Genomic DNA, 70,820 nt, shown 5'->3' on the forward strand with positions numbered 1-70,820 from the left:
AGTGGGCTTGCTGTAAACTTAAGCTGAGCTGACCCTACAGGCACCCTTGTGGCTAATACCAGGATGTTTATAGTATGCCGTTTCCAAGGTTAAACCACCTACTGAAAATAATTTCATTGGTGAATCATGTATATGGAGGTTTCTCCCACTCTTCCAGCCCCAAGTCCAAAACTAGCAACAAATAAATCGGCATTTATTGGGGAAAAAGCCAATAGTTTGCTGACACCATTTCTCCAACTCAGAAAGTCCCCTGTAGGGAAAAATGGGGCCGCAGAGTTTTGATTCAATCCATTAGTCTCACTTTTTCCATAGAGAATTTTCCTCAGCTCACAATTTTTTCATTATTCACCTTAACTACACAGCATTGGAGAAAAGGAGTTTTAACAGAATACTGTAGGATCTTGGGGTGCCTTTCCTGACCAAAGATTTTTCATTCCTATTTATCTGAGGTGACGATACCTATTTCCCAAGCTCCACCTCGATTTGCCTGAGTTCCTGATTTGTCCATTTAGGGCCACAAAAGCTACTCTTGACTTCACACTGAAGGGTCAAATAATTGGGCTATTTTCCAAAACACAGGTGAAGTGCAAGGTGGATTTTGACTGCAAGGGTAAAAACAGCCAAGTCTAGAGTATTTGGGGTGATGGTAAACCTGGAGCTGCCCATGCTGCCCTATACTTCCAGCAACACAAGAAAGCAGGTCACCTGTCAGCGAAACCAGTCTTCGTGGACTGAGCATGACATCTCTCTCTTCATGGTACTTTTCGTTCACCTTCTTAAGGCTCCCGTACTGTTCACTTCTAGTGTGACTCCTCAGCTTTAAAAATAGACCCTATGGTTAAAATTCTTGCAAATGCTTTCTTCTTACCACAGGTGGAAGCTGGAATGCAGACCCAAGTGATGGCAGCAGAACACAGGTGCCTGAATCTAATTCCACTTTTATTGTGGGTCCTCTTTCACTTAGCTCCCCTTCATGTTAGAGCAACATTAATAGGTGTAGGGACGGGGGGTTGGATGGGAGCTATCAGTAAAGGCTTCCTTTTCAGGACAGAAGTTTGGTGGGGCAGAAATGAACAAATGTAGGCACCAAGCAAATGGCAAATCCATTAGCCAGTAAGGCGGAGCCTGAAGGAATTAAGGGAGAATTGGCAGGAATATCAGCACAGAAACTAGACGTAACAGGTTTTAGTAAAACTTCTGTTGCACACAGTGGATGGAGGTGAGGGTGGGAACAAATGAGGAAGCTAATATTAGCTGACACGGTGAGTGCAGGAAGCAAGTGTTAGCCAACAGGAAGAAATGTCTTTGAAGCAATTCTGAGAAGTCTAACAGGCATGACAGGGGTTTAGAAAAAATCAGGGCTAGAAAGAGGTGCAAAATAAAGGTTAAGACAAGCTAAAAATATGGAAAATATCCTCCAATAAGAGTAGAGGGCCACAGAGAACCTCATGAAAATTACCTTTAAGGAGTGGGCTCAGGTAGGTGGAAGGTAAGAATATTGCCTTCCAAAGGAAAGCGTTGAGCAGCTAGTGCTTGGGAGGTCAGTGGGAATCAATGGGAATAAAATGGAGAGTGTGGTCCGGCCTCTTTCAGGAGACAGCTACAGTGTGTCTCATGAGCCAGGCTCTGTATTAAGAGGGAAGAGAAGTCAGGTTCACTGCCCCTCTCCTTGTGAATGACAGAGATAAGCACAAACACAACACAGGAATGGAAATAACTCATAGGGGTGAACACTGATTCTTAATCATTTTATTCCCATTACCAATGGCTGGTTCAGGAATGGACATGTGACCCAATTTAGGCCATGAGACACAGGACAGATCGGCTGGGTGGCTTCTGGGAAATGGCTTTTCAAAAAGACAGGATTCAGCCCTTTTATTATCCACTGGATTCTGGATGTAAGGCCTGGGATTGTGGCAAACATTCTATGACTGTGAGGTAAGCCAGCTACCCAACAAACTGAAATGGACATATTAGCCTGATGGAAAGAACCTGGATCCTCAATAACATAACAGCTATCTTGGGTCCACCCGAACTCCAAACAACTTGTATGAGGGACCAAATTTCCTTAAATTTCAGCTGGTTAAATTAATGCTTTCTGTTAAGTACAACTAAAAGTATTCTAGCTTAATTAATGCCACAGGGTTGGCTTATTTGTGTGAGGTCAGGAAAGAAACACCATGGAACATATAACGGCACAGGAAATTCGAGCCACGCTGTGACAGCCAAACCACTACAGTCTCAGAGAAGTTCAGGAGGACAAAGCCATTGGCTGTAGGAAAGCACTGCCTCAGCAGCCCCGTCCCTGGTAGCATTTCCAGCACAAAAACTTCCCCCTCTCCCAAAACTGCCAAGTCTAACGCAAAAGGGGAGAAAAAGAAAAAGTTGGGTGATCCTCAAGCATTAGCCAACAACAGACTGAGGGGGTCAGGGTGTTGAAAGACAGAAGCAAAGATTTCAGCAACCTTCTCTCCCCCACACCTGAACAGTGCTAAGTAAAAATGAATTTTGTATGAGGATCCCCCCAAAACCCAGTATGCTCTGGCTGGATAGCACACCTTGCTGAAAACCCCACAGCTCAGCCAGCCAGCCCTGATGAGTTGGGTCAGGCTCTAGATTATGATCTGGCCTCTGTCGTAAATGCACCAGTGATGCCAAAGTCTATATCCTCAAAGGAGACTGGGATACCAGGCCTGACAGTCCCAAGGGGCTTATCAGCTGAGTCTGGGGACAGTGCTAAGTCACAGCGCCAAGATTACCACAGAAAAACCTGTTATTAGGGCAGCAGGAGGAACAAACAGTAGAGAAAGGAAAGGCTGATATGTGGATAACTGCACATCTCCATCCCTCAGAATCTGCTAGAAGCTCCATCTTGCCTCAACTAAACGCAAATCCTTACTCTCTTGTGCCCTGATTCCCTAAGGAAGTACACATGGGATTGCCATGAGTCAGGATTGACTTGATGGCAATATGGGTTTTTTTTTTTCACCCTACTCTATTTCAGTATGGATCTCAGGGATGATAATCTTTGATTTCATTTCCTCCAAAGAACAAGTCAGTCTTTTACCAAGTTTAGATTTCTCCTTTGTCCCCATGCGCTCACAGCCTATCTCTGCCCATATTCTCACTAGCTCAGCCTACCACACCAAGAATTTTGCAAACTAGTTTCCCACTGTCAGAGCAATCCCCTTATTCCTGGTCCCCAAAACCTCTGATAATGTCCTTAGTACCCTCTCTCTCAAATAATCCTGATCCCACTCCTCCTAACCTAACCTCCTATCTCCACACATATACATATGTGTACACATAAATCTTCTGCTCTGATCATACTGGATGCCTTACCTGCAGTGTTCTGCCTCCCTGCCTTCACCCAGGTTATGTGGTTCAGCGTAAGACTGCCATGGGAGTTCAAGCAGCAAAGAGACCCTTAGTGGTTTGGTTGGCAGCATGGCTCAGCTCAACATTCCTGATGTACAGCTCTGCTCTCACTAAAGCAGGCAGGGAGCCCAAGAAGGGAAAGGACCAATGACAAGAGCCAACATTTACAAAGTGTGAGGTGCTATGCTAAGTAATTTACCAATACCGTCTCCCTTAACACTAATCATCATCACCCTAGGCGGTGAGTACTGTTACTATAACCATGTTACATTAGGAAACATGAGGCTCAAAAAAAGTTGAATAACTTGTTCAGATAATTAGAAGTGGGCCTGCAATTCAAATCCTCTCTGGTCAGGGTACTTTATTCAACTGCCACACTACACTCTCTCCCAAAATGGGCTACCCTTGTAAGGAATAATCAGTTAACTTTCATCAAATCTTTCCTCTCTCCAGCCTCACATGGGAGACCTCATTCGAAACAACTGAAGGTCACGTCCCATTGGAAGAGCTTCCCATGACTAATCAATTAGGGTGTTGCATATAGGGGTTGCTATGAGTCGGAATCGACTTGACGGCAATAGGTTTGGTTTTATATATTTTTATGGCACCTTTATATCCATTTCACACTCAAGAATAAGCTCCCAAATGCCCCTTCTGCAGCTGCTTCAACGTACGTACCCTCCCCTTAGAGTCCATCCCAAAAGGAATCCTCATACTGACACATGAGCTGCACGCAACCAGCCAGCAGACCAGGTCCTTTATGCAGTTCAACATACAAGGTGACACCAAGATAAGAAAAGTGAAGTTCCAATTTGGGTGCTTCCATCTCCCTCCCCCTGAATCCTGATCCAGCAGCTGCCAAAGCCAAGAAGGGGTTTGGGGCAGGGTGCTTGGTCATGGGGAATGCTGCTGCGCTGGCCCGGCAGTGGGAAAAGGGGAAGGTTTCACTTCTTCACAATCTGAATGACATCCTCGTCTTCCAATGTATGATCTTTACCCACTTTCTGAGGATTGTGTTTCACAGACAGACCCCAGACCAGAGCGCTGAATGAAAAGGAAAAAAGAACAGTCAGTGAAAATGATAATCCAGCCTCTGTCCTATCTGCCTGGGTGCCACCTTGGGCTCAGATTCTGCATCTCAGTCCTTAAGAGTCACAGGCCTATCAACAGCCAAGTCCCCACTCCCAGGCTCAAGCACCGCACTCAAATCCCACACTTTAGTTCTCTCAGCAGTGTGGTACACTGGAGCCTTCTGCATACAAGGTGTGCGCCTCTGGGAAGTTATGTGGTGCCTCTTGTCCCACAGCCAGTTTAAGAAGATCAAAGAGAAAGAAGCATAAATGAACAGTCTAAGAAGCCTAGTTTAAATTAAAAGGAGAAAGCATGGGTTCATTACAGAGAAATATCCTGAGATTATTCAGAATAGAAATTGAGTCTTAAACACTTATGTGTCAATTACAGACTTACAGAATACTCTCTTTTTACTGGGTCTACTAAAACCACCAGTGGTAACTGATAAGAAATATAGATCTTCCTCCTTCAGCTATGCTAGGAAAATACTCTCCCCAATCAGCAAACTGTATTGATGTGTCCTACTGATTTCTTGGAATATATGAAGGCATTTTGTACCCATAGGCCTCTCAGACTAAGAATATGCCATGCTAGGATAGAAACTGGTATATAAGACACTGAGCCCTGTCGCACAGAGGCTGAGAGCTAACAATGTATCTAAGGATGGAAAATGATGGCCGTATTATTATACTGTCATTGAGCCAAAACTTCATTAAAAATTTATATTCCAAAAAGAAATCATTAAGCTAGGAACAATTTAAAAAAAAAAAAAAGATAGCTATTAGCAACAGATAAAACAGAATTGGTAAGATAAACATAAAATTTTTCAAATGAACAAATAAACACATTTAAATAAATGCAAAGTGACAATTTTACTATCCTAAACTAGAAAACTAGTTTTTAGCAATCATACTAAATGCCTGCAATAAAATCAACACCTCCTCTCTCCAGACAGGGATGGGACTGGACAATGGGATGGAGAGGGATGCTGGTGAGGGGTGAGCTTCTTGGATCAGGTGGACACTTGAGACTATGTTGGCATCTCCTGTCTGGAGGGGAGATGAGAGGGTAGAGGGCGTTAGAAGCTGGCAGAATAGACACAAAAAGAGAGAGTGGCGGGAGGGAGCGGGCTATCTCATTACAGGGAAAGGAATTGGGAGTATGTAGCAAGGTGTATATAAGTTTTTGTGTGAAAGACTGACTTGATTTGTAAACTTTCACTTAAGTCATGATAAAAAAAAAAATCAACACCTTCTATTTTGTTGATGGCAATGCAAACTGATTCATCCCTTTTGGAAAGCAAGTTAGCAATCCATGTCAAACACCACGACAATCATTAATCCTACTTCTAGAGTAAAAAAATCAAATGGGAAAGAGCTGTTTAAAGACTAGAAAACTACCTAAAGTAGAAAAAATAGGAAATAACATGGTTATAAGGACACACACTGTATGATGTCACTTCTATGAAGTATCAAGAACCGGCACAGAGAAAACAAATTTGAGTGGTAACCAGGTGCTGGAGGAGGGTAAAAGGGACAGTTATTTCTAAAGGGGTACTGAGTTTCTGGTTAGAGTGATCATTAACTTTTGGAAATGGACAGTGGTGATGATTACACAGCATGGAGAAGATAATGTCGCTGAATATGCACACTTAAAAATGGTTAAAATGGCAACTTTTTTGTTATACATATGTATTGTACCACACACACACAAGATACGTGTCTGTACAGACAAGGACATAAAGAGAATGGGTGAAAAAGTGAAGAAAGAGAATTGACATAATCTCAAAAGTATCTCCCTCAAGACACAAGTCAAATACTAAGACAGACAGTAACTTTACAGTAGAGAGACCCAGCAGACACCAACTTAACCAAGTGATCAAGGTAAGTATCACCATCAACAGTAGAGAGACCCAGCAAACACCAAATTAACCAAGTGATCAAGGTAAGTATCACCATCAACCAGACATCATGAACGTTGTGATGTCATGTGCTAAGAAGGACACATCATCGTTTTTAGGGTATTCTTACCAAAAATGCATTAATCTCACTTCATCATGAGAAAACTCTGGAACAACTCAAATTAAAGATAATTCTACAAAATAACAAGTGCCAAAGTCATGAAAGACTAAGGAAATGTTACAGACTGGAAGACCAGAAAAAAAGGTGAAACCTAAGGTCTGTAGTTTGGTTAATAATATTACAAAAATTAAAAAAAAACCAAACCTGTTGCCATCAAGTCAATTCTGACTCATAGTGACCCTGTACCAATGTTAATTTCCTGTTCTTCATAATTGTACACTGGTTATGTGAGCTGTTAACATTAGGAGAAGTAGGGTGAGTGATACAAGGGAACTCTCTGTACTAGTTTTACAACTTTTCTGTAAGTCTAAAATTAGTTCAAAATAAACATTAAAAAAATTTTTTTTAGCCTATATTAGCACTGAAAAGTATGAGAAAGAGGAGGTTTTGCCCATACTTAAGCTGGTATTTTAGAGGGAGTATCCAATGGAGGCCAGCATGATGCTGGCAGCAATTAACATTTGTGGTTGTCAAGGGGAAGATGAATTAATGAGAGAAAGCCAGGGCCCTCTATACCATAAGCCCACCTCACCTAAGAGGCTCCCAAAGCTTTTCCTGCTCCAACCTGCATACCCTTAAGAAGCCACTATTAAGTTCAAACCAAGCAAACATTTCAGCAGCCTCCCAGCTGCCAGGCTTCTTTAAGCTATCCTAAGGATTCCTAGTTAATGAAATTAGAAAAGGAGGTACCACATACCCATGATACTTACTATTTAAATTCTTTGATAAGATTTTTGTGAATCTTCATGCAGAAATCCTCCACCGTGGTCCTGGAGTCAGGCAGCACAACCGGGGATGTGTAGTCTGGTAACTGGCCTTTGGGTTTTGTGTAACTAGAACAGAGGGAACAGAGGTTGTCTTCTGCTTGGAACGTTTCATGTGTTGAATGTAAACCCACCTTCCACCACCCCTGAGGAGAGCAGATCAGGATAATAACCTCCAACCTGAGAAAGACAACACCCTCAGTATGGTGTAGCAGATGATAGGAACTAATTTGTTTAGAATTCCAAAAGAAACAGATTTTATTAATGAGCTCCAGAAGGTATTTTAGGATAAAACCAAAAAAAACCAAACCCAGGGCTGTCGAGTCGATTCCGACTCATAGCGACCCTATAGGACAAGGTATAATTGCCCCATAGAGTTTCCAAGGAGCGCCTGGCGGATTCAAACTGCCGACCCTTTGGTTAGCAGCTGTAGCACTTAACCACTATGCTGCCGGGGTTTCCTATTTTAGGATAGTCTGGTTCAATTCCTACAGCAATACTCCCCTAAACACCGAGACTTACATCCTCACTAGTTTCAGATAGTCCCAGATCTTTTCCAACAGGTCATCAAAATTCCAGCGGTGGTGGGCAGAGATGGGTACACAGTGAGGTACCTTATAGATGATATCCAATTCCTCAATGGAGATCTGATCAATCTTATTTAACACATAGATACAGGGGATATAAACTCTATAGAAGAAGAAGAGACAAATAGGACATCAGCCTCAAGTTGCTGACAAGACTGTCAATCGGGTTATCATCACGTCTTCACGCAGGACCCTACCACTTAAGGCAGATGGGTGCGAAATAGGCTTTCTACCAAAATAAGATGAAAAGTCCAAAAAGTGAACTATAGGCAAAGTGACATTCCTAGTGTTCAATCAATATGGCTGCTATGGGTCCTATTAGGCAAGTGACAAATTCTCAAGCTTCAGTTGCCTCACTTATAAAATGCCTAACTCAAAAGTGTTGGCTTTTGTTTGTTTTCAAATGAAGAATAAATTTATCCAATAAACAGGAACAAGTGCATACAAAAACAAATACAAAATATTACATTAAAATGTCAGGAATAATTTTAACAGTAGTTGAAATTATAGAAGTTTTAATAATAGTAATGTTTCATGGAATAAGTGTTCAGCTACATCCCTGTGGACTGGAGAGAACAGACCAGGCCTGCCCAGCTCTCAGTTTTGTAAAGAAGGCAACAAACTTTCTCAGATGGATTACTTCTGAGAGCACAGTGTGAGAACCTACTCTCTTCTACCACCACACAAACACAAAGCTTAGGGGACAGCCTAGTTCACAGCAAGTACCTGAAATGAGAAACTTAATCAAAATAATCAAATTTCACTGAAAGGAAGAATGTAAGAAATTAAGAACACCTCATTTTATAGATAAAAAACCAAATCCCCACTATTTACTTGAGATAACAGCACAGCTACGCTTAAAACTGATGTCCAATCAATGATTCAATGTTACTTCCATTATAAAGCTACAAAGTAAAATTCAGGTACCAGGCTGATCAGTACCTATTTCCTTCCACCACATCAATGAGGTCATCGGCTGTGGCATCGCTTCGCAGAGTCACATCGGCATTATGAATTTTGTATTCAGCCAGAATGCTCTTCACAGTTTCAGCATCCAGCTCACTCTGAGGGCACTGAATGGGCCAAGAACACAATGAATGGTCAGAGAGCAAAAGATGTCCCAAGAGTACATACCCATATATCTGGATAATTCTAGCTAAAGTTCAAATTCACTTCTAAAGATTACTACCCTGGAGAAGAATGTAGGCAATGTATAAAAACGAAAAAGCTTTCTGATCTCAAAGGAAAAAATCTTGTATGCTAAAATTTCAAACATGATAGGACAATGGGAAAGATCTATTGGGCAGGACAGCTTAACTGTATGCCAGCCAAGTCATCTGGACCTCCAGAATGTTAAATTTAGTGTGGAAAATTCTCAGTTCTAAATTATATGACCTAGAAGCAGCATTTGACAAATCTGATCAATCCCTCCTATAAGAAACTTTCTTTACTCAATTTCCAGTTTTGCATCCAGTCCTACTTTATATGAGAAATCTTATTTGCTGTTTTTTCCCATCTTCCAATCTCTAATCCCACAACTTTCTGTCAGTTTGTCATACTGTGCTGGCTTGCTTACGTTCCTGTGATGCTGGAAGCTATGCCACGGATATTTCAAATAACAGCAGAGTCACCCATGGTGGACAGGTTTCAGCAGAGCTCTCAGACTAACAGAAGAGAAAGAAGAACCTGGCAACCTACTTCTAAAATAACTGGCCGGTAAAAACCTTATGAATAGCAGTGGAACACTGATACAGTGCTGGAAGATGAGCTCTCAGGTTGGGAGGCACCCAAAATACGACTGGGGAGTAGCTGCCTCTCCTCAAAGTATAGTCAACCTTAATGACCCTGGTAAAGCTTTTGTGACCTTCATTTGCCGATGTGGTACAACTCAAAATGAGAAGCAGCTGCAAACATCCATTAATAACCAGAACATGGAATGTATGAACTATGAATATGGGAAAATTGGAAGTTGTCAAAAATAAACTGAAAAACTTGAAGATTGATAACCGTGGCATTACTGAGCTGCAATGGACTGGTACTAGCGATTCTCAATCAGACAACCATATGGTCTACTACGCCAAGAATGACAAACTGAAGAACAGCTTCACATTCATTGTCAAAAACAACATTTCAAGATCTATCCTGAAGTACAACGCTCTCGGTGATAAGACAATATCCATACACCAACAAGGAAGACCAGTTAATATGACTATAATTCCAATTCACACACCAACCACTAGAGCAAAGGATTTCTTCCATTAGCTTTAGCTACTCTATGTTCAAGGGCAAGTTTCAGAGTCTCTTCTGACATCCATTTTAGTCTTCTCTTCCTTTCTTGTCTTTTTAATGACCTTTTACTTTCTTCATGTATGATGTCCTTAATGTCCTCCCACAGCTTGTCCGGTCTTCAGTCATTAGTTTTCAATGTGTCAAATCTATTCTTGAGATGGTCTTCAAATTCAGCTGGGATATACTGAAGGTCGTATTTTGGCTTTCACAGATGACTTTTAATTTTCTTCAGCTTAACCTGAACTTGCATATAAGCAACTGATGGTCTGTTCAGCCCATGGCCATCAACTGCTCATAGACAAGCACAAGCTGAACCTGAAGAAAACTCAAACACGTCCACGAGAGCCAGAGTGTGATCCTGAGCACACCCAACCTGAAGTCAGAGAGCCAGAGTGTGATTCTGAGCACACCCAGCCTGAAGTCAGAGAGCCAGAGTGTGATCCTGAGCACACCCAACCTGAAGTCAGAGAGCCAGAGTGTGATCCTGAGTACAGCCAACCTGAAGTCAGAGAGCCAGAGTGTGATCCTGAGCACACCCAACCTGAAGTCAGAGAGCCTGAGTACACCCAACTTGAAGTCAGAGAGCGTCTCAGGAACAGATTTGACGCACTGAACACTGATGCCTGAAGAACAGATGAGTTGTGGGATGACATCAAGGACATCCTACATGAAGAAAGTAAAAGGTTGTTAAAAAGACAGGAAAGAAAGAAAAGCCCAAAACATGTCAGAAGAGACTCTGAAACTTGCTCTTGAACATTAGGTAGCTAAAATGAATAGAAGAAATCATGAAGTAAAAGTGCTGAACAGAAGATTTTGAAGGGCAGCTTTAGAAGACCAAGTATTACAATGAAATGCCCAAGACCAGGAGTTAGGAAACCAAAAGGGAAGAACATGTTCAATATTTAAGCTGAAAGAACAGAAGAAAAAATTCAAGCCTCAAGTTTCAATACAAGATTCTATGGGCAAAATATTGAACAACGCAAAAAGCATCCAAAGATTGCAGGATTACAGAGTCACTGTACCAAAAAGAACTGGCTGGCATTCAACCACTTGAGGAGGCAGCATATGATCAAGAACCGATAGTACTGAAGGAAGAAGTCCAAGCTGCACTGAAGGCACTGGTGAAAAACGAGGCTCCAGGAATAGACAGAATACAATTGAGATGTTTCAACAAATAGATGCAATGCTAGAAGCACTCACTCGCCTATGCCAAGAAATTTGGAAGAAAGCTACCCTGCCAACCAACTGGAAGAGATCCATATCTGTACCCATTCCAAAGAAAAGTGATTCAACAGAATAATGAAATTATCAAACAGTATCATATCACACGCAAATAAAATTTTGCTGAAGATAATTCAAAAGCACCTCCAGCAGTACATCGACAGGGGAACTGCCAGTAATTCAAGTCGGGCCCAGAAGAGCACGTGGAATGAGGGATAGCACTGCTGATGTAAGATGGATCTTGGATGAAAGCAGAGAATATCAGAAAGATGTTTACCTGTGTTTTATTGACTACGTAAAGACATTGGACTGTGAGGATCATAACAAATTATGGATAACATTGCGAAGAATGAGAATTCCAGAATACTTTATCGTGCTCATACGGAACCTGTCCGTAGACCGAGAGGCAGTTTTCAAACAAAGCGAGTGGATACTGTATGGTTTAAAATCAAGAAGAGTGTGTCTCAAGGTTACATCCTTTCATCATACTTATTCAATCTGTCTGACTCACAGAGACCCTATGTACAAGGGAATGAAACACTGACCGGTCCTGTGCCATCCTCACAATCGTTGTTACACTTGAGCTCAAGTGTATCAACCTATCCCAAGGGTTTTCCTCTTTTTTGCTGACCCTCTACTTTACCAAGCATAATGCCCTTCTCCAGGGACTGGTTCCTCTTGATAACATGTCCCAAGCACGTGAGATAAAGTCTCGTCATCCTCACTTCTAACAAGCATCCTGGCTGTACATCTTCCAAGACAGATTTGTTCGTTCTTTTGGCAGCCCATGGTACACTCAATATTCTTCACCAATGCCATAATTAAAAGGGGTCAATTCTTCAGTCTTCCTTATTCACTCCCCAGCTTTCACATGCATATGAAGCGAATGAAAACACCATGGTGCACCTTTGTCCTTAAAGTAACATTTTTGCTCTTTAACACTTTAAAGAGGTCTTTTGCAGATTTGCCCAATGCAATGTATCATTTGATTTCCTGACTGCTGCTTCCATGGGCATTGATTGTGGATCCAAGTAAAATGAAATGTTTGACAACTTCAATCTTTTCTCCACTTATCCCGTTGCTTATTGACTCACTTGTGAGGATTTTTGTTTTCTTTATGTTGAAGCGTAATCCATACTGAAGGCTGTGGTCTTTGATCTTCATTAATAAGTACTTCAAGTCCTCTTCACTTTCAGCAAGCAAGGTTGTGTCATCTGCATAATGCAGGTTGTTTACGAGTCTTCCTTCAATCCTGATGTCCCGTTCTTCACAAAGTCTAGCTTCTCAGATTATTCGCTAAGCACATAAATTGAATAAGTATGGTGAAAGGATACAACCCTGACGCACACCTTTCCTGACTTTAACTCACGCACTATTCCCTTGTTCTGTACAAATGACTGCCAACTGACCTAGGTACAGGTTCCTCATATGCACAATTAAGTGTTCTGAAATTCCCGTTCTTGACAATGTTATCCATAGTTTGTTATGATCCACGCAGTCAAATGCCTTTGCATAGTCAATAAAACACAGGTAAACATCTTTCTGACATTTTCTGCTTTCAGTCAGGATCCACCTGACATCAGCAATGATATCCCTGGTTCCATGTCCTCTTCTGAATCTGGCTTGAGTTTCTGGCAATTCCCTGTCCATGCACTGCTGCAACAGCTCTTGAACGATCTGCAAAATTTTACATGTGTGGCATTAACCATATTCTTCGATAATTTCCTCATTTGGTTGGATCACCCTTCTTTGAAACAGGCATATATATACATCTCTTCCAGTCGATTGGCAGGATAGCTGTCTTCTAAATTTCTTGACATAGACGAGTGGGTACTTCCAGACAAAACATCTTAATTAGTATTCTGTCAATCCTGAAACCTTGTCTTTCGCCAAGGTCTTCAGCGCAGCTTGGACTTCTTCAGTACTATCAGTTCTTGATCATATGCTACCTCTTTAAATGGCTGAACCTCAACCAATTCTTTCTGGTACAGTGATTTATGTATTCCTTCCATGTTCTTTTGATGCTTCCTGCATCGTTTAGTATTTTCTCCATAGAATCCTTCACGATTGCAGCTCAAGGTCTGAATTTTCTCTTCAGTTCTTTCAGCTTCAGAAACGCCATTTTTGTTCTTCCCTTTTGGTTTTCTAACTCCAGGTCTTTGCATGTCATTACAATACTTTGTCTTCTCAAGTTGCCCTGTGAAATCTATTCAGCTCCTTTAGTTCATCATTTCTTCTACTTGCTTTAGCTACTTGATAGTTCAAGAGCAAATTTTAGGGTCTCTTCTGATATCTGTTTTGGTCTTTTCTTTCTTCCCTGTTTTTATAATGACCTCTTGTTTTCTTCATGTATGATGTCCTTGAGGTCATTCCACAACTCCTCTAGTCTTTAGTCATTGGTGCTCAATGTGTCAAATCTATTCTTGAGATGGTCTCTAAATTCAGGTGTGATATATACTTAAGGTTGTATTTTGGCTCTCATGGATTTGTTCTAATTTTCTTCAGCTTCAATTTGCATAGGAGCAAATGACGGCCTGTTACACAGTTGGCCCCTGGCTTTGTTCTGACTGTTGATACTGAGGTTTTCCATCATCTCTTTCCACAGATGTAGTCGATTTGATTCCTGTGTATTCCATCCAGTAAAGTCCACGTGTATAGTCACCGTTTATATTGATGAAAAAGGTATTTGCAATGAAGAAGCCGTTGGTCTTGCAAAATTCAATCATACGATCTCCGGCATCATTTCTAACACTGAGACCGTATTTTCCAACTACCAGTCCTTCTTTGTTTCCAACTTTTGCATTCCAATCTCCAGTAATTATCAATGCATCCTGACTGCATGTTTGATCAATTTCAGACTGCAAAAGTAGGTAAAAAATCTTCAGTTTCTTCCCCTTTGGCCTTAGTGGTTGTGTGTAAATTTGAATAACAGTAGTGTTAACTGGTCTTCATTGTAGGCATATGGATATTATCCTATCACTGACAACTCTGTACTTCAGGATAGATCCTGAAATATTCTTTTTGACAATGAATACAACGCCATTCTGTTCGTCATTCCTGGCATCGTAGAGCATATGATTGTTCAATTCAAAACGTCCATTTCAGCTCACTAATCCCAAGCCTATCAATCTTCAAGTGTTCCATTTCATTTTTGATGATTTCTTATTTTCATACTTCATACGTTCCATGTTCCTATTAGTGGATGTTTACAGCTGTTTCTTCTCATTTTGAGTTGTGCCACATCAGCAAATCAATGTCCTGAATGCTTGACTCTATCCACATCGTTAAGGTCAGCTCTACTTTGAGAAGACAGCTCTTCCCCAGTTGTCTTTTGAGTTCGTTCTAACTTGAGGGTCTCATCTTCTAACACTGTATCAGACAATTTTCGGCTGCTATTCATAAGGTTCTCACTGGCTAATTTTTTGCAGAAGTAGACTGCCAGGTCCTTCTTCCTAGTCTGTCTTAGTCTGGAAGCTCAGCTAAAACTTATTCCCACATGTCTGTCAGTTTGTCATATTGTGGGGGCTTGTGTGTTGCTGTGATGACAGAAGCTATGCCACCAGTATTCATACACCAGCAGGGTCACCCACGGTGGAGCGGTTTCAACATCTAGTATGATCCCATTAAAACCAAAGTCAACGGATGGCTATTAACAGAGAAAATGGAAACTCACAAGTGTTGGCAAGAATGTGAAAAAATTGGAACCCTTGTGCATTACTGGTGGGAATGTAAAATGGTGCAGCTGCTATGGAAAACAGTTTGGCAGTTTCTTAAAAAGTTGAATACAGAATTTCCATATGACCCAGAAATTCCACTCCCAGGTATATACACAAGAGAAAGCAAGAACAAGGATTCAAATAGATACTTGTACACAAATGTTCACTGCACCATTACTCATTATTCACAATAACCAAAAGGTGGAAACAACCCAAGCATCCATAAAAAGATGAATGGATAAGCAAAATGTGGTATATATACAATATTATTCAGTCATAAAAAGAAATGAAACTCTGATACATGCTATAATACAGATGAACACTGAAAACATTATGCTGAATAAGTCAGACAAAATAAGACATTGCATTCTCCCACTTATACGAAATATCTAGAATAGGCAAATTCAGAGACGAAAGTTCATTTGTGGTTACTAGAGGCTGTGGGGAGGAGGGAATGGGAGTTATTGCCGAAGGGGTATCAAGTTTCTGTTTGAAGTTTTGTAAAACTTTCGGAAACAGTGGCAATGGTAGCACCTGATAAATGTAATTGTCACTGAATCGTACACTTGAAAATGGTTAAAATGGCAAACTTTGTTATGTATTTCATCACAATAAAATTAAAAAAAAAAAAAAAAAACTAAGTCAAATCATGTTTACTCTGTGGGTTGGAACTCAAACTAAAAGCATGTATGGCCCTAGACTATCTCTGCTCACTCTTTTCCTCAAGCATGCAAAGACATGCTCTACCTCAGCGCCTTCACTCAGCTATTCTCTCTACATGAAATGTTCTCCTGCAAGAATCCACTTGGTTCACACCCTCATGTTAACTCAGTGAAATCTTCCCTGACCACCCTACTTAAAACTGCAATCCCCACACCAACACTCCTTCCCTATCCTCTTTTCCCTATCCTTAGATTCAGGTTTTTTTTTTTAAGATTCATCATCTTCTAATATATTGTATTTTACTCATTAACTTTGTTTGCTACCTGTTATGGATTGAACCGTGTCCCTGAAAAATGTGTATCAACTTGGGTAGGCCATGTTTCCCAGGATTGTGTGACTGTCCAACTTTCTGTAATCTGATGTAATTTTCCTATGTATTGTAAATCTTACCTCTGTAATGTTAACGGAGCCCTGGTGGCACAATGGTTCAGCATTCAGCTGCTAACCAAAAGGTGTGGAGGTTAAGTCCACAGCCATTCCTTGGAAATGTTCTACTCTGTCCTACAGTCTCTATGAGTCGGAACTGACTCAAAGCCAACAGCTTTATGATGTTCATAAGGTAAGGTCAGAGGCAGTTATGTTTATGAGGCAAGACTCAATCTATAAGATTAGGGTGTGTCTTGAGGCAATCTCTCTTGAGATATACGAGAGAAGCCAGCAGAGAGATGGGGACCTCATACTACCCACAAAGGAGAGCTCAGAGAGAGTGTACCTTTTAGATCCAGGGTCCCTGTGCTGAGAAACTTCTAGGCCAGGAGAAGATTGATAACAAAGACTGTCCCCCAGAGCTGATAGACAGAAAGCCTTCCCCTGGAGCTGGCACCCTGAAATTGGACTTCTAGCCTCCTAGGATGTGAGGGAATAAACTTCTATTTGGTAAAGCCAACCACTGGTGGTATTCTGTTATGGCAGCACTAGATAACTAAGACACTCCCTGTTACATCCCCAGAGTTTAAAACAATGCTTGGCCAATAGTAGGGGCTCTATAAATTTGCACTAAGTGAATGAATGAATGAATGAAAACATCACATCTGACAACCATCTACTTCATGCAAGTATAAGGTAGTCCATAGCCCCCACCACCCCAAACAGATAACCCAAAAGAGGAAACGAAGCTACAAAGGTAACTCTCAGACTGACTCCTGTCCTTTTCTTAATGTCTTGTCAGTCTTTGCAAGGTCACATGGTGCTGGCTCATTTAGGACAGAAAGAAGCCAGTTAATTTTTAATCCCCACCCCGGTCCCTTTAGCAGCCTGCCCCATGTCACCTTCCCCACTTACGGTGGCTGTGAGATTAATGCCTCCCTTGTCCTTCTTCTTAAAGCCAATGTTGGGGGCTTTGCTGTTCAAGCGAATACCAAAGCCTTCCAGCTCGTTTTCAATTATCTTCTTATGTCCCAAGGGTTTCAGGACATCCAGAACAATCAGGATCAAGTTACAGGTTCGAGCCACTGAAGAATTGGGGGAAAAAATTTATAGTCAACCAAAGGTCAACATAAAGCCTTAACTAACCCAAATATTCAAATAGCCTGAAGGTTTTTTTCCTACATTAAAGAGATAGAGGATTTTTTTGATACACACACACACATCAAGCTCTTAAGCTTACAAATTATTCCAAAAGTCAATTTAAAGTGTATGCCTTGAAGTCATTACATATTTGCCAAAGAGTGGGCATACCTTCTAGATACACTAGTAGAAAAGCTAGTTGGAATAAAGATACTAACCAAACAACTGCCTGTATCTCCAAAACAGCTTAGAAAGACTTAAAGCAGAAAAAACTCTAAAAGAATAAGATCATCTGGTTAACGTATTTTTAATTCACTTTATTGAGGTATAATTTTTAAAAGATACATTGTATCCATTTTAAGCATACAGTTGGATAACAAATGTATACACCAGTGTAACCACCATAGCAATCAAAGTGCAGAATCTTTCCATCATCTCCAGAAGTTCCCTTGTTGTGCTCCTCTGCAATCGTTCCCTCCACTCCCAGCCACCCACTGATCTGCTTTCTGTCACCAGATTAGTTTGTACTTTTTAGAATTTCACATTAAGTGGAATCATACAGTATGTAGTCTTTTGTGTCTCTTTTAGCTAAGCATAATGTTTTTGAAATTCATTCATGCTATGTATTTATCAGTTATTCATTCCTCTCATTACTGAGCAGTACTCCATTTTATGCATATACAATTTGTTCATCCATTCACCTGTTGATGGACATTGGGATTACGTACAATTTCAGGTAATTATGACTAATGCTACTAAGAACATTCATGTACAGGTCTTTCTGCAGGTATACATTTTCATTCTCCTGAAGAAATACCAAGAAGTGAAATTTCTGGGTTATATGTGGTAGGTACAGGTTACAAAAAACTGTTAAACTGTTTTTACACTCCCTTCAGCAGTGTACAACAATCTCAATTGCTACTCATCCTCAACAACCTTTGGTATTATCTTTATTTTTTTTAACTTTAGCCATTCTAATAGGTATGCAATGACACCTCATTGTGGTTTTAATTTGCATTTCCTTGATGACTAATGATGTTAAACATCTTTTCACGTGCTTATTCATATGTCTTCTTTTGAGTTTACTCTTTTGCCCTTTTTTTTTTTTAATTGGGTTGTCTTCTTATTCCTGAAATATGAAAGTTCTTTATATATTCCAGATAAAGTTCTTTGTCAGATACACACATTGCAAATATTTTCTCCCCATATGTGACTTGCTTTTTCATTTTTAAGTGCGTCTTCTAAAAAGTTAAAGTTTTTAATTCTTATAATACACAATTTATCAATTGTTTCTTTCATGGTTCGTGATTTCAGTGTCCCAATTAAGAAATCTTTGCCTATCCCAACGTACCAAAGATTTTCTATCTGGTTTGGACTTAATTAGGCTCTACAGAATAATAGCTAATCAAAGATTCTGAGAGGATTTTTTTTTTTTTGTAGTTGTTTTAACATCTATTTCTTTCTTATCAAAAAAGTAAACATGCTTGTAAAAATTCCAACAAAAAAATCAGAGTTACTATACAATTTATCAAACAAGGGAAATTTCTGAGAATGAAAGGGGACACTATTATTAGTATTACCCTGGAACAACAGGCATAAATCAGAATAAAAAAGTTCAAAGAGTAAAAGGCTTCTTCCAACAGCCAAAGTGCAGTTGAAAACATCTATTCTAGTGCTCTCTGTGTTGTACTGTTACCTTTTATGTTTATGGAAAACTACAAGACCACAAAGGAGTCCTAGTGGCGCAATGGTTAAGCACTCAGCTGCTAACTGAAAGGTTGGCATTTGAACCCATTTAGCCACTCCACAGAAGAAAAGACCTGGCGATCTGCTCCCATGAAACCCTATGGGGCAATAGTAATCTGTCCTATAGACTCACTATGAATTGGGATCAACCTGACAGCACAGAACACAACCACAAGGCCACAGCAGTATGAGCAACCCTTCAGAAGAAATCCATGCCAAACTTGGAGCTTTTACACCTTTAAAACAAAATCAGTAATTCAAAAAAGGTGGTTTAAAAAAAGAAGCTAAACATATGCCCCAGTCTGACCCATGTCGTGATGATCACATGAAAACACACAGGTTACCCTAAACAGGCAATGCAGAATGTAGAGCACCAAAGCTGGAACAGAATGTTGAAAACGGAAATGTGGATTTGATGAGCAACTGGATCTTTCTCTAAAGAGGCCCAAAATACAAGACAGAAATGCCACTGAGGTTCAGGCTCAGGCCTGGAAGAGTACAACAATGAAACAATAGATTTAAAAGAGGGAAGTTTAGTTGAAGTCTATACTCTCAACCGTTAGAGTCCCTAGACACCTTCCCTTTCCCGGCTCCCAGCATACTTCCCAGAACACAGACAATACCCTCCGAGCAGAGGTCTTAAGTATTTTTCTGTGGAGTTACTGACTAGCCATAGGAAAAAAACCTACTATTACAAACATCTAGGAGTTTCTCTCCAAAAAAGCTGCCTCACTGAACCATCACCCTATATAGTAAAGCCCATCAGTCAAAATTCCTGCTCAGTGACAAAAGCGTCCCGTCCCATCAATTTTCTAGTTCCGCATTCTTAAAACAGAAATCGAATACCAATATATCTTAGTTATCTAGTGCTGCTGTAACAGAAATACCACAAGTGGATGGTTTTATCAAAGAGAAAGTTATTCTCTCACAGTCTAGTAGGCTACAAGTCCAAATTCAGGGTGACAGCTCCAGGGGAAGAATCTCTCTCTGTGGGCTCTGGAAGAAGGTCCTTGTCATCAATCTTCCCTTGGTCTAGGAGCTTCTCTGCGCAGAAAACCCAGGTCAAAATGACAGGCTTTGGTCCCTGTGCTGCTTTCTTGGTGGTATAAGGTCCCCTCTCTCTGCTTGCTTCCCTTTATTTTTATCTCTTGTAAGATAAAAGGTGGTGCAGTCCACACCCCAGGGAAGCTCCCTTTACACTGGATCAGAGATGTGACCTGAGCAAGGGTGTTAAATCCCACCCTAATCCTCTTTAACATAACATAATCTTGCTTCATTAACCACAGGCAGAGATTAGGATTTACAACACATAGGAAAATTACAATCACGAAACAGAGGACAACCACACAATACTGGGAATCATGGCCTAACTAAGTTGACACTTATTTTGGGGGACTGAATTGTGATTAATCCATGACACCAAGGATCACCAGACATTTGAGAAGAGTACTTCCAAGATGAAAGACAGACTACAAAACAAAGCATAAAAAAGACAGACAAAAATAGAAAAAATATAGGGAGGCAGAAAAAAATGTATTTAAAAACATCTACCACTGATATCCTCAGCTGTTGTTGTTAGTTGCTGTCAAGCTGGCCCCAACTCATGGCGACGCAATGCACAATGGGATCAGACAGTTGTGATCTACAGGGTTATCATGGCCGATTTTCTGAAATAGATCACCAGGCCTTTCTTCCTAGTCTGACTCTGTCTGAAAGCCCTGCTGAGGCTTGTTCAGCATCATAACATGCAGGCTTCCACTGACAGACAGGGGGCAGCTGCACTTGAGGATGGGAATCAAACCCAGGTCTCCTGCACAAAAGGCAAGAATTCTACCACTGAGCCACCATTGCTTTTAGAGATTTCTTTATTCATTCAGTAAGCATTTATTGAAGCCCAAGAAACAGAAAAGGCCACATAAACCAGAGACTACATACATCAGCCTGAGACCAGAAGAACTAGATGGTACCTGACTACCATCAGTGACTGCCCCGACAGGTAACACAGCAGAGAATCCCTGATGGAGTAGAAGAAAGGTAGGATGCAGAACTCAAATTCCAGTAAAAAGACCAGACTTAATGGTCTGACTGAGACTGGAGGTGCCCCAGAGAACATGGCCCCCAGATTCTACGTTAGCCCCAAACTAAAGCCATTCCGGAAGCCAACTCTTCAGACAAAGATTAGACCGGACTGCACGGCATAAAATGATACTGGTGAGGTGTGTGCTTCTTAGCTCAAGTAGGCACATGAGACTATGTGGGCAGCTCCTGCCCAGAGGCCAGATGGGAAGGCAGAGGGGGATGGGAGCTGGATGAATGGACACTGGAAATACAGGCTGGAGAGGAAGAGTGTGCTGTCACATAACAATGTGTGTAAAGTTTTTGTATCAGAAACTGACTTGAACTGTGAACTTTCACCTAAAGCACAATTGAAAAAAAAGAGAAAAAAAGTATTTACTGAAGAGTTAACTGTGAACAGAAAAATTTCCCTTCACATAGACTTTACATTCCAGTGGTACAAGACAGTTATAAATAAATAAACAACTATGAGTCAGGTGGTAATAAAGGCAAAAAAAAGAAAAAGTTGGGTAAAGAGAAAGTGATCAAGGTAAAGCAAAAAAAACCAAACTCACTGCCGTCAAGTCAATTTTGACTCATAATTTCATATACACTAGTCAGGAAAATACTTTCTAAGGCAGCATTTAGTAGAAACCTGATGAAAGCAAGGAAGAGCATCATATGGCTCTACAGACAAGCACTGTGGACAGGAAGAATGGTTAAATCCAAAAACTCTGAGGCAGTCCAATGTTTGAAGAGTTCAAGAACAGCCAAGAGGTCAGTGATGGCTAAAGCTCAGTGATGTGAGGAGACTGGTAGGAAACAGAGGTCAGTCAGAAGGCATCCATGGACCAGGTCATTTATGATCTTGGAAGTTATGGTAAAGACTTTGGGTCTTATTCCAAATAATATGAGAATATACTGGAAGGTTTTGAGCCATGAAATTACATGATCTGACTTCTTTAACACAATCATTCTAGCTTCGGTGAAAAAAAAACTACAAAGCAGCAAAGATGGAAGCAGAGTAACAGACGGCTATAACATTAGTACAGGCAAGGCATGATGGCAGCCTGAAATAGGGTGGTAGCAGCATACGTGATGAGAAGAGATGGTGAAAAATCAATGGAAAAAGACACATGGCACTCATTATGGAGAGAAAAATAAAAGTAGACCCCCTTCCAATACTACATATAAGAGGAGACTCAAGGTAGATAAAGGAACTAAAATTATTAAAGAAAACAGGAGAAAATGTTTATGACCTAAGGAAAGAAAAGCAATTCTTAAATAAAACTTCAAAAATATAAACCACAAGGATTTCTATGCCACAAAGATTACCTTGGACAAAATTAACGGAAGAAAACATCTGCAATGTTTTAAATGAACAAAGAATTAGTGTCCAGAGTAATGCTGTTCAATAAAACTTTCTGGGATAGTGGAAATATTCTATATCTTAAGTTGTCCAATATGGTAGCCACTAGACATCATGCTTGGTAGAGGGTCAGCAAAAAAGAGGAAGGCCCTCAACAGGATGGATTGAGACACCGGCTGTAACAATGGGCTCAAGCATAGCAACAATTGTGAGGATGGTGCAGGACTGGGCAGTGTTTCGCTCTATTGTGCACAAGGTCACGATGAGTTGGAACCAAATCAATAGCACCTGACAACAGGTCACGTGTTTAAATATTGCTTATGTGACTGAAGAACTGAACTTTAAATTTACTTAATTTTAACCAAATTTCAGCCATATATGGCTAGTGGCTATCATATTGGACAGTGTAGAGTGTCGATCTAGAATGTAAGAGAAATTCCTGAAAAGTAGTAAGAGAAAGACAGCAATACTAAAAAAAAAAAAAAGACAAAAGATATGAACAATATCCAAAAAAGAAAACCCCAAACTAGTGACTACATATTGTGATGCTCAAAAATCATTAGTTAACAGAGAAATGCAAATGAAAACACGAGCTGCCACTTTATACCTATTATACTATCGAAATTTAGAAGCTTAGAGAGAGTGAACAGAGATGGCAAGAAACAGGAAGCTGGTAGACTGTGGACTGGCTCATTCTGGAGCATGTTATAATACTCTTTGTTAACTTACATTAACGCGTACCCTATGACCTAGCAATTCTGCTCGTGATTCTGTATACCAAAGAAATTTTCACAGTTTTCCGAATGGGGACAAGTATGGAGTTGCTTACAGCATTCATTGTAGTGACAGACGCAGTATGGGCCACCATAATTAGGAAAGTGGACAGGTAAAATGTGGTGGATGCAAACCATGGAGTATCAGGATGCCTTCAGGAGCAACAGGTTACACGTTAGCAGAGAAACATGAAAAAGAAAATGAGATACAATAACTTTTAGATAAATTAAAAATACACGCACATAAAACAGTAACACATTTTGTTAGAATATCTACATACAGTACACATCAAACACATTAGAATGGTTGCCCATGAGGGATGGAAAGTAAAGTGGGGTGTAGCGATAAAAATAGACATAAATAAATGAGAGGGCCTTACACGGTTCTATGATGAAAATGTGCCATGAATTGAGGCATATGATTAACTGAACCTTCTGAGGTCAAACAAAGAAACAAACAGAAAAGAGTGGCTTCATTTCAGATACATTTTGAGATAAAGCCAATAGGATATGTTAATGTACTGGATGTGGAAGATTAGAGAAAAAGGTGTTTGGCCTAAAAGACTTGAAAGATATTTATGCTTTATTGAGATGGGAAACACTAAGGGAAAAGCAAGCTGGGGATGGCAGATCAAGAGTTCAGTTTTAGACATGCTAAATTTGAGGTATCTACTGAACATGCACATGGAGATTCACTGGCAGTTAGTCTGAAGTTCACAACAGAGGGTAAGCTGCTGCTGTACATTTCACAATCATTAGAATATATACCTAGGCATTTAAGGCCATGAGTGTAGACAGAGAAGAAAAGAATCTCCAAGACTAGGTTCTGGGCAATCAAAGCCTAGAGATCTTGAAGGTGGGTTAGATCAAGCAAAGACCAGAAAGGAGCAGTGGTGTCCCAGAAAGAAGTGAAGAAAATATTTCAAGGAATGATCAACTATATCACTTTCTCAAAAGATGTGGGTAACGAACTGACAATTAAGTTTGATAAGGGGAAGTCACAGGTGTCCTTGATAGAGCTGGTAAGACTCTTAGATAATGCATCCATGAAACAAGAACAAGATGCTCTAGAAGGAACAAAGGGCAGGAGCAAAGTCTTAGTGAGTAAAAACAGTATCGTGGCTGAAATTTTTTTTTAAATAGCAGGATTAGAAGATAAAGTTAAGTCTCACAAAGAACAAAATAAAAGGGACAAAAGGACGACAATAAAAAAAATTATACACCCAATCCTGGAGTCCAGGATCCCATTAATAGGCATTCCATTAAGAAAGAATCAGGAAAATAGAGAGGAAACTATCAAAGAAAACAACAAAATTTCCATAAATGAAAGACCTGAGTCTCATAGTGAAAGGGTCCACCAAATATCCGGCAAAATTAATTTGGGGGGGGGGACCAATCCTGAGATAATCTTTAAACCTTTAAAAATTAAACCAAACACACCCGAAGTCTTCTTAAAACTAAATAATAGTTTAGCTTAACTAGTAAAGAATGTCTTCCTTGAGCATTATGCCCTTTCAAGATGTATCTACATGGGATCAAATTGACAACAGCAACTCAAAAGATTAGATAGAAACCTTAGGAGGCACTGAGTTTGTCAGTAGGAAAGGAACAACTCAAAAAAGGGGGTGAGAGAGAATGGTTTCACAACTTGGACAATGTAATCAATGTCACTGAATTGTTCATGTAGCAACTACTGAATTGGTGTATGTTCTGCTGTGTATGTTCTCAACAACAACGAAATAAATAAAATTGAAAAAAAGTAAGAAAAACTAATTATGAAATCACAATATAAGCATAATACTTAGAAATATGAAGCCAAGTAAGAGAAGAACAACTGAAGAGTTGAAAGGAATTGCCCATGGGGAATACGAGTAACGGTGAGGGGAGGTGGTACAGCAGATTGTTGTTAATTTATGATTTGCATTTTAAAACAGTTCAATTCTAAAAAAGAAAATAAGGAAAGGTATTGGTGGGAGTCAGCAGACCTGAGTTCTAGTTTTGAATCTGCCACCAAAAGCAGGAATTGACCAAAGCACTTCACTCTTCCTGTCCTTATGTTTTTCCCTCAGACTGGGGCCCACAGTATTATTCTGTGAGATCCCTTCAAGTTCTGACAGTCTATTCCGGTGAGAAGTATTAAAACTGTGCCCTTCACTGTGGCATAATTTCCAAGCTCAAAACTCCTGATGGCCGTGGACCACTCACCTGCAATGACTTGACGGCCTCTACCTTTGCCGTCCTTGGCACCCTCAATGATACCTGGGAGATCCAAAAGCTGCAAGATTAAGGATGGGGAGGAGGAGAAACGAAAAATCAGTTATAAGTCTGAACAGAACAAATACAATGATTTTTTTCTCCTCAAGTATTCAAAATTTAGGAGATTCAAATCCAACCTTCCTTATAAATGTGCATGTGAATATTACTTTCACTCAGCATCTACTAAATGTCAGCTACAGGGCTTTTAATATATTTTACCTGTTTAAAATGCCTAAAAGCCCTGTGAGATAAGAATATAAGCTGAGGTTCACAGAGGTTAAGTGACTTGACTAAAATCACAGTCCCAGTAAATCAATGACAGAGCTAAGATTATACCCCATTTTATTTTAATCAGATACATTATTCTATATTAACATCTTTCAGTGGTCCCCTACTTTTCAGAAGGTTGAGCCTCCATACATATTCTTTGCTGAACATAATAGATGGGTCAGTACATACTGAGACCTCTGCAAGTCTCCCAAGTTTCCCAGTTCACAAATATTTCTACAGCTGTTCTTGACCAGGACAGCACATGAAAATCGCCTGCAAAACCTTTAAAAAAGCAGGTGTCTGAGCCTCACAACTGCAGATTCTGATTTGGAAGGACCAAAATAAGGCTCAGATATTAAGCTGTACTTTAAAAGGTTCCATTGGTAACTGATGTATATCCCCAATTGAGAATAACTGTTCCATTGTCCAGGATGTAAAGTAAAACTTGACAGAAGTTACTGTGATGACAACATCAAAGCCAACCCCATAGCACATGCTGAGGTGGTGAAAATGTTTTGGAAGTAGATCAACATGATGGTTGCACAACACAATGAACATACCAAATGCCACCAACTGTTCACTTTAAAATGGTTAATTTTACATTATGGCAATCCCGTCTCAATAGAAATGAAAAATAAAAAAGCACTAATGAAAAGGTGCTAGACAGTTCAATTTCTCCATTCAAGTCCCTACTCAAGAGTTCCTCCCTTTTCCTCACTACATAATAAACAGCATCACTCCTGTGACACAAAGCACTGGTCAAACTGAGCTACCTTTACCCTTTCAAGGAGTCACTGGGTGGTGCCAACAGTTAAAGCTCAGCCACTAACTGAAAGATCGGAGGTTAGAGTCCACCCAGAGGTACCGTGGAAGACAGGCCTGGCAATCACTTCCCCAAAAAATCAGCCACTGAAAACCATGTGGAGCACAGCTCTACTTGACACACATGGGGTCGCCATGAGTCAGAAGTGACTCAAGGGCAAAAGAGTATGTTGACTATACCTGCCCTGATTTGGAAACTTTTTTTACATTGGTTTAAAAGGCTACGTAAGAAGAAGTAAACGCACCTATTACTCAGAACTTGATTTTTAAACACCATTCTCCAATAAAGGAAAGTGACTGACTTCAAGGCTGGGGCAGGGAAAATATAACATTAGCCTGGAATATCTTGTGGTGTCAAAAAATAAGGAAGTCTCACAAGAAGACACGGTCTTATGGAAAGAACACAGGAGCCAGAGAACACTGAAGTAGTTTCAAAGGGCCGAAGCTGGAACAATCTGAGTAACAAAGTAATGGTAATAATGGATTATAACCTACAGAAAATAAATATTCTTGAGTCCACACTGATATAAATTTTAGAATAAATAAATAAAGTGGGGGAGAAAGGACAGTTCTTCTTTATAATACAATTCCAATTTATAAATACAGTAGGAAAGACAGAAATAGAGAATCACCATTAGGCAAGAACCAGAGTAATAATTGCGGTAGAGAAGATCCACAAATGGATGCTAAAATGAGGGGGGAAAATTACAGTGAAAAAATCTTGAAGATACCACCTTAACCAACTGATTAAAGTCAACGTCACTAGAAATTATACTGACGTCATGAACCCAATATGACACACTGATAAGGACACATCATTTTTGCGGTATTCTTTCCACAAATGTCTAACACCTCTGTCTTAATCATGAGAAAACAGCTCACAACCCAAATTGTGGGACATTCTACAAAACTGATCAATTTTCTTCAAAAATGTCAGTGTCATAAAAGACAAGACTGAGGAACTGTTACAGGTGGCAAGAGACTAAGCGGGGAAATAACAAATAATGCAGTATGGGATGATCCTAGATAAATTTTGGCACAGGAAAAGGACACTGGTGAAAACTGGTAAAAATTTAAATAAGGTCTGCCGTTTAATGACTACTATTGCACCAATGTTAATTTCCTATCCCTGATAATTATTTCATGGTTATGTAAGATGTTAACATTAGGGGAAGCAAGATGAGTGACATAAGAGAATTCTTTGTACTATTTTTGCCATTTTTCTGTAAGTATAAAATTAGTTCAAAATAAAAAGTTAATACAAAATGAGGTGGGGCTACATGGGAAATTAAAAGTCTATCATCATAAATCTCAAAATAATTATGCTGAATGCCAGCCCCCTCAAAAAAAGGATATTTATATTTATATAGTTTTATTTACATAAAACGCTTAAATATGCAAACTAATCTATAGTGACAAAAGCAAATCAGTAATGGCTTGGGGATGGAGAGGCAGAGAGGAAGAAAAGGGAAGGGGCATGAGGAAATTCTTAGTGCCGACGTATATACGTTCCCAAACTTGACTGTGGTGAAGATTTCACTGGTGTATATATACATAGCAAAACTTAACAAATTGTACACTTTAAATATGTGCCGTTTACTGTATGTGAATTATACCTCAAGAAAAATGTTTAAAAAAATAAACAAAAAGTTCATCACCAGTTGTTCCTAGAAATTAAGTCTGGAGTCTGTTTCTTCAGCGCTCCCAACAATTCTATAAGCAACGTCTTATAAAATCTTTACACTAACAAAGAAAAAATACACTATCACCAAAAGGCTTTTGCACATTAAGTCTAGCTGATGCTACCAAAAATTCAAAAGGAAAATCCATCTGGATAATCTATAATGTCCAAATCTGGAATACAATTTTTACATCAAATAAAACAGAGAATGTTATATACTGAGAGAAAATGAGCAAGGGCGTTCTAACTACAGCAGTTGAACGCAGTGGAAATGTACAGAGACCCCCCACAAAAGTAAAAATAACTGAAATTTAGCTTTTCTTGAAAGGGAAATATTTAAAAAGTTGAACTATTTAAATGTGGCAATTATATTGCATTCAATAGAAACAGCCAATACTACTGTACAACGGGTTGGAGAGGGATGCTGATGAGGAGTGAGCTTCTTGGATCAGGTGGACACTTGAGACTATGCTGGCATCTCCTGCCTGGAGGGGAGATGAGAGGGTGGAGGGGGTTAGAAGCTGGCAAAATGGACACGAAAGGAGAGAGTGGAGGGAGAGAGTGGGCTGCATCATTAGGGGGAGAGTAATTGGGAGTGTGTAGCAAGGTGGGTATGGGTTTTTGTGTGAGAGACTGACTTGATTTGTAAACTTTCACTTAAAGCACAATAAAAATAATTAAAAAAAAAAATAGCCCATACTTTACTTATCTCAATCTTATACTAAAACCAACTAAGAGATAAGAAAAAAATACTTCTTTAAATCACATAATTGTAGAATTTTAAGAAATGGACATAAAACTACTTCAAACTGAAATGCTTCTACAGGCTAAAGCAGGTAATTTAAATGTGCAAATCAATCCAGTACCAGGCCAAAGAAGTCCTGGGTCTCCCAGAACATAAGCCCCATTTCTGTCTGTTATGGACTGAATTGTATCCCCCCAAAATAAGTCTTGTAAACCGAACCTCTGTGCCTGGGGTTATAATCCCATTTTGGAATGGGTTGTATTTTTATGTTGAGATAGGATTAGTACAGAGTGTATCTTTCCTCAATCTCTTTTGAAATACAAAAGAAATTAAAACAAGCAGAGATGGGGGAAGAGAGATACCAAACCACCTTAAGATCTCTCAGGAGCAGAAGCTCAAAAAAGATAAGGATCTTCCTTCAGAGCCGACAGAGAGAAAAAGCCTTCCCCTAGAGGCGGCACCATGACTTTGGACTTCCAGCCTCCCAAGGGACCTAACCAAATGTGGAAATTATCGAACAGTATCATTAATATCAGAAACCCTGGTGGCATAGTGGTTAAGTGCTACAGCTGCTAACCAAAAGGTCAGCAGTTCGAATCCGCCAGGTGCTCCTTGGAAACTCTACTCTGCATGGGGTTACTATGAGTCGGAATCGACTCGACGGCAGCGGGTTTGGTTTTGGGGTTTGGTATCATTAATACCACACGCAAGTAAAATTTTGCTGAAGGTCATTCAACAGTGGCTGCAGCAGTGTATTGACAGGGAACTGACAGAAATTCAGGCCGGATTCAGAACAGGACATGGAACCAGGGATATCATTGCTGGTATCAGATGGATCTTGGCTGAAAGCAAAGAATACCGAAGACGTTTACCTGTGTTTTAGTGACCATGAAAAGGCATTCAACTGTGTGGATCATAACAAATTATGGATAACACTGCAAAGAATGGGAATTCCAGAACACATAATTGTGGCCATGGCAGAATAAGGGGATACTGCATGGTTTACAGTGAGGAAATGCGTGCATCAGGGTTGTATCCTTTCACTATACCTATTCAGTCTGTATGCTGAGCAAATAATCTGAGAAGCTGGACTATATTAAGAATGGGGTGTCAGGACTGGAGGAAGACTTATTAACAACCTGCGTTATGCAGATCACACAACCTTGCTTGCTGAAAGTGAAGAGGACTTGAAGCACTTACTGACGAAGATCAAAGACTACAGCCTTCAGTATGGATTGCATCTCAACATAAAGAAAACAAAAATCCTCACAAGTGGACCGACAAGCAACATCAGGATAAATGGGGAAAAGACTGAAGTTGTCACACGTTTCATTTTACTTGGATTCACAATCAACACTCATGGAAGCAGCAGGTGAAAAATCAAAAGACACACTGCATTGGGCAAATCTGCTGCAAAAGGCCTCTTTAAAGTGTTGAAATGCAAAGATGTAACCTTGAAGACTAAGGTGCGCCTCACCCAAGTCATGCTGTTTTCAATCGCCTCATATGCATGTGAAAGCTGGACAATGAATAAGGAAGACTAAAGAAGAATTGTCGCCTTTGAATTGTGGTGTTTGTGAAGAACATTGAATTTACCATGGACTGCCAAAAGAATAAATCTGTCTTGGAAGAAGTATGACCAGAATGCTTCTTAGATGCAAGGATGGCAAGACTACGTCTCACTTACTTTGGACATGTTATCAAGGGGGATCAGTTCCTGGAGAAGGACATCAACCATGGTAAATTGGAGGGTCAGGAAAAAAGAGGAAGACCCTCATCAAGATGGCTGCAACAATGGGCTTAAGCATAACAACGATTCTGATGATGGCACAGGACCAGGCAGTATTTCACTCTGCTGTACAAGTCGCTGTGAGTCGGAATTGACTCGAGGGCACCTAAGAACAGTAGTCTTCTGAACTATGAGAAAATAAATTTGTTTATTAAAGCCACTTACTTGTGGTATTTCTGCTATAGCAAACCAAACCAAACCCACTGCCAAGTCAATTCCAAATCTTAGCAATTCTATAGGACAGAGTAGAAGAACTGCCCTATACGGTTTCCAAAGCTGTAAATCTTTACGGAAGCAGACTGCCACATCCTTCTCTCGCTAGCCACTGGTGGGTTTGAACCAACAACCTTTTGGTTAGCGGCCAAGTGCTTCAATCACTGCACCACCAGGGCTCCTTTTCCTGTTACAGCAGTACTAGATACTAAGACACCGCCTGAGGGTATTCAAATTCATATTTGTCAAAACGCTGTACCTAGTCTGCAGGCCAGTCTTTGCCTATGAGATACGTAAGTCCTCCTTACAACAATCCTGGTACATGGTGGTTTAGCCACTCCTTGAACACCTCCAGACACAGGAATTCATTACCTCAAGAGGTACCATTCCATTTTTAGGCACTGGTAGTCTAGTTGTAGAATTTTCACTTTCCATGCAGGAGACCAATGCCCAGCTAAAGTACCTCACACGCAGCTATCGCCTAGTCTTGCATGTTGCTTGATGCTAAGCAGTTTTCAGCTTCCAGACTGAGGAGGGCTACAAAGAAAGACCTCAAGATCTACTTACAAAAATCAGCCAACGAAAACTCTGTGGATCACAACTGTTCCATCTACAACCAATTACGGGGGTGGTCAAGGCCCAGGCAGCATTTCATTCCACTGTGCACAGGGTCGCCGCGAGTCAGGGGCTGACTTGACAGCTGCTAACAACACTTTTACAAAGACATTCCTAACACAAAGCAGAAATCTTCCTCCTTATTCTTCTTCTTTATTGGTTCTAGTTCTGTACACTTATGCATACAAATATACAGCCTTTCTTAAAACATGTGAGGGCAGTCATCTTCAATTCAGTTAAGTATATTCACTGGTATGTACTTAATGTGGTTTCAAGTTCCAAGGGGAGAAAAAAGAGAGGCAGGGGGGACAGGTGGGAAATAGAGCGGAAAAGAAGAAAAAACCCTAAAAAACCAAAGGAGACTGAAATGAATGGAGATTCTGTGGGAAAGAGAAAAAAAAGAGATCAGCTCTTAATCTTACATACTTAGAAGCCCTAAGAGGGATGTTAACAGCATCCCATCAGTAAAGATCTTATTCTGAGCTGCCAAAGCTGTGACTCTGAAAACCAGATGGAATTAAACTGTGGTCCAGATATGCTGAAGCTTCCTAATTCCTGTTATATCACATTTTGTGATGCAGTTCCAGAAAGTGGCATGTCTGAATAGTCGCTGTACAGGCACTTGACCAGCAGGAAAAAAGGCCACTCACGATACCACCAGGGCACTGGTCCTTTTTTTCAGATTCTATAATAAAAGAACCATAAATGAACCTCACAACTCAGCAACAGGAAAAACAAAAGCCTAAAATCCATGGTTCCCAAACTACCTCAAGGAATTCTGGAGTCCCAGGGAACTTACACAGGTGCCATGGGTTATTTATAAATTTTCAAGAGAAACACAGCAATACTTGTTTCAGGCTCCAGGTAGCTTACAATTTAAACATTAGATTCTATAACACTGCTTTCAATTATAGTATACCCAAATCATGGCGAAGCTCAATTTTTCAGTGGTTGCTATGGTAAAAAGAAAATACCATATAAGATTCAATGTGGAAAAAGAAATAAGCCAGAAGATCTAGATGGTGCCCACATTCTACCACCCACCACTCTAACAGGGATCACAATAGAGGGTCCCGAACAGAGCGGGAGAAAAATGTAGAACAAAATTCAAATTCACAAAAAATAGACCAGGCTTACTGGTCTGACAGAGACTAGAGGAACCCCCGAGACTATGGCCCCTGGACATTCTGCTAACTCAGAACTGAAACCACTCCCAAAGTCTACCTTTCAGCCAAAGATTACACAGGCCTATAAAACAAACAATAACATCCACGAGGAACATGCTTCTTAGTTTAATTAAGTGTATGACACCAAATGGCTAACTCCTGCCTAAAAGCAAGATAAGGCAAGAAGGATAGGAACTGGACAAATGGACATGGGAAGCCTGGAGTGGAAAGGCACAGCGTGTTGTCACACTGTGGGGATTGCAACCAATGTCACAAAAACAGTATGTTTATAAATCTTTGAATGAGAAATTAACTTGAGCGGTAAACTTTCACCTCAAGTACAATAAAAATTTTTTTTTTTAATTTTTATTGTGGTTTAAGTGAAAGTTTACAAATCAAGTCAGTCTCTCATACAAAAATTTATATACACCTTGCTATATACTCCCAGTTGCTCTCTCCCTAATGAGACAGCACACTCCTTCCCTCCACTCTCTATTTTCATGACCACTTGGCCAGCTTCTGACCCCCCTGCCCTCTCATCTCCCCTCCAGATAGGAGCTGCCCACATAGTCTCATGTGTCTACTTGATCCGAGAAGCTCACTCTTCACCAGTATCATCTTCTATCCCATAGTCTAGTCCAATCCCTGTCTGAAGAGTTGGCTTTGGGAATGGTTCCTGTCTTGGGCTAACGGAAGGTCTGGGGACCATGACCTCCGGGGTCTTTCTAGTCAGAGTCAGACCATGAAGTCTGGTCTTTTTTACGAGAATTTAAGATCTGCATCCCACTGCTCCCCTGGTCCCTCAGGGGTTCTCTGTTGTGTTCCCCATCAGGGCAGTCATCGGTTCTAGCTGGACACCATTAAAGCACTATAAAATTTTTAAGAAGGAAACAAATGTGGCAGTGTCCAATCTGACTCCAAGGTTTGAAAGGCTATGCAGTAGCCAATGGTACACATATGCCATGAGTAAATAACTGTTACCATAAGAGCAACTTAAGCTATTTGGACCTAACTATTTAATAAGCAAAACTATTAGGTATTTCTTCTGGCCTAAGAATGCCATAAAAAGTTACCGAGACACTAAAGGTATCATGGCATAATTACTGAGACATTAAACCTCTAGCCTAAATTCAAATGTCAAGGAATCCAGATCCCAGCCTTCTTAGTTGTGCAGCTAACAAGAAAATATGTTCCATTATATTTTACATACTATTCTTTCATATCCAAGGTGACTCCTCATTTGGGAGCCCTAAATCTATTATCTAAGAACTTTTCAGGAGACCAACTTCATTAGCCTTATAGTTAATTTCTTTTTAAAAATTATCTGGCCATGTTATTTACCTATTTAAAAAGTTTCTGATGATTCCAATTTCTTTAATAGGTACAAGAGGCCCCTCATAAGTTCCAACCTAACTTTCTAGATTCAGCTCCCAGTACTCCCTGTCCCACATCCCACAGCAGGCTGTTCACCAATACTGCTGTATGAAATGCTTTCTTCTTCCTTCTCGACCTAGTGAAATTCTACTCAAACTTCAAGGCTCACCTCTAACATCACTTTATACGTGAAGCCTTCTTTGAGTACTTCACCAGACCTTCCTCATCTATCCTCTGGGGAAAAATTAGTCCCTTCCTTCTCTGTGATTCCACAGGCACTACACTGTATCGTATTTACATACTGCTTTAGTTAAGAACTACTATGGCTGCTAACCAGAAGGTCGGCAGTTCCAATGTACCAGCTGCTCCCTGGAAACCCTATGAGGCAGTTCTACTCTGTCCCATGGGTTCGCTATGACTCGGAATCAACTCGATGGCAACATTTCCTTTTGTTGTTGTTGTTGCTTTTCTCTTTCATGATAGAAAGGACATGGTAGATGGAAGACCAGGCCTGGCATACAGCGATCTCCTAATAAATGCTTCTTAAAAGAATGAAAGAATGGATTTCATACTAACCCTGGCCTCCAGGCCTGACTCACCTGGATCTTGGCACCTTTGTACCTGATGACACCAGGCACAGTAGTCAGAGTAGTGAACTCGTAGGCTGCCACCTCGGAATATACCCCCGCCAGATTGCTGAGCAGTGTTGACTTCCCCACAGACGGAAAACCCACAAATCCAATTCGAGCATCACCTGTTTTGGCCACATCAAAACCTGAAACATCAAAAGAAAAACGATGAATCTGTGAAGCATTTCATAACATGGATAATTCTGGAGGGCATTATGTTGAGGAAAATAAGTCAATCACAAAAGGGCAAATATTGTATGAGACCACTACTGTTCTAAAAAGGTTTACACACAAAAAGAAACAATCTTTGAGGGCTTCAAGAGAGGGGAGGGGTGGCGATGGGAAAAACACTAAATAGACAATAGACAAGGGGTAACTTCGGTGAAGGGTAAGACAGTACACAATACTGGCGAAGCCAGCACAACTTGTATAAGGCAAAGGTCATGGAAGCTCCACAGACACATACGAGCTCCCTGAGGGACCAAATTGCTGGACTAAGGGCTGTGGGGACTATGGTCTCAGAGAACATCTAACTCAATTGGCATAACACAGTTTATTAAAAAAATCTGCATTCTATTTTGGTAAGTAGTGTCTGGATTCTTAAAAGTCTGCGAGTAGCCATCTAAGATACTCCACTGGTTCACCCCTTTGGGAGCAAGGAAGAATGAAGAAAACCAAAGATAGAAGGGAAAGATTAGTCCAACAGACTCACAGATCACATCTACCACGGACTCCACCAGACTGAGTCCAGTACAACTAGATGGGGCCCGGCTACCACCAACTGCTCTGACAGGGATCACAATAGAGGGTCCTGGACAGAGCTGGAGAAAAATGCAGAACAAAATTCTAACTCAAAAAGAAAGACCAGATTTGTTGGCCTGACAGAGACTGAAGAAACCCTGAAAGTACGGCCCCCGGACACCTTTTTTCAGCTCAGTAATGAGGTCACTCCTGAGGTTCACCCTTCATCCAAATATTGGACAGGCCCATAAAACAAAACGGGACTAAAGGGACACACTAGACCTGGCAAGTACTAGGGGGCAGGAGGGGAGAGGAAAGCTGGTAATAGGGAACCCAAAGTTGAGAAAGGAGAGTGATGACATGTCCTGGGGTTGTTAACCAATATCATAAAACGATTTTTATACTAACTGTTTAAAGAGCTACTAGCTTGTTCTGTACACCTTCATCTAAAGTACAATTAAAAAAAAAAAACCCAAAACATCGATACATATCAAAAAGAGGAAAAGTGTTATCTCTGGAAGCACTGAAGCTCGTATTATTTCACTCACATTTTGGCTGCCTATTCCTCTAGGCCCTATTTCTCAAACTTTTTGTGGTCTACCTCTAAAGTACAACTTAAGCACACGAAATTCTGCATGTAGCAATTTACAACATTCAATATAGATTTTGATATAAAAACTTTATTCCTGTCACTTAAATGGTTATATATCTTTCTAGTACCCATAATACTTAAGGCCCAAATATTAAAATTTATCTAAAAAATAAGCTTCTTTTTTGTCTCACAAACCCTAGGAATTATATAATGCACTTTTCCCTTTCTTACAGTGGCACAAACAAAATCAGAGCCAAATTTGTGAGCCTTCTCTAGAAATGTACAGACCTTAATTCCTTCTCTCTCTTGGCTTCAACTTATTCTTCCTACCTTCATTTTCTCTTTGCATCAATTTCTTTTTTTTTTTTTTCTTTTTTTATCCTATTGCATGGTATACATTCACGGACTTCTGTAAGCCAATGTAAGTCTATTTTGGATCAGTACAAGATATAAATAAATAAAACTTAGTGTTTGCAGAAAAAAAAAAATTCAAGAATTTGGGCTTAGAAAATACAAATCTACTTTGATTAAAAAATTTTTTTTAACTATTTTTTAAGCTGCAAGCCTGTATTATTTTCATAGAAATTACACTCATAAAAAAAAAAAAGTTGAAAAAAACCACAAACCTTCTCCTGGCCCACCACCACCACCACCTTTTGGAGTAATGAGTTCTCTGCGAAGCTTAGCAAGACGAGCCTTAAGCAGCCCTAGGTGGTGTGCTGTGGCCTTGTTCTTCTGAGTTCGAGCCATCTAAAAGGGAGGAATCACAACCATAAATCACAAGCAGCTTCCATATGGCAAAAAAAATCTAGAATGACTGCTCCACCAGCTAATAGAGAATGATACATATTTTTTCTAAGTCAGTATGCCAATTTTACTCACACTTAAAACAAGAGTAGGAATTCATTCTCTCCATCACCCAGCCCATTCCCCTCACTACAGAACAAACAACTGAGGCCCAAGGAGAAGAGACATGACCAAGATTATGCCACAGGCTAAACTAGAACCCACCAGCTGTTACTTTCCTGCTTGTACCTCAGATGCCCAACAGAAAAGAGTCACCCCTTTTATAGTCCAAAGAGCTCTGAGGCCCTCAGGAAACAAAATCACACAAATAATGCAGGAAGAATCAACTGCTACCACATAGATGTCTATTTACCTCAAGATCCTATTTCCGGGAACAATACTCTGGGGAAGGGGTCAGAGGCTGGGGACGAGGAATGAGAAAGAGAGACCCTGAAGCATGGGAGTTAGTCGGGGATGGAGTAGGGAACAGAATTCAGGGCTACTCAGAGAGGAATAAAAGACAGAAAAACAAGGTTGGGACAGGAGGCGAACACTGTGGGGGAGGAGAACAGGCGAAGGGCCTCAAGGTTGGAGGGCGCGGAACCGGGCTCATGTGGAAGAGAGTCGGGGGACGGGGCCACAGGCTTAGGGGAATCGGGGTCTGTGCTGAGGAGAGTCGGTGAAACGAGGCCCGGGTTGAGGGGAGTCGGGGAACGCCGGCCCAGGCTGAGGGGTGTTGGATGTAGGAGCTGGGCTAAGGGAGTCAGGGAGCGCCAGCCCGGGCTGAGGGGAGTTGGGGTATGGAGAACCGGGAATGAAGGAAGTCGGAGGAGAGAGGCCCGACCTGACGCGGCTGAAGAAAAACAAGCAGGAGCCACGCCACCGAAAACGGGATGCTCGGACGGCGAGTGAAGCACCAGCTACGCCTATTACCTCGGCTTCGATCTCCGCGATCTTGGCTAAGGTGCTGCTCATGGTGGCGAGTCCCGGAGGAGCGATGAGGAACTACTCTCCACACGAGCCGGCGGACCTGCCACCGCCTCCGGGCGCCACGGCAGTGCGCAGGCGCGACACTTCCCAATTCTCACGAGAGGCCCACCGCGTTACGCTGGACCTGGGGACGGCCTCTTCCCCTCCTCTGCCGACCCCGCCCCGTCCCGCGAGCCAGCGCGGTGTCATAGAGCCCGCCGGAGCAGAAGCCAGAGAGGCCGCCCGGGCCGGACCTCTCCGAGCGCGCCGGGGGTCGCGCGCAAGTCGGCCCCGCCCCGCCGGACCTGCGCCCAGCGTTTTGCTCTGCGACCAGCGTGTACCTCGCGCCTCCGCGCGGCCGCCGTCGGACCCTGGGCTTGGGTAAAGAGCACACCGACGCTCTCTTGGTCCGGGGTACCCCTAAGGCAACTGCGGAGACACTGCAGGAGACCTCCTCGTCCTCCTGGGTTAGGGCAGAGACCGATCTTCAGCCTGGTTTGCCCTCTTGGAAAAAGAAAATGCCCCTTTTCCATCTATCACATTTTTTAAAATCTTATTTTTAGATAACTGTTCTGTTTACCCCCAACGCCTAGGAGAGTGCGTGGCACCTGGTGAGCCCCCCATACCTATGTGTTGAATAAACTAATGCATGATTGAATGGATCATTCCTAGACAACCAGTACTTGTAACACAGCTTGTAATACCCAAAAATAAGAAATTATGTTGACGTCCATTAGTAGGGAAATGGATGCAAAAAATAATAATGATACTAATATCCTATGAAATATTATTACAACCATTAAAACGTGTGGTCTGAGGAGGAAGAATGTGCAGGATATACTGTTAACTGAAAAAAAAAAAAACAGCGCAACTGCATCTACGATGTAATACCATTTACATCATTTAAAAATTTAGATGCGCATTTATATAGGGCCACGGGCATGAAAATTAATTGTTTAAAGATCTGCATGAAAGGATACATCCGAAACTCTTAACAGTGAAATGGAGTGCAAGAAAATGAGAAGAAAGCCTTTCACTTTTTATTCTACATAGTTCTATATTGTTTGAATTTCTTACGAGATGATTGCATGTATTACTTGTGTGATAATAAAATTTTAAAAAATTAAAAAGACTCCTCTCCCCCGAGTGTCATGTGGGGAGGAAGCCAGGACACCCAGGAGCTATTTGCTGGTCTTGAAAGCTGCTTCCTGCAGGATCAATGAATTCTTGTTGATAGACTGATTGATCCATTGGGAGTTGGCAGGCCAGGCCTAACCCACACAGTTGGCCTCCACCCAACCCTGGGAGGCAAGTTTATTTATTTAAATTTGCAAGTAAGAACAATTCCAACTTGCCAGAGACAGAAAAGGGAGGTTTTATAAGGAAACCCTGGTGGTATAGTGGTTAGAGAGCTGCAGCTGCTAACCAGAAAGTCGGCAGTTCGAATCCACCAGGCATTCATTGGAAACACTATGGGGTAGTTCTTCTCTGTCCTATAGGGTCACCCCAAGTCGGACTCAAAAGCAGCGGGTTTTATAAAGCAAAAGCGAGAGAATAGGGAGAGGAAAGCTTTTGCAGAAAGTTCCCAAAGGACCCAGGAGTTTCATTCTTTTCTTTGACCTCAGCCTTTTCATAAATAAATAAAGGAATGATGAGGTAATTAGATCCCACATCTTCAGTAATGGAGAAGGGAAGAAGAGGAGAGGAAGTCCAGCTGGAATGGGATTTGATCAAACATCAGTCTTCAAAGGGAGATAAAATCAAATCAGCAGGCCTTTCCTAACTTGGAGTCTTAAGGAATTGGCTGACAATGTCAAGGACATCACTGCTCTGTGAGTCAGTTCCCCTTAGCAAATCTGTTATGTGAAGCCTGCAGCTAAGTTAACCTCTGATCTCTCAAAGACACTCCAGGACACACTTCAGGAGCCCCAAGCTGTCAGTAGTGCAACAAAGAGTAATGCTTATTTCCCCTAAGGCCCTGGGTGCCCATCTTATTTCTTCAAAGTTGCTGCTGCCAGGCACTGTGCCAGGGCTTGGGACAGAGCAGGGAGGGATTCAGACACAGTCCCTTTAAGTATCCAGGTTGGGAGACCAAGGCCAGGCCTTAAGTTCAACTCCAAAAGAGCCATAGCTAAGCCAGTTTCCCTCCTTACCAGTCACAACAGAGGGCCTGTTTTACCATATGGCTAAAGCACTAATGTCTTTGTGCATTTCCCAAACAAACTTACATTTGTATTTCTAAAACAAAATTAAGACATAAGAAAGAGACAAAAGCCCAATCTCTTGCCAGGATACTCCAACCATTCTGAAATAATAACACATCTTAAAATATGCAGGCTTTCTCTGGCACTTGCTGTTTTTTTCTGCTCAACATACTCTTCCCCCACCCTAACCTGCCACCACCATATCTGGCTAACTATTCCTCGTCCTTACTGTCTCTAAGAAACATTCCTTAATATTCCAAGACTGGGTAGTGGCCCTGCCCTCTACCACCCCCAAATACCAATCCCAAATTCTTGACCCATCAAAGCACCATATATTGTTTGTCAGCTACAGCAAACTCTTCAAACATACTTATTAAGCAAATGGAAATAAAAAAGACAAATTTTAAGAATAATGATAAAAGAAAAAGCATATTTATAACTCTGTTAAAAATAATCAAAACTCAATATTTGAACATAAGGTTTACCCTGAGCAGTTACTCTGTGTGCATATAGGGAGACCATTTTGATTCCAGATAAAGCAAACGGCTCCAAGAAGCTAGATACAATGAAGCTTACAAAGAGGAGAGGAGGGAGAAATACAGAAGGTCACACCTTGGTCTCTGGCCCTCCAGGAAGCCGTATCTTTTGAAATTCAAATTCAGCAAGCTAGGCTTTGGACAGGAAAAAAAGGATTTGCAACTTTGGGTTGGGAAAAACCCGATGGCTGGATTAATTTTGGTCAGGGATTTCTTTAAAGTGAATATTTGGTTTCGTGGGTAAGAAAACCCCAAAATCAAAGCAAGATGTTGTTACTGTTAACCAACCAAAACCAAACCCACGGCCGTCAAGTAGATTCCAACTCATTGCGACCCTATAGGACAGAGTAGAACTGCCCCATAGAGTTTCCAAGGAGCGCCTGGTGGATTCAAACTGCCAACCTCTTGGTTAGCAGCCATCGCACTTAACCACTACGCCACCAGGGTTTCCTTGTTACTGTTAGGTGCTCTTTAGTCGGCTCTGACTCATAGTGACCCCATGTGTTATGGGGTAGAAACCCCAGGTTCTTAGCATGATTCATACTTAGGCCAATAAACAAGAGACCAGTGTGGTAGAATAAGAAAGGCACCTTACTGTACAAGGAAATGTAGTCACTTGGAGCTACTGCTGCGAGGACTGTCCACCAAGGTTGGGCAGTTAAGTTACTTTTAAAGGGGTTTACAAGTAGGGAGTTTGTACAAGTTATGTCAGCAACATTCTTAATCATACTACGCAGGTGCAATGGAGTTTACATATAACCTCCAAGCAAAAGCAAGATTCAGATGTAAAGCCCAGAGGGTGAGGAGTCCAGCAAGGGAAATGATTTTGCAATACAACACTGTAAGGGAGGAAGCCAGGTAAAGAATATAGCATTGTGGGGGTTCTGTCTCATATGTACAACAGAATGAAACATTACCCAGTCCTGCACCATCCTCACAATCCTTGTTATGCTTGAGTCCATTGTTGCAGCCACTGTGTCAGTCCATCTTGTTGAGAGTCTTCCTCTTTTTTGCTGACCCTCTACTTTACCAAGCATGATGTCCTTCTCCAGGGACTGATCCTTTCTGATAATATGTCGAAAGTATGTGAGATGTAGTCTTGCCATCTTTGCTTCTAAAGAGCATTCTGGTTGTACTTTCTCCAAGACAGATTTGTTCATTCTTTTGGCAGTGCCCGGTATATTCAATATTCTTCTCCAACACCACAATTCCTTATTCATTGTCCAGCTTTCACATGCATATGACGTGATTGATAACAGCATGGCTTGGGTCAGGCCCACCTTAGTCTTTAAAGTGACATCTTTGCTTTTCAACATTTTAAAGAGGTCTTTTGCAGCAGATTTGCCCAATGCAATGTGTCCTTTGATTTCTTGACTGCTGCTTCCATGGGTGTTGATTGTGGATCCAAGTAAAAGGAAGTCCTTGACAACTTCAATCTTTTCTCCGTTTATCATGATGTTGCTTATTGGTCCCATTATGAGCGTTTCTGTTTTCTTTATGTAGGTGTAATCCATACTGGAGGCTGTGGTCTTTAATCTTCATCAGTAAATGCTTCAAAGTCCTCTTCACTTTCAGCAAACAAAGTCCCGTCAGCTGCATATTGCAGGTTGTTAATGAGTCTTCCTTCAATCCTGATACCCTGTTCTTCTTCATATAGTCCAGTTTCTGGGATTATTTGCTCAACATACAGATTGAATAGGTATGGTGAAAGCATACAACCCTGATGCACACCTTTCCTGACATTAAACCACGCTGTATCACCTTGTTCTGTTCGAATGACTGCCTCTTGATCTATGTACAGGTTCCTCATAGCACAGTTAAGTGTTCTGGAATTCCCATTCTTGGCAATGTTATCCATAGTTTGTTACGATCCACACAGTTGAATGCCTTTGCAATGTCAAAAAAACACAGGTAAACATCCTTCTAGTAGTCTCTGCTTTCACCCAGGATCCATCTGACATCAGCTATGATATCCCTGGTTTCACGTCCTCTTCTGACTTGCGCTTGAATTTCTGGCAGCTCCCTATTGATGTACTGCTGCAGCTGCTTTTGAGTGATCTTCAGCAAAAGTTTACTTGTGTGTGATGTGATAATATCAAAGGAAGATATCTGTTATCATTTTCTCTCTTTGATACTTATTATAGACATCTTCTTGGGGGCATTGGTGGTTCAGTGGTAGAATTCTTGCCTTCCATGGGGTGACCCAAGTTTGATTCCTGACCAATGTACCTCACGTGCAGCCACCGCCCATCTGTCAGTGGTGGTTTGCATGTTGCTATAATCCTGAATTAAAAAAAGATTGAAGTTGTCAAGGATTTCATTTTACTTGGGTCTACAGTCAACACCCAGGGAAGCAGTACTCAAGAAATCAACAGATGCATTGCACTGGGCAAATTTGCTGCAAAAGATTTCTCTAAAGTGTTAAAAAAGCAAAGATGTCACATTAAGGACTAAGGTGCGCCTGACCCAAGCTGTTTTAATCACCTCCTATGCATGCAAAAGCTGGACAATGAATAAGGAAGACCAAAGAAGAATTGATGCCTTTGCATTATGATATTAGCAAAAAAATTTGCATATAGCATGGACTGCCAAAAGAACAAACAAGTTTGTCTTGGAAAAAGTACAGTTCCTCATAAGTAAGGATGGCGAGACTATGTCTCACATAGTTTGGACATGTTCTCAGAAGGGATCAGTCCTTGGCGAACGACATCATGCTTGGTAAAGTAGAGGGTCAGCAAAAAAGAGAGCCCCTCAACAAGATGGATTGACACAGTGGCTGCAACAATGGGCTCAAGCATAATAACGACTGTGAGGATGGCGCGGACCGGGTAGTGTTCCGTTCTATTGTACGTAGGGTCACTATGAGTCGGAACCGACCCAACAGCACCTAACAAAAACATAATGCTGAATAGGTTTCAGCAAAGCTTCCAGACTAAGAAGGCCTAAAAAGAAAGGCCTGGTGAACTACTTCTGAAAAAAAGACCATGAAAACCCTATGGGTCACAATGGTCCAATAAGAAAGTGATCATGGGGATGGTGCAGGACCAGGTGGCATTTCCTTCCATTGTACTTGGGGTCACCATGATTTGGGGACCAACTCATGGGCAACTAACAACACAACAATAGACATCTTCATAATGGAGAGCTAAATACCTGGATCTGGTTGATGGAATGAGAAATAACAGGATAATGATCATGAAAAATCTCTGTTACCAGTTTTATAAGCCTAGATTCTAAACAGATTAAAATTCCCAGGATACTACACCAAAACCAAAAACCAAACCCACTGCCATTGAGTCCGACTCATAGTGACCCTATAGGAGAGAGTAGAGCTGCCCCATAGAGTTCCCAAGGAGTGCCCGGTGGATTTGAACTGCTGACCTTTTGGTTAGCAGCCATAGCACTTAACCACTAAACCACCAGGGTTTCCCAGGATACTATAGCAGTAGAGAATGGGAAGCCCTCACTGAAGGACAACTATCAATATCGTTGTTGTTAGTTGCCCTTGAGTCCATTCCAACTCATGGGGGCTCCTGTGTGCAAACTAGAACAGCTCCATAGGGTTTTCCAGGCTGTGACTTTTCAGAAGCAGATTACTAGGCCTTACTTCTGACTCATCTCTGGGTGGGTCTGACCCACCAACCTTTTGGTTAGTAATCTAGCACTTAACCATTCGCACCACCCAGGAACTCCCCCGGACCCCTGGTTGCACAGTGGTTAAGAGCTCGGCTGCTAGCCAAATGGACTGGCAGTTCGAATTTACCTAGCGCTCCTTGGAAACCCTGTGGGGAAGTTCTAGTCTGTCCTGTAGTGTCACTATGAGTTGGAAGCAACTCCACAGCAATGGGTTTGTTGTTGTATTGTTTTTTTTGAGGAAGGGGGAATACCCTTAATATCATTCCAAACCTGTTGCTGTCTAGAGTGGAGTCCAACTCATAGCGACCATATAGGACAGAGTAGAACCGCCCCATACGGTTTCCACAGAGCACTTGGTGAATTCGAACTCCAGACCTTTCAGCTAGCAGCCGAGCTCTTAACCACTGCACCACCTGGGCTCCTTAATAATCAGTAGTGAGTGATAAATGTTTGGCTTTTAGGCAGGAGATTCTCTGGAATGCACATACTTCAGGCACTATGAAGACCGTCTTTCCCTGTAAACATTTTGTCTCTTAGAAGCAAAAAATTAAAGTGCAAAAATGTCTTCACTAAATCAAAATTGGTTTCTTTTACCATTCAAGAGGATGATTCCTTAACCCCCATAGTACATTTTAATCATTTTAGTTCAGTATGTACTGAAGATATGAAGATACTGGAGATATAAAGATACATTTTGCTCCCTCAAAGAGAAGAGGACAGGGGTTAAGGTATTAAAATACCTAAACCTCAGTAATGCAAAGACCCAATGAGGTGTCAGGAGAAATATTAACAAAGTGCCCTCAGGGGTTCAAAGGAAGAAGCAGTCACATCTGGTTTGGATCAGAAAAGTGTTCTTGAAGAGATGGACCTAGGGAGATGGAGATGGAAGAAAGAAACCTTCCAGCAGATGAGCAAAGGCAGGGCAGGGGGAAGCATAGCACACACCTGCAGAATCTCAGCAAGCGCCACTTGGCTGGAGAATGGATGTACATGCTAAGTAAGTCCCAAAACAGAAAATTCTTCTGGAACATCAACACACATCCTTCTCACCTGAGATGGTGAATATAGTCTGCATCGGGCACTCATTTTGGGGGTAAAAAGAAAATAATAGTTTGCTACAGAATAATTCATTTCCTTCCTTAAACTTGCAGCCTTCTCGACAAAGCTGTAAAAATATCCAAAAGTCTGTAATGTTTTTCACAAGTATGTATTCTTGAAACAGAAGAAATGAACTAAAGAGAAATCCAACTAAAGCCTTGGACTAGAAATGTTAATCTCCTTTAGCAAAATGGAAGCATTGCGGGGTGGGGTGTCGTAAAGAAATAAATGTATTCTAAAGTCTTAGTCATTATTTAATTGAGCTGTGTTAGAAGCCCTGGTGGCATAGGGTTAAGAGCTCAGCTGCCAACCAAAAGATCAGCAGTTTGATTCCACCAGCAGCTCCTTGGAAACCCTACGGGGCAGTTCTATTCTGTCTGCTCTTAGTTGCAATCACCTGGATGGCAACAGGTTTTAAGTGCTGATACATGCTACAGCATGGATTAACCTTGAAAATATTACATTTAGTGAAAGAAGCCAATCACAAAAGACTACATGTAGTATAATTTCATTTATATGAAATGTCTGGAATAGGCAAATCCACTGAGGCAGAAGTTAGATTAATGATTGCCTAGGATGGGGGGAGTGGGTGCTAAAGAACAGGAAGGCTTTTTTTTTTTTTTGAAGTGATGAAATGCTCTAAAACTGATTAGGATATTGGTTACACAAGCCTGTGAATAATTAAAACCATGAAACTGTGGTTTAAAGAAAAAGGAATGTAAGGATTAAAAAAGGTTAATAAAGTCCAAATAGTAGAGCTTATTAGGCTGCATTCTCTGAACATACTCCAATAAAACTAAAAATTAAACAACAAAGACATAGGGGGAAATTAACAACTTGGAAATTAATAAACACTCTCCCAAATGAAATTTTAAAGTGAAATTTCAAATTATCTATGGACTAAGACACTTCATACCAAAATCATAAAGACGCTGCTAAAGCTGTACTCAGAAGAAATTATGTAGCTTTAGTTTACTATAAAAAAAGAAAAATGGATAAAATAGTCAACTTAATAAAGTAGACAAAGAACCATGTAAACCAAACTAAAAGTAGAAATAAAATTAAACTAATTAAAATCTAAAATTAATAAAATAACAATTTGTCAAAAATAGTGGGAAGGATTTTAAAGGACCAATAAAAAAGGGGGGAAAAAAACACAACAAAAAAATCCTTGACAGCATTTGAATAAGGGGGGAAAAGATAAAAAGAAAAAATAGGCAGCAGTTATGAATAAGAAAGGAGTTATAACCACCTATCACAGCAATTAGTAACGGGTCAGTGAAAAAGAGGAAGACCCTCAATGAAATGGATTGACAAACTGGTTGCAATGATGGGCTCAAACATACCTACTATTGTAGGGTAACATTTTGTTTTGTTATACATGGGGTCCCTTTGAGTCAGAGACCTTCGACTGCACATAACAACAGCAATTAAAAGAATTAGAAAAGGTTATTATATGTAACAGGAGACCTGATGGTACAATTTTACTTTTGTGTGATATTAATGATATCATTTGATTACACCGCAATGGGTTGGATAACCTTTCTTGGGAATAAGCAAAAATATGGTTCTCTTCCAATGGGTTGGCCAGGTAGCTGTCTTCCAAATTTTTTGGCATAGACGAGTGAGCACTTCCAGCGCTGCATCTGTTTGTTGAAACATCTCAACTGGTATTCCGTCAGTTCCTGGAGCCTTGTTTTTCCCCAAAGCCTTCAGTGCAGCTTGGACTTCTTCCTTCAATACCATCGGTTCCTGGTCATATGCTACCTCCTGAAATGGCTGAATGTTGACCAATTCTTTTTGGTAGAGTGACTCTGTATATTCTTTCTACCTTCTTTTGGTGCTTCCTGCGTTGCTTAATTTTACCTATTGAATCCTTCAATATTGCAACTCAAGGCTTGAATTTTTTTTCAGTTCTTTCAGCTTAAGAAATACCGAGCATGTCCTTTCCTTTTGGTTTTCTATCTCCAGGTCTTTGCACATGTTATTATAATACTTTGTCTTCTGGACCTGCCCTTTGAAATCTTTTGTTCAGCTCTTTTACTTCATCATTTCTTCCTTTTACTTTAGCTACTCAACATTCAAGACCAAGTTTCAGAGTCTCTTCTGACATCCACTTTGGTCTTTTCTTTCTTTCTCGTCTTTTTAATGACCTTTTGCTTTCTTCATGTATGGTGTCCTTAATGTCATTCCACAACTCTTCTGGTCTTCTGTCATTAGTGTTCAATGTGTCAAATCTATTCTTGAGATGGTCTCTAAATTCAGGTGGGATATACTCAAGGTCATACTTTGGCTCTCGTGGACTTGTTCTAATATCCTTCAGTTTCAACTTGAACTTGCATATGAGCAATTGATGGTCTGTTCCGCAGTCGGCCCCTGGCCTTGTTCTGACTGATGATATTAAGTTTTCCATTGTTTCTTTCCACAGATGTAGTAGATTTGATTCCTGTATGTTCCATCTGGCAAGGTCCACATGCACAGCCACCGTTTATGTTGCTGAAAAAAGGTATTTGCAATGAAGAAGTCATTGGTCTTGCAAAATTTTATCATGCGATGTATGGCATCATTTCTATCACCAAGGCTATATTTTCCAACTACCAATCCTTCTTTGTTTCAAACTTTTGCATTCCAATCACCAGTAATTATTAATGCATCCTGATTACATGTTCGATTAATTTCAGACTCCAAAGTTGGTAAAAATCTTCACTTTCTTCATCTTTGGCCTTGGTGGTTGGTGTGTAAATTTGAATAATAGTCATATTAATTGGTCTTTTTTGTAGGCATATGGATATTATCCTATCACTGACAGGGTTGTACTTCAGGATAGATCTTGAAATGTTCTTTTTGAGGACAAATGCAACACGCTTCCTCTTCCAGTTGCAATTCCTGGCATAGTAGACCATGCGATTGTCCGATTCAAAATGGTCAGTACCAGTCCATTTCAGCGCACTAATGCCTAGGATATAGATGTTTATGTGTTCCATTTCATTTTTGACAATTTTCTATTTTCAAAGATTCATACTTTGTACATTCCACCTTCCCATTTTTAATGGATGTTTGCAGCTGTTTCTTCTTGAGTCACGCCGCACCAGCAAATGTAGGTCTCGAAAGCTTGACTCCATTCACGTCATTAAGGTCGACTCTGCTTTGAGGAGGCAGCTCTTCCCCAGTCGTATTTGAGTGCCTTCCAACCTGTGGGCTCATCTTCTGGCACTATATCAGACAGTGTTCTGCTGCTATTCATAAAGTTTTCACTGGCTAATTCTTTTCAGAAGTAGACTGCTGGGTCCTTCTTCCTAGCCTGTTTTAGTCTGGAAACTCAGCTGAAACCTGTCCGGAGCATCACAGCAACACCCAAGCCCCCATAGTAAGATAAACTGACATGTTTGTATATACAGGTGAAATATAATACTATAATAGTCAAAAGCCCATAAATCCCAAAAGGCAATAATTGGGGTATAAACGGAATGATACTCTTGTAAGAGACTTATATTTTACATGAAATGCTACAATATTAAATCTTTTTTTTTTTTTTTAAGGCTACAATTTAAAATATTGGAAAAAATTTTAGGAAACATTTATGAAATCCTGGGTGAGAGAACCCATCCAAAATGAGGCAGGAAACCCAGGGTCTTAAAGGAAATGACTGGCAAATTTAACTAAAAAAAAAAAATGTAATATATATAAATACATAAAAAATCATATAAACACATGTGTATAACATATAATATTTTTGTACTACAAAACACACTAAAAGCAAAGTAAAAAAATAAATAAATTGGTAAAAACATTTATTTATTTTTATATAAATAAAAAGGACATATAAAGGACAAAGATTTACTATTTCTACTATACAAAAGAGCCTCTACAAATTGCTGTGACTAGAGATAAACAACCCAACAGCAAAATGGGCAAAGGAAATGAACAGGCAATTCCAAGAAGAGAAAATCCTCTCGGCTAATAAATATATGATAAATTGCTCACAGTATCCACTGGCCAGGGAAATTCCAATTAAAGAAACAATTAGATAATATTTTTGTTCCATCATACTGATAAAAATAGAGAAATGACATCCAGAGCTAAGGAGAATGTGGAAAAAGGGGCTCCCCCATTCATTACTACTAAGAGGATGAATTATTCCAATGCTTTTGGGAAACAAGATGACAACATTTATTACTATTTAAAACACATACGCCTTTCGACCCTCACTGACACTTTGAAGAATCTAGCCTGTAATTCCTGTATATATACAAGAATGTTTATGGCAGTATTATTTGCAGTTGCAAAAACAAAATGAAAAAAGGAAACAACCCAAATGTCTATCAGTAGGGAAACAATAGAATATGTTATGTGTGAACAATATAGACTATTGTTGTTATTGTAAGTTGCCTTGGAGTTGATTCTGGCTCATGGTGACCCCATGTGTGCAGAGTAGAATTGCTCCATAGGAAAGCTTCAAGGCCATGTCCTTTCAGAAGCAGACCAGCAGGCCTATCTTCCAAGGCACCTCTGGTGAATTTGAACCTCCAGCCTTTCAACTAGTAGTTAAGTGCTCAGTTGTTAACTGAAAGGTTGGCAGTTTGAACCCACCCAGCAACTCCACAAGAAGAAAGACCTGGTGATCTGCTCCCATAAAGATTACAGCCAAGAAAATTTTATGGGACAGTTCTACTCTGTCACATAGGGTCACTATGAGTTGAAATTGACTTGACAGCACCTATCAACAATAAAGTCTTTATATTATTACCAGGACGGATATACATGATAGTTTATTATTAAGTGGAAAAAAATTATAGAATGAAATGTACAGTTTAGCCTAAATTTTGTAAAAATACACATAAAAAAATCTCAGACAAAAACACAATAAAATATATATATTTTTTTAAATCCTATGCTGAATATGGAAATTCTGCCAGCATAGTGCTAAAGCTGCTAACTAAAAGGTCGGCAGTTTGAATCCACCAGGTGTTCCTTGGAAACTCTGTGGGGCAGCTCTACTTTGTCCTATAGGGTTGCTATGAGTTGAAATTGACTCAATGCAATGGGTTTTACAGGTTTATGCCAAATATGCAAACTCCCACTCACCAATGGTCAAACCTGGAATAATATGAGCAAGAAAATAAAGTATTGGATAATGACCCAAAGTGTAAAAATATATATCCATGAGCCTATACTGATATTAATAAATGATTGAATAAATAAATAAGTGGGGGAGAAGAGACAAATCTCCCATGCATAAGAATTCCAAATAATTTCTATAGATATGCCACCTTCAAGAAGGAGACCATAACCACCTGGAGCAAAGGAGAATGAAGAACACCAAAGACACAAGGGAATTATAAGCCCAAGAGACAGAAAGGGTCACATAAACCAGAGATAACATCAGTTTGAGACCAGAAGAACTAGATGGTTCCCGGCTACAACCGATGACTGCCCTGACTGGGAACACAACACAGAACCCCTGAGGGAGCAGGAGAGCAGTGGGATGCAGACCCCAAATTCTCGTAAAAGGACCAGATTTAACGGTCTGACTGAGACTGGAGGGACCCCGGAAAACAGGGTTCCCTGACTGTCTGTTAGCCCAGAACTGAAACCATTCCTGAAGCCAACTCTTCAGACAAAGATTAGACTGGACTACAAGACGTAAAATGATACTTGTGAAGGGAGTGCTTCTTACCTCAAGTAGATAAAAAAAAAAAAAAAAACTTTTTTTTTTTTAGGAGACTAAATGGGGAGTTCCTGTCCAGAGGCGAGTTGAGAAGGCAGAGATAGGTGGTTGAACGGAACAAGAAACACAGGGTGTTAAGGAAGAGTGTACTGTCACATTATATAAAAAAATATATATATTTTTTTTTTTTTATACATTATAGGGAGAGCAATTTTTGTATGAGAAACTAACTTGAACTGTAAACTTTCAGTTAAGGCACAATAAAAAAAAAAAGAAGAAGAAGAAGGAGACAATAACTCCCACTTAACTGTAGGCTGTACATGTAACAACTACCTTCCAAAGAAGAGAGTATAAATGAGGGGAAAAGAGTAACTTTACAATTACTGACTGTTGCTATTGACTGAATTGTATTCCCCCAAAGTATGTGTTGGAATCTAAACCCCTATACCACCCTTGTCTTTCTCAATTAGCATTTAGTGAATAGAAAATTTGTTGGACCAATGAAGGCCCTCCTGACCATTCTTATTGAAACCCGTAACAATGATTAAGAAAGATAATTCGAAATGTAGGATCACTGTTTTTAGTCAATCAGTGAAAAAGTGAAGCTTTCAATGGTTTGCCCATTTTGTTATGTTAATATATACTGGTCATTCTGTGATGTTCCTTGAACTTGGGCAGACAGGGCTCCAGCAGCATGCTGGTTTGTTTTCCCATTTTTGCTTATTCTATAATATTTCCTCAGACTCAGGCAGACATGGCTGTGGCAGCAGGCTTGCCCATTTTCTCACTCTTGTCTACTCTGCAGTATTCTTTGGATTCGTGCAGACATGGCTATGACAGCATGCTTGTCCACTTTTCCTACTTTTGCCTCTTTGGACATATGCCAAATAAAATTTTCTTTTTGCTTTACTAAGCTTTGCAATGTTTTTTTCCTACAACACCTTTTTGAATATATGCCAAATAAAACATTCTTTTTACTTTACTAAACTTTGTGGTGTTTTTTTTCCTACAACAGGATGTAATCCCATTTGGGAATTGGGTTTTCTTTCTTATGTTAATGAGGCCATAACAGTGTAGGGCATGTCTTAAACCTAATCACTTTTGAGACATAAAAAGATTAAGCACAGAAACCCAAAAAGCCAAACCTTCGAGTTGATTCTGGTTCTACAAACTGCCCCATAGGGTTTCCAAGGAATGGCTGGTGAAGTTGAACTGCTAATCTTTTGGTTACTGGCCAAGCTCTTAACCACTGTGCCACCAGGGCTCCAAGCACAGAGACAAGCAAGTACAAATGGAGGAAAGATAGATGCCATGTGGAAATTGTCAAGGAACCAAGAAACATCAGGGCTAGAGAAGCTGAGACAAGGATTTGCCCTTCCAGAGTGGACAGAGAGAGAGCTTACCCTCGAGCCAGTCCCCTGAATTCAAACTTCTAGCCTCCCAAATTGTGAGAAAATAAATTTGTTTGTTAAAGTCACCCGCTTGTGGTATTTCTGTTACTGAAGTATTAGATAAATAAGACACTGACAAAAAATATCTCAGCCATGTGATCAAGGTCAACATCAACACTGATAAATCATGTTGCTTGATGTACTATCAATATGATGTGATGAAAATGGCACTTTACCTCTGTTGTCCTGGTTATCTAGTAGTGCTCTAACAAATACCACAAGTGAATGGCTATAACAAAAAGAAATTTCTCCTATCACAGTCTAGGCGGCTAGAAGTCTGAATTCAGGGTGCCAGCTCCAGGGGAAGGCTTTCTCTCTCTGTTGGCTGTGAGGGAAGGTCCTTATCATCAGTTTTCCCAAGTCAAGGAGCTTCTCAGCACAGGAACCTTGGGTCCAAGGGACATGCTATTCTCCTGGCTCTTGTTTCTTGGTGGTATGAAGTCATCCTGTCTCTCTCTTTGCTTCTCTCTTTTATATCTCAAAAGAGATTGGCTTAAGACCCAACCTAATATTGTAGATTGAGTCCTGCCTCATTAAGATAACTGCTGCTAATTCCACCTCAGCAGCATCATACAGATAAGATTTACAACACACAGGAAAATTACATCAGATGACAAAATGGTGGACAATCACACAATACTGCGAGTCATGGCCTAGCCAAGTTGATAGACATTTTTAGGGGGATGCAATTCAATCCATGACAATTGTCTTCCTCCCAAAAACCCATAATATCGGTCTAATCATGAGAAAAACATCAAACAAGTCCCATTAGAGAGACATGCTACAAAATACCTGGCCAGTGTTTCTCAAAACTGCCAAGGTCATGAAAAACAAGGAAAGTCTGAATAACTGTCACAGCTGAGAGGAGTTGAAGTTGACATGACAAGTAAATGTAACGTGGTGTCCTGCAAAGGCTCCTGGAACAGAAAAAAGACATTAGGTAAAAACTAAGGAAATCTGAATAAAACATGGACTTAGTTAATAATAATTTATCAATATCTGTTCATTAACTAACAACAATATAAGATGCTAATAACAGGAAAAACTAGGTGTGGCATATCTGGGAATTCTTTGAACGACCTTCTCAAATTTTATGTAAATCTAAAACAGTTATAAAAAATAAAGTCTGTTTTTTAAAAAAAATCCTATATATATAAGTAGCTGTGTTTATCCATAGATGATTGTGGAAAAAGGTATAGAAGTATACACACTAGGCTACAAACCCTGGTTACATCAAGAGAGTGGAAATGGAAGGAGATGAAAAGAGATTATTGAGATTTGTTTTACCTGTTAGAATAAGTATGCATGCCCTCTCCTCACTTATAGATATGGTTAGGTTCTAAAGACCAGGTTGTTATGTGAAATCAGCATTATGCAAAAATGGAGGGATGACCACATCAGACCACAAAATGGAGGATGACTACATCATTACATAACTGCCAGAATACATCATTACATAACTGCCAAACCACTGAGAATCATGGTCCAGCAAGTGGACACATAACCTCAAACATCAAAGCCAGCATTGCTCTCGCCTCACACCTCGGCATTCTTTACTGCCAGATGTATGTCATTAATGCAATGCACAAAATAGTAGGATGGTAGATTTTTTTATTATTGTCGTAAATGGGAAGTGTCAGATAATGACATAGTTAATAAGCAAGAAGAGGTACAGTATTACTTCTGAAATTTAAAAATAAATATTTAAAATAATAGTACCAATGGAGTATAAGTATATACACAAATGACAATTTTTCATCTGATATGTCTGTGGTCCCTTCCTATGCTGCCCTTCCATGCCACGTGTGAAGACAATAACTGTCACGTGACCATTATTCCCAAATCTATCTCAGTAGGAACACAGTGACTCATTGAACCTAGAGCCATGGAATGGAAGGTGTCCATGGTAAAGGTGAGATCCTTTCGTACTCTGTTTGGCTTTTAAATAATATTTTTATTATTAAGATTCTATTTAAAGTATTATAATAAAAATGTCTCCTTGTAGACAGTTTGGTACACATAAGGAAGAAAGGTTAAACACTCACAGGCCCACTACCCACTATTCTTATTTCTGTATGATTCCTTGTAGGCCTTATTCAACGTACCCACAATAGTTTTTATTAAAGGTTTTTTTTCTTATTACAAAAGAAATACATATTTAATACAGAAAATTTAGAAAGCAAAATATTCAAAAAGCTGAAAATCAAGCACATGTAATTGCACCACCGTTAGCATTTTTGCATGTATCTTGCAGACATTTCTCTCTGCATTTTTTTTCTATGCAGAATTGATGATCATACATTATATTCAGTTTTATACCTTTTTAAAAAATTTTTTTATTGTGCTTTAAGTGAAAGCTTACAAATCAAGTCGGTCTATCATACAAAAATTTATATACACCTTGTTCTATACTCCTAATTGCTCTCCCCCTAGTGAGAGAGCACATTCCTCTCCACTCTCTATTTTGTGCCCATTCGGCCAGCTTCTGAGCCCCTCTGCCTTCTCATTTCCCCTCCAGACAGGAGCTGCCCACATAGTCCCATGTGTCTACTTGATCCAAGAAGCTCACTCCTCACTAGTATCATTTTCTATACCATAGTCCAGTCCAATCCCTGTCTGAAGAGTTGGCTTTGGGAATGGTTCCTGTCTTGGGCTAACAGAAGGTCTGGGGACCATGACCACCCAAGTCCTTCTAGTCTCAGTCAGACCATTAAGTCTGGTCTTTTTATGAGAATTTGAGGTCTGCATCCCACTGCTCTCCTGCTCCCTCAGGGGTTCTCTGTTGTGTTCCCTGTCAGGGCACTCATTTGTAGTAGCTGAGCACCATCTAGTTCTTATGGTCTCAGGCTGATGTAGTCTCTGATTTATGTGGCCCTTTCTGTCTTGGGCTCATAATTACCTTGTGTCTTTGGTGTTCATTCTCCTTTGCTCCAGGTGAAACCTGGACAATGAATAAGGAAGATCAAAGAAGAACTGATGGTCTTTGAATTGTGGTGTTGGTGAAGAATATTGAATATACCATTGACTGCCAGAAGAACGAATAAATCTGTCTTGGAGGAAGTACAACCAGAATGCTCCTTAGAAGCAAGGATAGCGAGACTGCGTCTTACATACTTTGGACACACTGTCAGGAGGGATCAGTCTCAAGAGAAGGACATTGTGCTTGGCAAAGTACAGCGTCAGCAGAAAAGAGGAAGACCCTCAACCAGGTGGACTGATACAGTGGCTGCAACAATGTAAGGATGGCGCAGGACCGGGCAGTGTTTCATTCTGTTGTGCATAGATAGGGTCGCTATGAGTCGATGGCACCTAACAACAACAACCAGGTGGCTTGAGACCAACTGATGCATCTTAGATGGCCCTTTGCTAGTGCTGAAGGCCCCAGACGCAACTCTCCAAAATGGGATGCAGAATGTTTTCTTAATAGATTTTATTATGCCAATTCACCTAGATGTCCCCTGAAACTATGGTCCCCAAACCCCGTCTCTGGCTACGCTGGCCTTCAAAGCATTCAGTTTATTCAGGAAACTTCTTTGCTTTTGGTTTAGTCCAGTATTGTGTGTTGTCTTTCCCTTCACCTAAATTAGTTCTTGTCTACTATCTAATTGGTGAATACCCCTCTCCTTCCCTCCCACCCCACTCAAAGAATATTTTCTTCTGTGTTTAAACTATTTTTCAAGTTCTTATAATAGTGGTCTCATACAATATTTGTCCTTTTGCAACTAATTTCACTCAGCATAATACCTTCCAGATAAAAAAAAATTTTTTTTTTTTTTTCCAGATACCACCATGTTATGTTTCATGGATTCATCATTGTTCTTTATGGATGTGTAGTATTCCATTGTGTGAATATACCATAATATACTCATCCATTCATCCATTGATGGGCACCTTAGTTGCTTCCATCTTTTTGCTGTTGTAAACAGTGCTGCAATGAACATGGGTGTGCATATATATCTGTTTGATTATAATATGTCTTGGTGACTTTCTTTTGAGATCTACCTTATGTGGAATTTGATGAGCATCTTGGGTAGATATCATCTCATATTTCACAATATCAGGGAAGTTTTCTACCAACAATTCTCTCTGTATTTTCTGTTATCCCTCCCTGTTCTGGTACTCCAGTCACTCGTAGGTTATTTCTCTTGATTAAGTCCCACATGATTCTTAGGGTTTCTTCATTTCTTTAAAATCTTTCATCTGATTTTTCTTCAAATATATTGGTGCCAAGGGTTTTATCCTCCATCTCACTAATTCTTCCTTCCTCTTCCTCATTCTGCTCCTCTGACTTTCTATTTAGTTGTCTAATTCTGTAATTTTACTGTTAATCTTCTGGCTTTCTGATTGCTGTCTCCCTATGGGTTCTTGGAGTTTATTAAATTTTTCATTATGTTCTTGAATAACCTTTTTAATTTCTTCAACTGCTTTATCTGTGTTTTCCTTGGCTTGTTCTGCGTATTGCCTGATCTCCTTCCTGATGTTTTGAAGAGTTGTGTATATTAATCTTTTGTATTCTGCATCTTGTAATTCCAGAAAGGGACTTTTATCCAGAAGATCCCTTGATTCTTTGTTTTGAGAGCTTGTTGAAGTGATCATGGTCTGCTTCTTTATGTGATTTGATATTGACTGTTGTGTCTGAGCCATCTATAAGTTATTGTATTAGTTTATGTTTGCTTACTGTATCCTAGCTTCTCACTTTGTTTTGTTTTGATATGCCCAAATAGGTTGCTTGAGTGAGCTAGCTGGATTATTTTTGCCTTTGAAGTTCTAATGTCCTGCCACCAGATGGCTGGAGCTGTTATCAGGTTTATGAGCCTAGGAGTCCATTCACTTTTCTTGTATGGATTCAGTTCAGGTATCCAGGTAGTTGGTCATCAAGTGTGTGGTACAGGTTCTGTCCTACAGTCTTAGAGGGGCAGGGATGATTGGTGTAGGTACAGGTATCTGGTTGCAGAAGGGGGTCACACTCTGAAAAAGCAGGGGGCTGACAACCATCCCCGGAGTGTGAGGAAAGGACATCTCTGTTCCCTAGAGTGCACAGGTGGGTGGGTTCTGCAGATGGACCATGGCCACCCAATGCTTTTGGTTGTAAGGACTGGGAGGTACCAGTTATCCTTGGATCCCTGTTGCAGGTGGCTAGGTGATGTGGGTGGGGCCACCAGTCCTTAGGCCACTGATGTGGGTAGGTGAGGACCCTGTTTAACAGGCAAAGCGGCGTCAGACATCAAATACCCACGTCTCCACCACACAGCTCAAACAGTTGCAGTCTGCCAACAAGGGCCTATTCTCCTGAAATAGGCTCACACAGGTTCATGCAGGGGGAAAAGGTATTCAAAGTCCACGGACCGTTTATGCCTGGACAGGAGCCACTTTTGTCCTGAGCTCCTCAGGTTAGTGCAGCTGGCAGGTTATCTTTTCCCCCAGTTCTGAATTTATTCCTTCTCCAAGGTTGGGAGAATGGCTCAGAGCAATCACCAGGGCCTATGTCAGGCCCAGAGAAATCAACAGCCACCAAAACTGGCTCGGCGGCTGGGGGCATGGTAAAATATACGCAAGTACTTAGTTTTTGCCGAGAGCACCATTATTCTCTGGTTCCGGAGGTGTAAGTAGGCTGTGTGGCTCACTGTCTCTCCCTGAGGAAACTGCGACCAGAACACTACCGCCAGCCCCACCACAGTCATTCCAGGGAATGGTGTCTGAGGGTCCCTGGCGATTCAGGTCTGGCAACTCCTCCCCACTTCTGAAACATCTCTCCCTCCCCCTGCTGCTCCGTCCATTTTCTAGCTTTGCCTTTGATGTTCAGGGCTCCTAGCTTGTCATAAATATAATCGTTTCACTTGTTTTATCGGGTCTTTGTTGTAAGAGGGATCATCGGAAATGTCTGACTACTCTGCCATCTTGACTCTGCCTCCTGTACTTTTTTTTTTCTTTACCTCAGTATTGTATCACAAGAACTTTTCTCTCCATCAACAATTTCTGGTTCATTGAAAATGAACTCCTAGAGTTCAACTGTCATTCAAATACTTACAGGGCACTCACTCGCTCTGTGTCAGGGAATGTGCTCACTGCTCTGGTACACTGGGAACCAACTCAGCATATAAAACTGGGCCTCAGAGAGGAGGGGCAAACCATCCATAGTGATCCTGCTAGAAAATTGAAGAATTGGGGGAGTCATACCCCGACAGCTCTGCCTCCTGCATTGGGTGTGTTGTCTTCATGTCTCCAGCTGAACCATTAACAACATGATGTGCTTGAAGCAGGCACCAGAGAACATCACACATGTGTCTGGCCCAGATTTCATTCTGTAATAATAACAGGCCTCTGTGGCTGTGTGGGAAATTCCAACCATATATTAATTTCGCCACTGTCAATGGTCTTCATAATGTTGTTGTTTTAAAAAATGATGATCCAGAGCACGAAGATCAAGTATATTAGTAGTTCCTGTGATCTAAACTCTCAGAAGAATTCATGCAATTTAGTTCTCCTAATGCAGTCAGCTGGAATTTCCAAAGCAGGATGTGTCTGAAGTAACAGATTTCTCAATGAACTTGACTGATGATGAGGGGGCAGAGTTAGAAGTGCATCATCTTTGACCCTTCAGGATCTAGCACAGTGTCTTACTCCATATGTTGGCTATATTAAATTAGCCAGTGTCCACAAAGGTTTCTGATCCTGATGTCTTTAAAAAAAAAAAAAAAAATACACTCAGGTTTTCCAGGGCTTTGGTAGAAGACAATGAAGCTAGTCCCTCACTTATGAAAAGTGTTTCAAGCAACGGCCATCACGTGATATAATTGTTATCAGGAAATGTCTTTATCTTGGGGGGTATCTGGCCAGTTCACAACTACCTGCATGCTTCCAGTAACTGTCCTCTCCCCATGGAGTGGGTCAGGGTCGCCATTTGATAAGAGTGGACCCTGCACCTTCTTCTGATCAGGTAATGGCATCGGGGTGGACAAGGGACCCTAGTTGGGCTCATCCCATTCTCTCTTCAAGGGATTTGGCATTGGGGCTCAGCAATTCTAGTCAGTTTCTGGGCAGCCAGGATGAGGGACATGACAAAATTTGAGGTCCATGGTATAGCCATCTTCTGCCATGCACCTACCTGGATAGATAAAGCCCATTGGTGGAGGAAAAGAAGTAATGAGAGAGTACATAACCTGCATTTACGATGTGATCCTACCCTTTGACCACAGCTAACTGCGCTCTACATGGCACCTGATCCAAGCCCCACCAGTTGGTCTTCCCTCAGGAATTTGGTGAGAGGTTCAGTCTTTCACGTGTGGCTAGAAATACAACGTGTGAATGTGGGAGCTAATGAGGAGGCATATTCTGCTCTCCATCTAGACCAGAGAAGCCAAGAAGCTGGTCTGCAGCATGGGAGAGAGAGAGAGAAGGAAATTTTTCGATCTCCAAAGTGCTCTTCTCCCTCCTATACCTGCTGGCATTCCTGCTGGTAAGCTCCAGGCAGCATCTTTGTGTCTTTACAATAAAGTCCTCTTTTGCTTATGGAGCCTGAGTTGACTTTGTTACCTGCAACCAAAAGAGCTCTAGCTGGTTCTCAGGAAGAGTTTGGCCAGGACCCTGGGCTCCTGACTCTTTCTCATGTCTTGTTCCTGAGGCCCTATTCTTTTTGGGTTTGGTGAGATATGACAGGGCCCTTTCAGTAAATTCATTTTCTGTTCTAGTTTGAATAGGTGTTTGCTGTTTGCTTCCAAAAGAGCTTTGCCTGAAACAACATATGTTTGTACAGATGGATGTATAGGCATATGCCTGTATGTATATTGAAGTAAACATTGCATAAGGCTTCCCCAGCCCCATTCAGGAGAGCATTTCGTGTCTTTCTTTATAACTACAGGCATATCTCATTTTATTGTACCTCGCAGATATTGTGTTTTTTGCAAATTGAATGTTTGTGGCAACCCTGCATCAATCAAGTCTATTGGCACCATTTTTCCAATAGTATGTGCTCACTTCGTGTCTATTTGTCACATTTGGGTAATTCTCACAATATTTCAAACTTTTTCATTATTATTATATCTGTTATGGTGATCTGTGATCAGTGATCTCTGGTGTTACTATCGTAATTGTTTTGGGGTTCCACAAACTGTGTTCATATAAGACAGCAAACTTAATCAATAAATATTGTGTGTGTTCTGACTGCTCCACCGACTGGCTGTTCCCTGTCTCTCCCTCTCCTCCGGCCTCTGTATTCCCTGAGACACGAAAATATTGAAATTAGGCAATTAGTAACCCTAGAATGGCCTCTAAGTGTTCAAGTGGAAGGAAGTCACAAGTCTCACACTTTAAACCAAAAGCTAGGAATGTTTAAGTTTAGTAAGGAAGCTGAGATAGGCCAAAAGCTAGGCCTCTTGTGCCAAACAATTAGCCAAGCTGTGAATGCAAAGGAAAAGTTCTTGAAGGAAATTAAAAGTGCTACTCCAGTGAACATACAAATGGTAAGAAACAGCCTTATTGCTGATATGGAGAAAGTTTTAGTGGTCTGGATAGAAGATCAAACTAACCACAACATTCCCTTAAACCAAAGCCTAATCCAGAGCAAGGCCCTAACTCTCTTCAATTCTATAAAGGCTGAGAGAGGTGAGGAAGCTGCAGAAGAAAAGTTTGAAGCTGGCAGAGGTTGCTTAGTGAGGTTTAAGGAAAGAAACCATCTCCATAACATAAAAGTGCAAGGTGAAGTGCAAGGTGAAGTTAGCAAGTGCTGATGTAGAAGCTTCAGCAAGTTATCCAGAAGATCTAGCTATGATAACGGATGAAGGTGGCTACACTAAACAACAGATTTTCAACGAAGGCAAAACAGCCTTATATTGGAAGATGTCATCTAGGACTTTTGCAGCTAGAGAGAAGTCAATGCCTGGCTTCAAAGCTTCAAAGGACATGCTGACTCTCTTGTTAGGGGTTAATGCAGCCGGTGACTTTAAGCTGAAGCCAATGAAATGATGCTGTGCCCACGTGAGGAACGGTTATTTTGTAATGACTACTTTTCCTGACTACAAAGTGAAAGCATGATTATGTAAAAAATTCTGAGAACAAAGAATAACATAGAGAGGGAAGTAATATATATGTGTATATTCTCCTGTAATTCTGCTCCCTAACTGCTACTAGTAAGATTTTGCTGCACGTCTTCCTTTTTTCTATCCTTACATTCTTTTTTCTTGACAAAATGGGATTCGATTGTTTTGTATCAAGTGATATCCTACGCTTTTCACTCAACAACAATTCTGAATATTTGCCAGAATTCTTTCACTTAATTTTTAAAGGCTGTACAGTATTTGATAGGTCCCGACGGCACTGGGTTCTGGGTTGGGCTGGGTGGTATATATGGTTTGCACTAGGCTACTAACCTGAAGGTTGGCAATTTGAACCCACCCAGCAGTACTGCAGAAGAAAGGCCTGGTGGTCTCCTTTGTGATCATTACAGCCAAGAAAACACTATGGAGCAGTTCTCTGTAACACATGGGGTTGCCGTGAGTCGGAATAGACTCAATGGCAACAAGTTTCATTTGCTTTTTGATGCAATATTTTATTATCCCAGAGCTGAATCTTAATTTCCATAACCATTCTCCCTTTACTAGAAGACCCCATGCAGAACACTGAGGCAGTATAATGGTGGGAGAGGTCAAAAATATTGGGAGACTGGCCACAATCGATGACTGCCCTGACAGGGAACATAACAGAGAACCCCTGAGGGAGCAGGAGAGCAGTGGGATGCAGACTCCAAATTCTCATAAGACCAGAAACAGAAATAGAAGTGAGTTATGGAACAGTCATATTTATTTATCCAGAAAATGGCCTAAAGTCAGGAGCATGTAGATGACAAAGCCAGGGTTTGAACCCAGGCCTGTCTGGCTCCTCAGTGCTCACTAGTCCTTCTGGCATAGGTCTGGTTCCTTTTGGGTGTGGGCAGCTGCTTCCCACTCTGGGTCTGTCCCTTTAGCAGAGATCTGGGCCCCCCTGGGTGTAGGCAGCTGCTTCCCACACTGGGTCTATAAAACGGAGGAACTGAACCAGGTGAGACCAAAGGCTCAGTCCAGGCATCCTGTCTGTGAATTCAAGTTCTGAGTCACCACAATCTGTCTTTCAGCCCACTGGAGGGTATATGAAGATGGTGGGGTCCTTGTCCCCTGGGTCTGGTGGATAAAACGGATGAGCCTGCCACAAAGTGGGACTGTGAGGGTTCCTAGGAATTCCTGAGAAAGCTCTGAGTATCTCAGGCCCAGGCCCCATTTCAGAGGCTCCTGTAGTAAGTGCTCCCGCAGGGGCAAAGCATTTGAAAGACGCTTCTGTGCCCTGACTGCCCAAGTTCATCCTTTGCAATGCATCCTCCAAATACAGCCATTCCAGAGATGATAAACTGGAGGCTGGGGCTCATTCTGGTCCACTGGCTTGTTTCATTTGGCCATGCAATGTTTAATAAGAATTTTGGACTAGTTGGAACCATTTAAAAACAGATTTCCAGCTTCTTGTGAAAAATACTGGGCCCGCATTCCCACAATTGGCTGCACACCAGCTACTCCTTCGCCATGGATCCTTCTGCAGTCCCATGGTCCCCAGCGACCCACACGTCTCACCAAGTTACTTCCTGGTCCCTGGAGACACATGAGTTTGAGGCCCTTGATCTAGTTCAACTCCCTCATTTTACGGTTGAGGAAGCTGAGTCCTAGAGAGAGGAAGGGACTTAACTGAGGTCACAAAGACTGCAGACTCCAGCCTGGGTCCCCTGGTCCTGACTCCCAGTCCAGTGTTTCTAATAGAATACAACCCATGGGCCAGAAAACCAGGAATCCTCATGCCTGATGTGAGGGTTGAGTGCCTACAAGCGTCAGGGGCCTCGCATGTAATAGAGTAGCAGTTCTCACTAGGCTCAAGCCTCCAAAATCTCATGTAACCTGCCATCCTCTACCTCCACCTCCAACCTAGCAAGGGTTCTAATTCCCTGGACTCCCACTGTTGCAAAAGCTCCCCCAGTGGATCCTAATACATGGCCAGGTTTGGAAATCACCTGGCACTGGAATATACTACATTCTCAAAAGGTCCAGTCACCAGAAACACCCTGGGACTTCTTCACCACTCAGAGCTTGGCTGTGCCTTCCTGTAGGAAGCCTGCCCTGAGCTCTCAGGCAAGGTCAGATCACCCTAGATGATTATAACAACAAAAGAGAAAAAAGCATACAACCTAAATGTTCAACCACAGAAAACTGGTTAAAGAGTGAAGGTACAAGCATCTGCTCAGTTGGAAAGCCCTGCAGGCAGTGAAAATAATATTTACTAATCCTATTTTTAATGTTGATATAATTACTTGAAAAGTGCCCATGATATTATGGGCTCTCTATTGCTTTTCCAATTACAAAAGTAATTTATTTTCATTATAAAGATAAGAACTAAAATAAAATACTATAGAAGTGCTTAAGATTAAATGAATAACTGCTTTTATAAGAATCAGCACAAAGCTGGTTCCTATGAGGCAGAGGTTAAAGATGTTCCACATGTCCAACTTTTCCAAACTGCTGCACCACTCCATCATCTCTAACATCAAATACTCCTCCTTCCCTCAGTACTCTTTCTCCTGTCTTTGAGTTCCTTAATCTGCTGCAGCATCTCACAGAACTCAACAACCGTACCTACAGTTAAGTGGTTTACTAGGGAATTAATGGGGTAAAAATAGGGATCGGGATCAACTTAGAAGTAATAGGAGTAACTCAGGATGCAGTTCTTCAATCAGGACAGCTTCTTCTCACCCTCTGCTCCTTGGGCCCTGCTGGAGCCTTGCTGCCCTGGGCCCTGCTGAGGGCCTTCTCAAGTAAGTGTTACAATTCTTAGTTCCATGGGTCGTCAATACTCACTGCAGTAGCTCTTGCTACTGCTGTACTGTGGTCTCTTGCTGACTTCTGTGTTACAGCTCCTCTCTCTCCCTCTGTCTCTCTTTGCATCTCCCTTTAGGCCTACGGCATGGCAAAACTGACCAATCCCTTCATAAGGGTTCCATATGCCTATTTGCATAGTCCCACCCCCACGAGGATGCCATACACTATTAGTAAGCTATCCAATCCCATGGGGAGGGCCACAAGCAACTCGTTTGCATAGTCCCACCCATTCATTTGGTGGGCATTACAAAGACTATGGCTAGTTACAAAGACTATAGACTAGGGCCATATTAAGTAATTCATTGTACCACAAAGGTAAAAAATGAAAGTCCCTCACAAATATACCTACATCTAGTACCTATGAGTCAGAGTCGACTCAACGGCAATGGGTTTAGCCCCATTGTTAACACTGCAATCTGTTAATGATATAAAGGTACATTTAAGAAGCAGGATAATTTTTAGTAAACATATATCAGATAAGGGCCATATATTAGATAAATATACAAAATTTCTAAAAGATTACAGCAAAAAAAAAGCAACCCAATCAAAAAAAGAGCAGAAGACTTGAAGATACTCAAAGAGTCAACAAGCACATGAAAAGATGCTCAACATCATTAGCCATTTAAAAAAAAAGAGCCTGTTGCTGTCCAGTCAACTCCGAATCAGAGTAGAGCTGCCCCATATAGTTTCCAGGGAGCAGCTGGTGGATTCGAACTGCTGACCTTTTTGTTAGCAGCCAAGCTCTTAACCACTGCCCCATCAGGGTTCCTGTTAGTCATTAAATCCATTGCCGTCAAGTTGATTCCAACTCATAGCAACCCTATGGCCGTTTCAAACCAAAACCAAACTTGTTGTCATCGAGTTGATTCCAACTCATAGTGATCTTATAGGACAGAGTAGAACGACACCATAGGGTTTCCAAGGAGCACCTGGTGGATTTGAACTGCCGACCTTCTGGTTAGCAGCTGTAGCTCTTAACCACTATGCCACCAGGGTTTCCCTACACCTATTAAAAAACTAAAACAAACCCGTTGCCATTAAGTCGATTCCAACTCATAGTGACCCAAAAGGACAGATTACAACTGCCCCATAAGGTTTCAAAGGAGTGCCTGGTGGATCCAAATTGCTGACTTTTCAGTTAGCAGCCGTAGCTCTTAACCACTACACCATCAAGGTTTTCCTATAGCCACTGGGGAGATACAAATCAAAACCACAATGAGATATCACCTCACCCCATTAGAATGGCCATGTTTAAATTAAAAAAAAAAACAAAACAGAAAACAAGTGTTGGCAAGGTTGTATTATGGAGAAATTAGAACCCTCATCCATTGCTAGCAGGAATGTAAAATGATGCAGCAACTGTGGAAGACAGTTTAGAGATTCCTCAAATAGTTGAACATAGAATACATTCATATGTCAATATGACCGAGCAATACCTATCCTAGGTATATACCCAGAAGAAGTGAAGGCAGGAATGCAAACAGAAACCTGTACACCAATGTTCATTACAGCATTTTCACAATAGCTAAAAGGCAGAAAAAACTGAAATGTCCCTCAACAGATGAGCAGATAAACAAAATATGGTAGATATACACAACAGAATACTATGCAGCCATAAAGAGAAATGAAGTCCTAATGCATGCCACTTTATGGATGAATCTTGAAAATATTCTGCTGAGTGAAATAAGTCAGTTGTAAAAGGACAAATACTGTATGATCTCACTTATATGAAATAAGCAAATATGTATACACAAAGATTATTAATGCTTACCAAGGGTGGGAGGGAGGAGGAAAAAGTAAGTTTTTGTTTGAGGGGCACTGAGTTTATGTTAATGATGGTGGAATATTTTGGAATGGTTGAAGTGGTTGAACATCATCCATTTCTGTTTGTACAGTGACTCAATTTATTCTTTCCACCTTCTCTTGATGCGCCAATATTTTCATTGTAGAATTCTTCAATATTGCAACTCAACACTTGAATTTTTTGTTCAGTTCTTTCAGCTTGAGAAATGTCAAGTGTGTTCTTCCCTTTTGGTTTTCTATCTCCAGGTCTTTGCACATGTCATTATAATACTTTACTTTGTCTTCTGGAGCTGCCCTTTGAAATCTTCCATTCAGCTTTTTACTGCATCGCTTCTTCTGTTCGTTTGTCTACTCAATGTTCAAGAGCAAGTTTCAGAGTCTCTTCTGACCCACTTTGGTCCTTTCTTTCCTTCCAGTCTTTTCAATGACCTGTTGCTTTCTTCATGTATGAAGTCCTTGATGTCATTCCACAACTCGTCTGGTCTTTGGTCATTTGTGTTTAATACATCAAATTTATTACTGATGGTCTCTAAATTCAGGTGGGATATACTCGAGGTCATCCTTTGGCTCTCATGGACATGTTCTAATGTTCTTCAGTTTCAGCTTGAACTTGCATATGAGCACTTGATGGTCTGTTCCACGGCTGGCACCCAGCCTTGTTCTGACTGATGATACTGAGCTTCTCCATCGTCTCATTCCACAGATGTAGTCAATTTGATTCCTGTGTATTCCATGTGGTGAGGTCCACATGTATAGCTACCATTTATGTTGTTGAAAAAAGGTATTTGCAATAAAGGTATTTGCACTGGAGAAGCCGTTGGTCTTACAAAATTCTATCATGCAATCACCGGCATCATTTCTATCACCAAGGCCATGTTTTCCAACTACCAATCCTTCTTTGTTTCCAACTTTTGCATTCTAATCACCAATAATTATCGATGCATCCTGATTGCGTGTTCAATCAATTTCAGACTGCAGAAGTTGGTAAAAATAATAAATTTCCTCATCTTTAGCATTAGTAGTTGGTGCGTAAATTTGAATAATAGGCATATTCTCTCGTCTTCCTTGTAGGCATATGGATATTATCCTATTACTGACAGCGTTGTGCTTCAGAATATATCTTGAAATTTTCTTTTTGACGATGAATGAGACACCACTGCTCTTAAAATTATCATTCCCAGCATAGTAGACCATATGATTATCTGATTCAAAATGGCCAATACCAGTCCATTTCAGCTCACTAATGCCTAGGATATCGATATTTATGTTGTCCATTTAATTTCTGACAACTTTCCATTTTCCTAGATCCATAGTTCAAACATTCCATATTCCAATTATTAATGGATGTTTGTAGTAGTGCCATTTTGAGTACTGCCACATCAGCAAATGAAGGTCTTGAAAGCTTGATTCCATTCATGTCATTAAGGTCGACTCTACTTTGAGGAGGCAGCTCTTCCCCAGTTATATTTTAAGTCCCTTCCAATCTAAGGGACTTAAATTCCAGCACTATACCAGTGTTCCACTGCTATTCATAAGGTTTCCACTGGCCAATTTTTTCAGAAGAAGGCTGACAGGTCTTTCTTCCTAGTCTGTTTTATTCTGAAAGTTTCGCTGAAACCTGTCCACCATGGTTGATCCTGCTGGTATTTTAAATACTGGTGGCATAGCTTCCAGCATCAAAGCAACATGCAAGCCACCACTGTAAAACAAACTGACAGTCATATAGAAATATGTTGTTGTTAGGTGCAATGAAGTTGATTCCAACTGCACAACAGAATTAAACACTACCCGATGCTGCACCATTCTCACAGTCATTGTTATGCTTAAGTCCATTGTTACAGCCACTATGTCAATCCATCTCGTTGAGGGTCTTCCTTTTTTTCGATGACCCTGTACTTTACCAGGCATGATGTCCTCTTCCAGGGACTGATCCCTCCTGATAACACATCCAAAATATGTGAGACGTAGTCTTGCCATCCTTGCTTCTAAGGAGCATTTTGGTCATACTTCATTCAAAACAGATTTGTTCGTTCTTTTGGCAGCCCATGGTATATTCAGCATTCTTTGCCAACACCACAATTCGAAGGCGTCAATTCTTCTTCGGTCTTCCATATTCATCGTCCATCTTTCACATGCATATGAGGTGACTGAAAGCACCATAGCTTGGGTCAGGTGCACCTTAGTCTTCAAGGTGGCATCTTTGCTTTACAACAGTTTAAAGAGGTCTTTTGGAGCAGATTTGCCCAATGCAATGCATCTTTTGATTTCTTGACTGCTGCTTTCATGTGCTGATTCTGGATCCAAGTAAAATGAAATCCTTGACAACTTCAATCTTTTCTCTGTTTATCATAATGTTGCTCATTGGTCCAGTTGTGAGGATTTTTGTTTTCTTTATGTTGAGGTGTAATCCATACTGAAGGCTCTTTGATGTTCATCAGGGAGTTCTTCAAATCCTTTTCACTTTCAGCAAGCAAGGTTGTGTCATGGAGACTTGGCAGTGCTGTGGTTAAGCGTTTGGCTGCTAACCAAAAGGTCAGCAGTTTGAATCCACCAGCCCATCCTTGGAAACACTATGGGGCAGCCCTACTCTGCCTATAGGGTCACTAAGAGTTGGAATCCACTGGATGGCAATGATTTTTTTTTTTTTTAAGGTTTACATATATATATAAATTGGATGCAGGCTATATTCCCAAGGATATTCCTTTCAACTGATTTGCTGCTCCTAGCAGATCTCATCATGGAGATTACATTATATGAGATCTCATCATTAAATAACTACCAAACTACATCGTAACTGCCAAACCACTTAGAATCATGGCCCTGCCAAGTTAACACACAACCTTAACCAATACAGTCCACCCCTTGTCAATCTGGCACCTTACACATCTCCTTAAACCATACATAATCTCCAAAGACAATTATAAAGTCATACTTGCACATAACACAATATAACTAACATGCGTACAACCAAAAATGTACTACCCCTATTTACATCTCGTATTTTTTAAGTGAAGAAAACAAAAATGTTTGATGCACACATACAAGGAGAAAATACTCATAACAATTACAGTCCTTGTTTCTACAACTGGTCACGTGGTCAGAGCTGGCATTTGGAACTACCTTCCTCCACCAGCCATTCTGTATTTCCATTACCCTCAGCAAGCACCTCAGCTGGTGGTGGTCTTTTGCCTGGTGGGGTGACCCAAACCATCACTCCTGAAGGGTCTTGGCCATTAGCAGTCATGTTGGAATTAGGTTGCTGTAGTCTTCCATTGACTTTAATCACAGGACATGATAGTACTAAGAGATGCCCTAAGAGATCTCCTGCATTCCAGACATACTCTTCCTTACCTCTATTATGTAATATCAATCCTATTTCCTCTTGGTAATCAGATCAATCACACCAGCCAATATGTTAACTCCTTTCTTTGCCTATTGATCCAGAGGTATAAGGAGTCAAAGTGGCTGGGTGGCACTCTTAATGTCCAGTTTAATGGTATCAGTGATGTGTCTCCAGGTGGGAGCATTCCTCCTTTTGGAACTAAGACCTCTAGACCCATAGAGCATAGGGTTGTGGGAAAGGAAGCAAAACTTTTATGAGTGGATCACTAAGAGTAATAATGAGTGGTATCATTCCATTTCCATCCATTGATTCCTGGACCTATGAATCCTGGCTATGGGAGAAACTGCACCATATAATGGATGCTGGTTTTGAGCATATATAGCCTCCTGAAGAACACTGCCCCAACCCTGCAAGGTATTGCCACCTAGCTGACACTGTAATTGTGTCTTTAGAAGGCCATTCCATCATTCCATCAAGCCAGCTGCTTCAGGATGATGGGGAACATGGTAAGACCAGTGAATTTCATAAGCATGGGCCCATTGCCACAATTTATTTAATGTGAAGTCAGTGCCTTGATCCGAGGTGATACTGTGTGGGATACCGTGATGGTGGATTAGGCATTCCAAAAGTCTGTGGATGGTAGTTTTGGCAAAAGCACTGTGTGCAGAGAAGGCAATCTGTATCCAGACTGTCTATTCCAGTAAGAACAAAATGCTGCCTTTTTCATGATGGAAGCAGTACAATTTAATCTACCTGCCACCAGGTTGCTGGATGAACACCTCAAGGAATCATGCCATATCAGGGACTCAGTGGTGGTCTATGCTGCTGGAACATTGAGCACTCAGCAGTGGCTGCAGCCAAGTTGACTTGGTGAGTTGAAGTCCATGTTCCTGAGCCCATATATAACCTCCATCCCTGCAACCATGACCACTTTGTTCATGAGTTCTTTGGGCAATGAAAGGTGTGGCTGGGGAAAGAAGTTGACAGGTTTCCATAGAAAGTGTCATCCCATCCATGTGATTCTGAAAACCCTCCTAGGCCAAGGTCACCCTTTGGTAAGTATTCACACGAGACATAAATCTCTTCCTTTTGTTGGCCCTTTCAGACAGGTCTATCCACATACCTCTCTCCTATACCTCTTTGTCACAAATTTTCCAATCATGTTCTTTCTAAGTCCCTGACCATCCAGCCAAACCATTGGCCACAGCTCATGAATCAGTATACCGTCGCACATCTGGCCATTTCTCCTTCCAAGGAAAGTGAACAACC

General features: G+C 40.8%; 1 protein-coding gene across 1 annotated transcript; it reads right to left on the reverse strand.

Moving 5' to 3' along the window:
* Window positions 1–1,734: 1,734 nt before the first annotated feature.
* Window positions 1,735–38,033, reverse strand: DRG1 (developmentally regulated GTP binding protein 1). Its single transcript, XM_049865328.1, has 9 exons — window positions 37,892–38,033; window positions 36,799–36,922; window positions 34,810–34,985; window positions 25,485–25,554; window positions 17,112–17,281; window positions 8,824–8,954; window positions 7,817–7,984; window positions 7,241–7,363; window positions 1,735–4,422 (listed from the first exon to the last, which is right to left on the reverse strand). Exons 1-9 carry the CDS (start codon window positions 37,931–37,933, stop codon window positions 4,323–4,325), a joined length of 1,104 nt encoding a protein of 367 aa, XP_049721285.1. The 5' UTR covers window positions 37,934–38,033; the 3' UTR covers window positions 1,735–4,322.
* Window positions 38,034–70,820: the final 32,787 nt, after the last annotated feature.

This window comes from Elephas maximus, chromosome 22, assembly GCF_024166365.1.
Source record: "Elephas maximus indicus isolate mEleMax1 chromosome 22, mEleMax1 primary haplotype, whole genome shotgun sequence".
In the NCBI taxonomy this organism is placed as follows: Eukaryota; Metazoa; Chordata; class Mammalia; order Proboscidea; family Elephantidae; genus Elephas; species Elephas maximus.

Excerpts from the sequence above, each read along its gene's own strand:
- DRG1 (XM_049865328.1), bottom strand. The coding sequence starts at position 37,933 with ATGAGCAGCACCTTAGCCAAGATCGCGGAGATCGAAGCCGAG. Across the intron at positions 8,955-17,111 it reads GCATTAATCTCACAGCCACC|TGCCCTCAGAGTGAGCTGGA; the intron begins GTAAGTGGGGAA and ends TGGCCCATTCAG. Across the intron at positions 4,423-7,240 it reads CTTATCAAAGAATTTAAATA|CGCTCTGGTCTGGGGTCTGT; the intron begins GTAAGTATCATG and ends CTTTTCATTCAG.